Here is a 72089-nt window from a genome sequence, read left to right on the forward strand (position 1 = left end):
CAGCCGAGATGTCGAAGCTTCGATGTCAGCCGATGAGTCGAAGTAGGTCGGCATGATGGACATCGGCTTGAAGAAGCAATAGCGCGGCCCTGCCGATGCCGGTCGTGACGTGCTCGATACCGGATTGATGAAGTGACCGTGCAGCGATGCCGGTGTGCCCGCTCCGTGTAATCTGTGGGGCGGCGATGTTGGTGATGATTTATCCTTCGCGATGCCGGACTCTTGCTCGGCTTGCCGAGATGATGATCCGAAGAAGTTGAGCTCGGCTCAACAAAGTGGCGACGTGTCTAGCGCAGGTTGGCAACCTTAGAGCAATATTGCCAGACTGGTTTGACACTAGCATGATGATGAAGATGACCTCAGGGGAGGTTTAACAATTTATGGGCACATGTTTAAAAACAACGCACAATACCCTAGAAGAGAATTCCTCTAAAAAGGTTGTCCAATATCATGTTCCTAAAGAAACATGAATTCGGGTCGGATCCGTATTCGCGCAGAAAACGGATCTGAAAATTAGTCCACTCATCGGAAGGTTCCCAGAGTTTGAACCATCGGATCGAGCTGAAATTTGGAGAGGTGGTAGATATGGGAATTCCGCAGTAGGTGAATGTTTGGATCTTCCAAAGGACCTCTGAGCTGGGCTCTAGAGACCACGCCCTAAACTCGTCCAGATTTGACAGGGCTCCGGTATATCGTAGATTGTCGGAGATTCCTCCATCGGAACTCGACGAAATTTTGCATGGCTGTTGTAGACGTAATTCCGCACTATTCCATCGACGCAATCGTCAAACCGACGCTCAAGGAGGTGGTGACAGCGAATACATGTTCGCTGTCCATAAGAACAGCACGGCCGCCCGAGGGCAATGTTGACGTTGAGCCCTCGAGCTCCATGGATGACTCCTCTATGATCATGATATAGATCGGAGTTGATGTTGAAGAAGGCCCCCGTCCGAACATGACGATCGGACATGGAGCACGGTCCTCGGTCGAGCCAAGGTGACCAGTCGAGCCGGCGACGAAGATCCCGGCGTCGCAGTTGACCTGCGGGCGAGCCATTGATCCTTTTGCCGATCACATAGCGGAACTCTCAATGAAAGCACCAATGTCGGTGTCAAAACCGGTGGATCTCGGGTAGGGGGTCCCGAACTATGAATCTAGGATCGATGGTAACAGGAGGCAGGGGACACGATGTTTACCCAGGTTCGGGCCCTCTTGATGGAGGTAATACCCTACGTCCTGCTCGATTGATATTGATGATGTAAGTATTACAAGAGTTGATCTACCACGAGATCGTAGAGGCTAAACCCTAGAAGCTAGCCTATGGTATGATTGTTGTATATATTCTCTATCAACTAGCCTGGCCTTGGTTTATATAATGCACCAAAGGCCTAGGATAACAAAAGTCCTAGCCGAATACGCCGGTGGGGAGGAGTCCTTGTCTTGATCACCAAGTCTTGTGGAATCTTCCATGTATGCGGCACCTGTCCAAACTGGCCCATGAGTATACGGCCATGGGGGTCCTCGGCCCAATCTAACAGATCGGGAGATGACGTGTTGAGTACCCCCTAGTCCAGGACACCGACAGTGATCAACTTGCGGGTTCCGCCCATAAACCTATGCATAGGGGTTGGCACACGTTTTCGTCGTGATTCTCCGATAGAACTTTGGGGCACTCTTTGAGGTTCTATGTGTTGGTTGAATAGATGAATCTGAGATTGTGTGATGCATATCGTATAATCATAGCCACAGATACTTGAGGTGACATTGGAGTATCTAGGTGACATTAGGGTTTTGGTTGATTTGTGTCTTAAGGTGTTATTCTGGTATGAACTCTAGGGCTGTTTGTGACACTTATAGGAATAGCCCAACAGATTGATTGGAAAGAATAACTTTGAGGTGGTTTCGTACCCTACCATAATCTCTTTGTTTGTTCTCCGCTATTAGTGACTTTGGAGTGACTCTTTGTTGCATGTTGTGGGATAGTTATGTGATCCAATTATGTTATTATTGTTGAGAGGACTTGCACTAGTGAAAGTATGAACCCTAGACCATGTTTCAATGGATTGCAATACCGTTTACGCTCACTTTTATCATTAGTTACCTTGCTGTTTTTATATTTTCAGATTACAAAAACCTTTATCTACCATCCATATACCACTTGTATCACCATCTCTTCGGCGAACTAGTGCACCTATACAATTTACCATCACTACAAAAAAAGACACATCCGTGACATTTTGGGCCGAACGAAAAAAATTTCTGTCATACATATGACACTTCTATGACGATAATTGTGACAAAACCCGGTATCATCATAGATGTGGTGAGCTCCTACTTCTATGACAAAAAATGATGATAGAAAATGGGCTTTTCGTCCTGGGCGGGCCGGAGACGCAGCTACATGACATTCTTTGGGCCGTCCATGACGGAAAAATCGTGGTAGAAGCGAGGGGGAGGAAAATTTCGGGGAGTTCCCGGTTACGGTGGGAGGTCGGGGGCCGAGCGATGCGCGTTTCTCTCGTACACGTACGCGCGTGTGTGCGAGGCGTTGGCTCTATCTGAACCCGAGTGAGGCGTTGGGCTCTAATTGAACCCCAGCAATTGCACTACAGGCTACGCGTTACTGAACCCGAGCGATCGATCGATGGCTGCTAACTGAACCCGATCGAGCGATTCCTTGGCTACTGCTGCTAACTGAAGCCGATCGATGGGATGAACAGTGAGTGTTGCGGGGGGTTTGGATGAACAGTGAGCGGTGGCATTGCCTCTGGATGAACAGGACCCCGTGGTGTGGTGGAGGGCTGGATGAACAGTAGACGGTGGAGGGGTGCCCGTGGAGGGGTGGATGAACAGGACCCCGTGGTGTGGAGGGCAGGATGAACAGTAGATGGTGGGGGTGCCCATGGAGGGGTGGTTGAACAGGACCCCGTGGTGTGGAGGGCTGGATGAACAGTAGACGGTGGAGGGGTGGTTGAACAGTAGCCGATGGAGTAGCGCGTGGTGGAGGCTGGATGAACAAGAGCCCGTGGAGGCTAGAGGAGGTCGATGGTGGATGAACAGTAGCTCGTGGAGGCTGGAGGGGGTCGACGGTGGAGATGAAAAGTATCCCGTGGAGTCCCGTTTTGCGGTACACCACACCCCTCCCGATGAACAGGACCCCCGTTTCGACCGTAGCGCTCCAACACAAGTCCGTTTCCTCCGTTTTGCGGTACGCCACACCCCTCCCGATCAACAGGATCCCCGTTTCGACCGTAGGAGGTCCGTTTCCTCCGTTTTGCGGTATGCCACACCCCTCCCGATCAACAGGACCCCTGTTTCGACCGTAGGAGGTCCGTTTCCTGTTTTGCGGTACGCGACACCCCTCCCGATCAACAGGACCCCCGTTTCGACCGTAGGAGGTACGTTTCCTCCGTTGTGCGGTACGCCAGGCCTCGTTTCCATTGCCTCTTCCGTCCAAGCCCTCCCGATGAACATGACCACGCATTCCGTTCCGACCCATGAACACGACGACGACGTTGTTTCTCCGCTCCGACCCAGCCATGTACACAAGCCCTCGCCGTACATATGCGCGAGTAGGCGTTCGAGACCCCGCCCGTATGTACACATACGTGGCCGTATTTTCTTTCTTTCACCCTGGCCGCCTCTACTACGACACGTGCACGCCTCTACATCCACCAGTATATATGTACGTACACGTTCGCGACCAGAATGACAACGCTACGTACGCTTCGACCAGGTGGGTCCCGACTGTCAGGCACTTCCTTGCGTGCGAAGGTGTAGCTGGTGGGTCCCAGCAGTCAGGGGGGAAATGTTTTTTTCGTGAAATACAGTGGTCCATCCGGTGGGTCCCTGCTGTCAGGTGGAGGAATCATTATTTTCCGCGTAATAAGGAGGCACTTCCTTGATGCCGTCGTGGACCAAGCTGTCAGCCTCTCCACGTACAGTCCACGTCCGATGGAAGTCGTTCCTTGACCACGTTGACCACGCCGCACCGAGAGCACCAGGGCGGTGGACGACGGCGAGGCCTAGGAAGGGGACGACGCGGAGCCGGTGAAGACGCGGCAGTGGATGCCCATGCGGAGAGTATGAGGGTTCACTCGTTCGGCTGCGGTGTGAGGCTGCCATCGCCGCAGGGCCTGGACAACGGTGGGAATAGTAAGGGGCGGTGAGGCCTCCGCGGCAGCACAGCCGACCACGGGAGGCAGGAGCAGGCGGCACGACCGGCGCTGCTTTGGGCGGCTGGAGCAAGAATACCAGAGGTTGAAGAAGCACTACGGTCGTTGGATGGACATCGTACGGTCACTGGAGCTAGAATCGTGCATATTGACTAAGTTGACAAAGCCCTCCATCCCCGTCAACTTAGTAGGCCCACAAGTCAGCCTCCCACCAAGGTGGGTCCCAGCTAGCAGGGGGTATTCGTTTTTTTGTGCGTAATAAGGAGGCACTTCCGGTGGGTCCGAGCTGACAGCAGGGGGAACGTTTTTTTCGCGAAATACGGTGGCCCGTTGGGTAGGTCCCAGCAGTCAGGAGCAAACATTTTTTTCGCGATATACTGGTGGGCGTCCGGTGGGTCCCTGCTGGCAGGTGGAGGAATAATTATTTTCCGAGTAATAAGGAGGCACTTCCTTGCGGCTGCCGTGGACCCAGCTGTCAGCCTCTCCACGTACAGTATTCTTCCGATGGAATTCAGTCGTTTACCACATTGACCACGCCGCGCCGACAGCACCACGGCGGTGGACGACGGCGAGGCCTAGGAAGGGGACGATGCAGAGCCGGGGAAGACGCGGCAGTGGATGCCCACGCGGAGAGGAGTACGAGGGTTCACTGGTTCGGCTGCACTACCGTCGCCGGAGAATAACAGGGGGTGTGGGTGAGTGGAGTGGAGGGATGGCCTGGCCAGCGGTGGGAGTAGTATGGGGCCGGTGAGGCCTCCGCGGCAGCACAGCCGGCCATGGGAGGCAGGAGCAGGCGGCACGACCGGCGCTGCTTTGGGCGGCTGGAGCAAGAAGACGAGAGGTTGAAGAAGCACTACGGCCGTTGGATGGACATTGTACGGTCAATGGAGCTAGAATCGTGCATATTGACTAAGTTGACAAAGCCCTCCATCCCCGTCAACTTAGTAGGCCCACAAGTCAGCCTCCCACCAAGGTGGGTCCCAGCTAGCAGGGGGTATTCATTTTTGTGCGTAATAAGGAGGCACTCCCGGTGGGTCCGAGCTGACAGCAGGGGGAACATTTTTTTCGTGAAATACGGTGGCCCGTTGGGTAGGTCCCAGCAGTTAGGGGCAAACGTTTTTTCGCGATATACTGGTGGGCGTCCGGTGGGTCCCTGCTGTCTGGTGGAGGAATAATTATTTGCCGCGTAATAAGGAGGCACTTCCTTGCGGCTGCCGTGGACCCAGCTGTCAGCCTCTCCACGTATAGTATTCTTCTGATGGAATTCGGTCGTTGACCACATTGACCACGCCGCGGCGATAGCACCACGGCGGTGGACGACGGCAAGGCCTAGCAAGGGGACGACACGGAGCCGGGGAAGACGCGGCAGTGGATGCCCACGCGGAGAGGAGTACGAGGGTTCACTGGTTCGGCTGCGCTGCCGTCGCCGCAGAATAACAGGGGGTGTGGGTGAGTGGAGTGGAGGGATGGCCTGGCCAGCGGTGGGAGTAGTATGGGGCGGTGAGGCCTCCGCGGCAGCACAGCCGGCCACGGGTGGCAGGAGCAGGCAGCACGACCGGCGCTGCGTTGGGTGGCTGGAGCAAGAAGACCAGAGGTTGAAGAAGCACTACGGTCTTTGGATGGACATCGTACGGTCAATCGAGCTAGAATCGTGCATATTGACTAAGTTGACAAAGCCCTTCATCCCCGTCAACTTAGTAGGCCCACTATACTGGGTCCCAGCTAGCAGGGGGAGTATTCATTTTTTTGTGCGTAATAAGGAGGCACTTCCTTGCGTCCGAAGATATAGCTGGTGGGTCCAAGGTGACAGCGGCGGTAACATTTTTTTCGTGAAACACAGAGGCCGTTTCGGTGGGTCCCAGATGTCAGGTGGAGGAAATCATTATTTTGCACGTAATAAGGAGGCATTTCCTTGTGTGTGGCCGTGGACCCAGCTGTCAGCCTCTCCACGTACAGTCCACTTCAGATGCATGTCGGTCGTTGACCACGCTGACCACGCCACGCCGAGAGCACCAGGGCGGTGGACGACGGCGAGCCTAGGAAGGGAACGACACGGAGGCAGGGAAGACTCGGCCGTTGTTTTTGTTTCCCACGTGGAGGGGAGTACGACTGTACGAGGGTTTACTGGTTCGTCTGCTATCGCCGGAGAATAACAGCAGGTGTGGGTGAGTAGAGGGATGGCTAGGCCAGCGATGGGAGTACGATGGGGCAGTGAGGCCTGCGCGGCAGCACAGCCAGCCGCGGGGAGGAGGGAGCAAGCAGTCCCACCAGCGCTTGTTTGAGCGGCTGGACCAGGAAGAGCAGAGATTGAAGAAGCACGACTGCCGTTGGATGGACATCCAACAGTCACTGCTTGTGCGTCAACCTTTTTTTAGGAAAGCCTCAAATCTATGGAAAACAACATACAACCCATCTGCCATTATTTCTAATAATTTTCAGCCCATTTGCTAATTCTTAAGGTTTTTTTGGAGCCCATATTCTTTTTGTTAGCATTACAGCCCAAATTGTGGCCACGGTTAAAAAATTATATGAAATTTTGCATATTTCGGTGCGGTCCGAACTGTTTTTGATCCCGAAATTTCGACTCACATTCAAACTGATTTTAAAAATAAATGTATATCAATATAAAATCCAACAAATTCTCCACGCATAAAAATTAATTTAATTTAAAATCTTGAAATGAAAAAAAAGATATTTGAAACTAATTGCCGATTTGATGTGTTTTAAAAATGTACAACCCATTTCTCATTACTGATGGGCCATTTTCTCGGCCAGCCGAATGAAAGCTCTCCTCGTCTTGAAAGATTTGCAGCCCAACAGGCCTGACAAAGCGACTTGCTTGGCAAATCACAAAAAAAACTGGGGTGTGGCCGTGGACCCAGCTGTCAGCCTCTCCACATGCAGTACTCTTCCGATGGAAGTCGTTCCTTGACCACGTTGACCACGCCGCGCGGAGAGCACCATGGCGGTGGACGACGGCGAGGCCTAGGAAGGGGACAACGCGGCAGTGGAAGCCCGCGTGGAGAGGAGTACGAGGGTTCACTGGTTCGGCTGCGGTGTGAGGCTGCCGTCGCCGCAGGGCCTGGCCAGCGGTGGGAATAGTAGGGGCGGTGAGGCCTCCGCGGTAGCACAGCCGGCCACGGGAGGCAGGAGCATGCGGCACGACCGGCGCTGCTTTGGGCGGCTGGAGCAAGAAAACCAGAGGTTGAAGAAGCACTATGGCCGTTGGATGGACATCGTTATTTTGCGTGTAATAAGGAGGCACTTCCTTGCGTGCGAAGATATAGCTGGTGGGTCCGACCTGTCAGCGGGGGGAACGTTTTTTAGTCCATTTGGTGGGCTGGGTGAAACAATGATGTAGCATCTATGTAGCCCGTTTAAATCCCATTTGCATTTTTCTCAAAATCCGCGGACTTGCTGGGCTGGGTGAAAATATCATGTTGGGCTAGACGGAGAAATGTTATAAAAACATAAACACATGATTGCACGTCAGTAAAATCTTTGCAAGCTTATGTATGCAATCACTAGGAGTTAACTTGCCAAGTTATATATAAAAAATTATTATTATTATTTTGTAAGAACTTTCAACTTACGAAATAAAATATCATTTTAATTTGATGAGTTAATAGTACGTGGGGTATTATTATTTTTAGGCTAGACGTGGGACAGTTGAGTTGGTTCTAGGGGAAAGTACTGGGAGAAAACTCAGTTTACATCGAAAAAGAAAGTGGGAGAAAATTCAGAGACCTGCTGGGTCCACCTGAGGAGGGGAATATGTTGGGAGGAAGGAGATTCAAAGCACGGCAGCCGAGTGAACTTGTTTTTTTTACGGACAAGTGAACTAGTTTACATACATAAGCAAATAGCCACTAAAAAAGCAATCAGGTTAATGGGTTCTTAAAACAAATATTTCGGACAAAACAGATAATTACGACACATAGGCTAATGCATGAAACACTCAGATGATAAAGGTGCTTATAAACAGATAAAATACAACATCTAGACCTTCCTCGCACGCTTGATCATGACGTTGCGGCTGTCCGTGTACTCATCGGTTACGGGAAGCAGACACGCCCTCATGTCCAAGATCTGCCTATACATGTCGTAGCATGCGTATGCGTCCTTGGCCGCGTAGGTTATGTAGGCTAGATTCAGAGGTACCTCCCACGTGTTTAGGTCGTCTTCTTTCATGTTGGCGTATCAGGGGTCGATGATGGTCTCAGCAAGGTCAATCACGGAGTCCTTCTCCTGCCCGTTGCTGATGATCTTGTATTGCTTCTGGATGTCGACAAGCTTGTTGCACCAGATTGCCGAATCGTCGCGTTCTTCCTTCTCTCCACCGTAGCAAAGGTGCAGTCGGCGCTGCCGATGAAACGGGCGAATGCTCCAGAACCTGGTGCAGCCATAGGACTGAGGCGAGGCAGAGCTTCACCGAGTCCGTATTGTTGGTGTACATCACATTCAACTTGGTGCAGCCATAGGACTAAACGACGAACTCAAAGGGGAACTCCTTGCTGAAGTCCATATCCAACATGCTCACCCCTCGGATCGCCATTGGAGTCTCTTCGAGTGAACGAGTGTGTAGGCGGCGACAACAGTTCGTTTTTCAGCTCCTGGGGAACTGGATTCAACAGTAAGCTGAGTGTGTAGAGGCGACAACAGTTACTGCCCCTCCCTCGTCCGCTGCACGCCCGACAGAAGATGCACCCTCGGCCACACATCGGTTCATGAGCCGGTCTGTATTGGTACAGTAATAACAGGAGTTAGTGGTCACTTTACTTAAATTTAATTAGCTCTAAGAGAAATTTATACTTAAAACAAGCAATGCATTCGCTCGTTCTATCAGTGCCACAGGATCAACATGCACAACAATTAGAATTATTATTCACAGGACGCGCACGATCAGCACATTTGTCGCACTTTCACAAAGATAATACTACCAAGTTTGAACTGTTTGTTATGGTTGTTGTCCTCTGCATCATCATGCCATGTTTCCTAGCTTGCAAGATTCAGAACCAACAAATAAGATCCAAATAATAAGTACAACAAAGATGCCTACACATCTCATTGATTCTGAGCTTGCAAGATTCAGAACCAACAAATAAGATTCAAATAATAAGTACAACAAAGATGCCTACACGTCTCACTGATTCCCAGCTTGCAAGATTCAGAACCAACCCATTAGAGCCTTTTGATAAAGTGAATATCGGGATTAAATCCATCTTCGCTAGCCATGTCATACAATCGAAGAACTTGGCGAATGCTCTTGACTGTCACAACATCTGTAGTTGAGTATTCCTGTTTGCATAGCACAAACCAGGAGATCGTGATTTCACTTTAATAGTGGCCTCCTTTACTCAACCTGTAGCTCCACTCGGATGAAGCCTGCCTGGACTTCCATGATTCAATTCATGCGCCTTTTTCTGCAGTTCACCTGAAATGAAGCAAAGATTGCATCATTCAGCTAGCAAGAAGTACTTGCTCTCGTGAGCTGGCAGGTTCTTCTTTAGTAGTTGCACTAAAATTGAGGAACATTAAGGTTGGCTATCCGGCTCATGTAAGGTGCAACTATAATTTTTTTATCCTTTTGTGCAGTTCCACTAAAATAAAGTGCCATTGTGGTGACAGTGACGGCTCATCTTGCAAAGGCTAATAAAATGTTGCACGAGATTACCAGCAGAACTAGACGGAGATTTTGGAAACTCCAATCACCATTTTGTGCAGTTCCACCAAAATTGAGAGATGTTGCCCATGTGACATTTTAGTTGAAATGCACAAGACACTCATTCCAAAAAAAGTGTTTTGTGCAGTTCACCAAAAGGTCACAATAGCAACAAGGTGAAATGGATATCCCTATCTGCACAAAAAGATAGAAAGTAAACAGTTGCTGGTCAATAAGAATATACGAAACATATATAAAATGAAAAGAAGCATCTTAATTATGTTCATGGCAATCACGCAAGGATAGTAGAAATTTTAAAACGTCAGCAATGCTTCATGTTACCAGAAGCATTATGATCAACAATGAGATTCCTCAAATATGGGATTACTTTAATGGTGGCATTGCTTGTTTACCAGACACAATAAATCAATAGCATCTAAAGAGTTGGTTTAAGGGCATGGGACCGTGGGGACACCAGGACACTCAGCAGCGTAAAGGAGCAACTTACTTACCATACTGGGGAAAACAGCAGGAGTGCCATTTGCAACACAGTTTAATTGCATCTTATCACTGGAGGCATTAGATTAACAGTAACACTGGTTAGACATGTCCCTAAGGTAACACTATGATCGCTTCATTTTACATGAAGCCCTTACATTAACAAGAGCAAAAGGTTGGTATAAGGACATGCGACAGTGGACACATCAGCACAATGTACCTACAAGGAGGCATAAAGTGGTGATGCCGAGTTTGTTCAGGCTATGTGAGGGCAGCAAACCTAATCCTGGAGACCTTGTACTATGTGAGGGCAGCAAATCTAATCCTGCAGACCTTTTACTATGTGAGGGCAGCAAATCTAATCCTGGAGACCTTTTACTATGTGAGGGCAGCAAATCTAATCCTGAGACCTTTTACTATGTGAGGGCAGCAAATCTAATCCTGAGACCTTTTACTATGTGAGGGCAACAAATCTAATCCTGGAGACCTTTTACTATGTGATGGCAGCAAATCTAATCCTAGACATACTCTGTTGACTTGTCCACCAGCCGCCACTTCCTATCCTTTTTTCAACCAATAATAGATCTGTTCCTTATCTAGTTTGTACTGCGTTTTCCCATTATTTCCCTTTTCAGCCAAGAGACCGGTTGGGTATCCGGTCTCTACTACTTTCACCATATTATTTCCTCTTTGAATCAAGTCCTAGATTCATGCTACAACTTTCCCCCCTTTCTTCGTTGTTTGAACAAAGCCCTAGATTCGAATGCATGAACTAGCTTTACCTCTAATAATACTAAAAATTTAGGTGTCTTTGGAAGATCTGATGGGAGTAGAAAAAGATGCACATGCAGACACGTGGGGAGCTGGGGCAGTAGAGCAAGGCCGCTTTCGAAGAACTTATACCTAAGGGTCGCCGGGGTGTCGGCGGCGGCAGGTCAGATCTGCGGACAATACGACAGGGAGGAAGAAGGGTCGGAGGACCTCTCGAGCCGGCGCTGTGTCGGAGAGAATGGCACGGGCAGAGGATCGGGCCCCTCCGGCAGCTGTGGGTTTCCTCCCTCGGCGGCGATGACCGCGTGAATGATGCACCTTTTAGTCCTCTACACACACCAGCCCAAGGGATCCAGCCAGATCTGTGACCAGCAGTGAGCAGAGAGAAAATGTCGCTACCGCTGTCTTGTATATATCTAGAGAGGATGAGAGAATGAAGAGAGCAACCCTAGTAAAGCAAGCGCTCAGGCCCCTGCGTCCATATATAGTGGAGTGATTATCTTTTTTCTCTCCACAACAAGCGTTTCAATTTGTGTACGTGGCATTAAAGAAAAGAAACTCTCTATTTAAGGTGTATACTGTACGACTCCTACTTACTACTAGTAGTAGTACTACAGTATTGTTCACTTGTGCTCCCCGCCCCTCCATTCATTGAACAACCCCACGGGTGAATAAACATACAATACTTACTGTATTTATATAGAACTAACAAGCTCGAACTATTTTCGCGTAGTTAAAAGTTGAGGGTGGGGCTTTTCCCGGGCAGTACACGCGGCAGTTTTCGGGTAGGCGGTTTGACAGAGAGGCAAGGAGGTTGAGCGAGTGGGGCTATGCGATTTGACGGTGTGTTACTGCCAGAAAGACTTGTGATATGACCACTCACTATAGTCATGAATTACTGGCGTTCCGACCGGGGTGATGCCCCCCTTCCGTTCCGCGCTGTAATTTGGTGCATGACACGTCGACCCGGATGCTGGCTCTCCCACATGTCGGAGTAGTAAGAAGGAGCAAAGAATGATGCGGTATATACACGAGCGTCCGGGCTGCGCTTGGCTATTCGCCTCTTCGGGAAGTTGAACAATGATGGAGTACTACTGCACTTGAGGAGTACTATAGTACGCTTCTGGCCATCTGACACCGATTGAACTGCTGCATGTCCACCGCGTGCGGGAGGGAGAGCATGTAGCGAAAGCTTCTCCTAGTATTGCCAGCCACCATGCTCATGGGCGAGGGAGGGACGCTCCTGCCTTTGTGTCTATGACAGGTGGGCCCGACAGGTGTGTGGCCAACCTGTCATACAGCCAAAGACAGGTGCAGTAAAGTCGGGGAGGGAGAGGATAATCAAACTTCTCATTGATGTACGAGTTGACGCGACACATCAAAGCACTGCACTTGATATATTTCAATAATTTGTGTTTACCGATGCATTAATTGCAACGCATGCATGCATACCGTGACTCTCCTTTTGATACTTGCATGTGTTGATTTAATGCAGCTTGAAGTAGTATAAAATATGTGATGGTAAAGCTTTGTAATACCACAGCCCAAGTCGAGAGATGGTTGTGCACGAGGAGGGCAAGATCACCGATACGTCACTTACCACAAGCTCACCGATCACCAGAGCGTGTGTCCGCTCGCGCCCTGCAAATGCCCCGTGCCCGTCTGCGGCTACGAAGGCCCGCCGCCGGCGCTCTACCACCACATCAGCACCGCGCATCTCATGCCCGTGCACAGGATGCAGTACGACAAGGTGCTCCAGCTGCAAGTGCCACTGTCGGAGCCACGGCTCTTGCTGTTCACGGAGGAGGAACGCCGCGCGTTTTTCTTGGTCGGCGGCGTGCTCGACATCGGCGCGCCTATCGTCGTGTCGGTCGTCTGCATCAGAGCGGGGGCGTCCCCACTGCCGCACTACGTGGCCAAGTTGTGGGCGAACGGCCCGCCGGGGGAGCCCAAAGGCACGACCGACGCCGTCAAGGTGGAAATGGAGGTGACAAGCAGCAAGGATCCCGGCGACGTCGACGTGCAGGAGTTGACCTTCTTGACAGTTCTGCACATGCTGCTGGCCGGGGCTAAGCTTGTGTCCCTCCACATTCAGATTGACAAGCTCACGTCCTAAATGTTTCTACAGTGCCTTCTGTTTATCTTAGTAATATGCTAATATAGGGATTACCTTGGTCTACTTTAGCTTAAGAAATGGTGGGTTTTGGTGGCGATAAAAAATTAAGTTTATCAATGCATTAATTGCAATGCATGCATGCATAAAGTACATGCATTGGTCAATTTTACCTTAATACTTGCATGCAATGATTTAATGCACCTTGGAATCTGAACATGTGTTGGGGAACAACCAAATTGAGCCTTATAAAATGGAAAAACTAAAATTTTGAGATAAGCCCTATAAAACCGGAAAGGAAAGAGTAGAAAAATAAGTACTCCATCCGGGAATAGTGCCGCACTTCGAAACTTGAACCGTCAATAAATTTTGAGCTTGAGTCTCATCACATTCCAAATTACTCCATGCTATATTGAATTGCAACCTGTTCACACCGATCACAACCTAAACGGTTTCCCACTTAGGAGCGTATTAGTACTCGGTTATAAATACTAGTATGCCAAGATGACTGCGCATTCCTCCTCAAGTCCTCATCCACAAAAACAAACAAGCCATTCAGCATCCTTCCCTTGCGTCTGCCATGGCCAGCGTGAGTTCTGGGTCGAGAGATTGCCACCAGGGAGAGGCGAGCATGGAAGCGGAAGCACGAGAGATGTCCCGCCTCGCTGCGAGAGCAGCCGACATGTCCCGCCACGCGGAAGTAGCAGCACAGAGGTCCTGCCGCGCCGCTGAAGCAGCACGGAGGTCCCGCCGCACCGTCGATGCAGCATACTGGTCCTGCCGCATCGCGGAAGCAGCAGAGATATCCCGCCGCGCCACGAATGCGGTAGAGATGTCCCGCCGCGCCGCGGCGGCCTGGGAAAATTTCTCGCGTGCAGGCGACGACTGTTATAGGCGCATGCGTGCGATCGTCCATGGACAGATGGATCAGATCTCCCGTTTTGCGAGGTTGCAGGACGACATGAAAGCCTCGTTTGAATAGGCTATCGGCGCACTAAGGGAGGGCAGTGAGAGGCTCCGGGCCGAGCACGACCTGCTGAGAGAGAAGATCATCCAAAGTGCAGACCAGCAGGAGGAGACCAGTGCCTTGTTGAAGAGGACCGGCGTCATCGTCAAGAAACTTATGGATGAGAATGACATGCTCCGCAACGAGCGCCAAAGGCTGGTGGAGGAATCCGTGGATGTTCTCAAGCAGCGTATTGAGGACACAAAAGAGCTCATCGCCGCTCGCCGCGGAGACTAGTTCCCGCGGCCTGCAGCAACGCATCAAGAAAGTAGAGATCAGCGAGCCAGATCCTTGTCTTCCTTCTTCTTTTGCCCTTGTGTATTTCGGGCGTAGCTGCATGTGGCTTTTTAATTATATTTCTAATTATGTAAGACAATTATTCGTCCTTCTCTTTCTGTGGAAGATCAATGTTGCGAGGCTGGGATGAAGAAAACTCTTGCTGTAGCGACCCTGGCGTTGTTGTTCTTCTAGTTGCTGCTAGGCTTCCTTCAGTTTCCTGGTTTCTTTTGATGTAATAATTGGTTTAGGATGTGGATTGTGTCGTCGGTTATAATGTTGGGTTCTAGCACGGATGTTTGGCCTTTGTTGGCCTCTTGGGATGTTGCGATTTCAATCTGGTAGCTTTTAGTCCTTCGTGTTAGGCTGGAGTTGTGCTGAACTTCTTGTGAATTGTGGTGGTTTTCAGTAATGAAAATCTGAAGGGACAAGCCCTTCTTTGATCAAAAAAATTAATCGTCCTTATATATTCATCAGTCTTTTCTAAGTCACAGCAGATGCTATATAGGTCCGTCGGATCTTACATCAAGATTCGTGCTTTCAGATTTTCTTTTTTCTCTCTTAAATCTCAGTCGAGTGAGACATAGCCACGCCATTAAACAGAGGCTCGGGCACCATTAATGGAGACCTTGGGAGAGAGGTGGATGGCAGATGGAGGTGAAAGGGCTCTCCTCCCGATAAGCACGCGCAGGGGTCTGATCGCACGCCTCTCGCACTACTCAAATAGCTACCCTGCACGGCACCTCCTAGCTAATAAAAAATGGGGACGCGTGGCGGCACGTAAATGGTACTAGTAAGTAGAACGCCCACGGTTTCAACAATACTTGTGTTTCCGATTGTAACATGGTAGCACTTGTTCCAAAATGACTTTGTTGATTGTTAATGTGTGCGCCTTCGCAAATCGTACTGCAAATTTACCACAGCATGTTGGTGCCGTGTCATGGCACCAAGCCAAGTTTCATTATTTTCATGCGTGTTTTGGATTTACAGGAATTAAAAAGCTAAGTTTCTCAATGTTTCCAACCTAGCCACGACGCCCAGAATTTTGAATTTCATTCCCAGTTCTTGCATGTAACCTAGAAATTTACCCAAGGACACACATGTGATTTTTCAACCAACTCTGGTGCACTGGAACATGTTCTTGTATTTCAAATTTGAATTATGCACACAAAGGTGACATGTTCCCTCCCAGAACCACGAGCCTTCTTGAGAGAAGCTCTGATTTGCAAGAAGCTTATACCAAAATTTGTTCCTATTCGGCCAATTTTTTTTACCATGGCATGGTACTACCATCACATGACACCATGCCAAGTTTCATGATTTTAAAACCAAGTTTCTCAATGTTCTCGATCGAGCCACGATGCCCAGATGTTTGAATTTGATTCTCATTTTTTGCATGGGACCTAGAAATTCACCCGAGGACACAAATGTGGTTTTCAACCAACTTTGGTGCACGGGAGCATGTGCTTGTAGTTCAATTTGAATTATGCACATTAAATGACCAAAAACTCAATTAATGTGTAAATAAGGCCAAACGAAGCCGGAATAATTCCAAAATTTAACAGGGCACTCATGTAGTACTATGTTGCCTTTGTAAATAAACTCAAGGGGGACAACGTATATCATTTCGCACTCAAAGGTGGCACGTTCCCTCTCAGAACCACGAGCCTTCTTGAGAGAAGCTTGGGTTTGCAAGAAGCTTATACCAAAATCTGTTCCTATTCGGCCAATTTTTTTACCACAACATGGTAGTACCATGACATGAGATCCACGCCAAGTTTCATGATTTTCAGACGTGTTTTGGATTTACAAGAATTTTAAAACCGAGTTTCTCAATGTTCTCGGCCGAGCCACGATGCCCAAATGTTTGAATTTGATTCTCATTTCTTGCATGGGACCTAGAAATTCACCCGAGGACACAAATGTGATTTTTCAACCAACTTTGGTGCACGAGAGCATGTGCTTGTAGTTCAAATTTGACTTATGCACATTAAATGACCAGAAACTCAATTAATGTATAAAAACGACAAACGAACCCATAATAATTCCAAAATTTAATAGGGCACTAATGTAGTTCTACATTGCCTTTGTTAAACTCAAAGGGGGGGCAGCGTATATCGTTTCACACTCAAAGGTGGCACGTTCCCTCTTAGAACCACGAGCTTCCAAATCGGCCCAATTTTTTTACCACAACATGTTAGTGCCATGAAATGACACCATGCCAAGTTTCATGATTTCCAGGCGAGTTTTGTATTTACATGAATTTAAAATCAAAGTTTCTTGATGTTCTTGGCTGAGTCATGACGCCCAGATGTTTGAATTTCATTCTCATTTCTTCCATGGGACCTAGAAATTCAACCAAGGACACACATGTGATTTTTCAACCCACTTTGGTCCACCGGAGCATGTGCATGCAATTCATATTTAGATTATGGACATTAAAAGTCCAGAAACTCAATTAATGTATAAAAAGGCCAAATGAACCCGAAATAATTCCAAAATTTAATAGGGCACTCATATAGTTCTATGTTGCCTCTGTAAATAAAATCAGGGGGGGCAGCGTATATCATTTCGCACACAAAGGTGACACGTTCTCTCTCGGAACCACGAGGCTTGTTGAGAGAATCTCCGGTTTTCCAAGAGGCTTATACGAATACTTGTCCCAATTCAGCCAAAAATTATACGTATGAAAACAGGGTTTAGATTATCCCAAACATCTCGCTACCTAGACCAATAATGTACTATGATTTGAATTCAACATAAAATGGATACAAATATTTGAATTGGAGAGCGTATGGTACATGTAGTTCATAGTGAAATATGATTACTGCTATATGTATGTTTTTTGTTATCAAGATAATATTTAAATTATTTTGTAACTTGACAACAATCGTATTCAAATAAGGAAAATTGATTCAAATTTAGTCCATGTGGTAGACGACAATATATATGTTCACATGGTGGAGTGAAATGTTCATATATGATGGAAGATCAAAATGTACGACTACATCAATTATAAACCGAAGGTCACCTAACGATATATTCGAATTCAACATAACGTGGATTCAAAAATAAAAATTCGAGATCATGGCATCTGTAATCATATAAAAAGGGACATTACTCTTTCTTTGGTGGGAATTGATTTGTTTTTTGTTCATGTTGAGGGAAGTGCGAATCGATTTGGTACTGTGCAGGGTAATCTTGTTCTCCCGATTTTTTTTACATTTTTCTTGTAGTTTTTTCAATGGCATCTATAGCAATATAGTAAAAGGGGACATGACTCTCTTGTGTCTTGTATGAATTGTTTTTTTACACGTTAAGTTTGTTCTGCCGAACAAGGAATCCGCACCTTGTTATCCCGAAATTTTCAAGCTCGAGTATCTTTTGTCTCACCTGCTTTGAAACTCCTGCTTCTTCAGCCCGCGCCGCGCCTTGTTATCCTGAAATTTGGACGCGCGCGAGAACTCCCTCCTCATCCGAAATCGCTCCTGCAGCCCAGACACGCGAAATCCCCCTTCTACCCCTTAGCCGAAAATGAAGCTCCACGTCGCGGTGTCAAAACCGGTCGGGGTACGCTGGTAACTTACCCTACATTTCGGACAAGCGCGTCCCTAAGCTTGGCTCCCCCCTCCCCCTTCGCCCCCCATTCGTACACCGAGGCCGCCAAAACCCGCGAAACCCCACGCTCCTCCGTCGGCCTCTCGACCGCCGCCCAGCCAGAGACTCTTCCCCGACTACGTCGTCCACCGCAACAGCTCGCCGTCCCTCATCCACTGCACCAGACGAGGATCCGTTGTCGATCTCGTCGTCCCACCGGATCAGCCGCCCCGTCCTCCACCTCCAAGGAGCTGCCCCGACGTTCGCCTCGTCTATCACGCCACCTCAATCCCCACAGCGCCATCTTGACCTGCCCCACCGAAACTGCAGCACCCTCACCAATTCCTCCGATGAAGCCGAGGCCAACTCGGCACAACCAAGGAGGTTCTGCACTCACCGCTGCATTTTATCTTTTATTTGATCTCACGGGGCTGCCGGTGCTCGATACTGAGCAGACATGGCATGTCTCCATCGACGGCGCCATCGCCGGCCACATCATCCACGACGTCTCTCCCCCATGTCGTTGCTTCCTCGGCGGCGACTTCCACAACGGCACTAGCTGCAGCTGCTCTGGCTCTCGCTCACGCTGCGGCTCTGTTCTTGTTGTCGGTCGCGCTACTGCACTGCTCCTGCTTTCGTTCATGCCGCTGTTGCTGCTGCACGACCTCCGGCGGCTATAGGAGTTGCTGCTTTAGCACTCGCTCACAGTGCTACTGCACGACTTGCTCTCTGCTAGTGCGTTCCCTGCTCGAGCGTCTGCTGATTTAGATCACTGCTTCTCTGCTACTAGTGCTCGAACGCCCTAAACATCTATTGCAATGCTCTGTTACTAGTTCAATCAGTTTCGACAGTAAAATTCAGTTTCGACTGTGAAGTTCATTTTCTTCAGTTAAGTTCAGAGTGAACAGTACTTACAGCATCTGTCGGAGTGGCCGTGGCGCGGCTGATGCGTTTTACATCTAGCACTTTTTGGTGATGTATTTTACATCATCTATTGCAGATGATATTAGGGTCCCACTTCAGATTAACATTGTCTGTCTTGTCATGCTTCAGCCTCGTCTCCGTACACCTTAGCAGAGCTGCTCCAACGACGGAACCGTCCATCACAGCGGAGCAGTACCCTTGGCGCCGTTTCCAGAGGCCTTGGATCTTCTTCCCCGCCTCCGATAGTCACACCAGCATCATCACCATCCTCCATGTCCAACCCAATGATGTTGAGGTCCACAAGGCTATGCCAAAGAGGTTGTACACTCGTCGCATCACTTTATTTCTCCATTCCTCTGTTCTTCCAATTCATGTGAGCCAAACACACAGGTTGACTGAAATCCTATGTTTCCAAATGCTATGTTTTGCACGTGCATTCCTATCCTATTCCTGTGTTTTTCCTGTCCCTGCGTTTATAAAATCCTCCAATTCTAAGGAGCCCTTACAGATTTACTTCATTTTCAGATAGGCGTCAAAGAAAACTCTGTGTGTTATGTCCTGCTCCCCCCTGCAGACTTCCTTTCGCCGCCTCAGATCATCTTCCCCGTTGCCGGCAGCCACGCCAACCGCATTACCATCACCGACTGAGCAGATGAACCTGAGGACTACACAGTTCCGGAAGAGAGGTCGCAGTCTTTCGTGTTTGCTTACGTTATACATCGGTTATTATTACCTGCTACTTTATCGTTCAATCTTGAGTTTTGAATTGCCCATGGGTCTCATATCGAGCCATCAACGAATATTATCTGTCTACTATCTGGTTCATCTGGGGTCTTCTATGTGGTTCATGTTGGGTGGGCAAGAAACAATAGATGATCCATTGTCTATCTTTTTAAACTGAAGCTATAATCTACCTGGTATCATTAGTTTTGGATCCATCCACTCGTTTTCTACCATCAGTCTTGATTTTTGCATGCACCCCTTAGGCCTTACAAAATCTAACTATTTTTATTATTATGCATGTCAGATATTATACACAATCATACTGAACATGTAGACAAAAAGAGAAGACCATTGCGTGTGAATATAATGTCATGCAGACGCCTCTCCCCCCTCCCGCATTTCCAGATTGTATTCTAGAGGAAGATAACTGTTCAGATGGAGATTCAGAAGGAGCTGACCACGCCTGTTTACCACCTGAGGTGTTTGCTCTAACCTGGCATGCTGATGTTGGTCATATCATGCATATGGCGGCTTGCATTGCTTACATTATACATCTTATATGTCGTCAGCTTAGTTTAGATTTGCTTTGTGTGAATGCCACCTGTTTGGTTTCTATATCATACTCCCACCATTCCTAAATATTTGTCTTTTTAGAGATTTCAATAAGTGACTAGATACGGAACAAAATGAGTGAATCTACACTCTAAAATATGTCTTTATACATCCGTATATGGTAGTCCATTTGAAATCTCTTAAAAGAAAATTATTTAGGAACGGAGGGAGTATATGGGAATTATGCAATGCCATATGCTTTAGCCAGGCATCATATACGTGAATCATGCAATGCCATCCTGTTTAGCCAGTCGTCGTATATGTGAATTGTATCGTGCCATATTTTTTCCATAATGTATTCCATTTGTCAACAATGTTTATACATTCATCTACTCTTCCTGTGCATCAGCCATTTGAGTCGGTCATTGGAAAATCTGGAGTGAAAACAAGGTCTTCTGAGCAGTCAGTGCTACCTGTCGATGCAGATTTCTTGTTGGTTACAGATAGCTACTCAGAGGAGGATTCAGAGAGAGATGACCAGTCGTATTCCCCTCCCCCCAGGTGGATGCTCTAACTTGGCTGGGTTATATTGCTCATATCTTGCATATCTTGCATTGCCATGCCATCTGCTTAGATTAGACATGCTTTGTGTGAATGCCTCCTGTTTGCTTTCTATATCAGATATGTGAATTATGCAATGCCATTTTTCGGCCAGTTATCATATATTATGCACCGCCATGGAGCCAGGCATCATATATGTGAATTATCTCATGCCATCTTTTTTTCATTACGTATCCCATTTGTCGACAATCTGTGTATATTGAACTACTCTTCATGTGTATCAGCCATTTGAGCCGGTTATGGAAAAATCTAGAGTGAAAACAAGGTCTTCAGAGCAGGCAATGGTACCTGTTGAAGCATATATCTCGATGGTTACAGGGAGCTCCTCAAAGGAGGATTCAGAGACAGATGACCAGTCCTATATCCCACCTAAGGTGTATGCTCTAAGTTGCAATATTTATATTTCTCATATGATGCATATGGTGTCTTGCATTTCTTAGTTTAGACATCATATGCACACTATTGAATTCTATCTGCTTAGTTTAGAGATCATACATGCGAGTGCAAGTTGCTTAGTATATGAATCAATTATGTCAATTATATGATGCCATCCTGTATACTTAGACAACATGTATGTGAATTATTTCATCCCAACCTACTTTAGAAAGACATCATATAGTTTAGTTATGCCATCCTATTTAGGTACTCATCATATGTTGAATTATGCCATTATATCCTGTTAAGTTATCCATCATATATCTGAAACTGTGTCATGCTATCATGTTTAGTTAGGCATCATATATGTGAAATTGTGTCATGCTGTCCTGTTTGGTTAGACAACATACATGTGAATTACCACATCTGTCTATCATACAATATCTGTACGTTCAATTTCTTTTCTTGTTTATCAACCATTTGAATTGGAGGGGGTGATGGCAGTATCTAAGGGAGCAAAAACCCGTTCTTCACAAAAGACAGTGCTACCCGTTGATGCAGATAGAACCATGGTTGTACTGGCCCACAAACTAGCCCCACCACACATAATCGAGACTCTTCCAGATTGCACACTTACACCGTTGGACAGAGAACCAGCTACAACCCATCTATCCGCAACCCCACCGGATAGTAACCCACTTATAGTTGACAAAGCACCATGTCCACCACAGAGTACCCCCACACGAGCAGTTTGTAAAGCTACTGCAGTGCCCAAAGCACGAAGACCACCACAGCTAACCCAAACTCCACGTTTAAAGCAGAAGAGTAACTGTTCTCGGGTCAGATTCCGTAGCTATGGTCCATACTCCTTTGCTGTTGCATCACTGTATTTACTCATACCAACTACTTTCGAATTTGAAGGATCCAATTGAAACTCCAATGGCGCAACAGGTATGTTTTAAACCTATTTCTTTAACTGGATTGTTGTTCTAACTTCTTGCTCTATGTTGATTTCAGTTTAAGTTGCATAAACAGTTATGTTCTCATGTGATGCACATTACAAGTGTTGCCAATGCTGTGTAGTTTCTCACACTTATATTCTGTCTATGCTGCTATGTCTTAAAAATATATGAGTTGAATTGTGTCTCTATCTTGATTAGGGAACATAAACTAGAATGATATGGACAATACAGTGACCATAGTACATAGATATATGTTTGTTTCATGTTGTTATCCTGTCCACCGTACTACTGAACCGGTTTACCAAAATGAGTTTCGTATACTACAAGCTAAACCTGTGATGTGTCTACTTGTTTCTCTTGTAGTATACAAACAGAATATTGGAGAAGAGCACCCCACTATGCAATGGTAGAGAAAGTAATGCAGATAAGGTTCAAGATAGTGAGACAACCCTGTTAGTCTCCAAGAAAGGTGATAAAAACGATCTTGTAGACAGTGAGAAAACCCCACAGTCCTGCGTTGATGTAATGTTCGAGTTACTGGCCAGTACCGCTCGCACAAGCTCTTCCAACACGCTGCCTGAATCACTTTGGCTTCTTCAGTCTCAGCTACAAGCTGAAAGGCATCAGTCAGCTGTGCTGCGGCAAGAAGCCGAAGGACTGAGGAAGTCCCTGCAGAATTCAAATGCGTACTTTCTTGTGCAACAGCAAGCGCTGGAGGATTTAAGCGCCAAACAAGAGAAAGTTAATAAGCTTGCTAAGCATCTTGCCAGCATTATGGGTACCCAGGATATTGTTTCTTGAGCTCTTCTGAAGTGGTTTCAGTTCTGGACTTGTTTTGCTGCGGCGTTTATATGCTAGTGTGTTCCCTATATTTGCACTGGTGGCAAACTTTGATGCCCAGTGGATGTAATATGTGTAATAGCCGTGATAGCCTAGCATAAGTTGCTCGCTTATTTATTTCCTTGTTTTGTTTATTTGTTTGCTTGTAGTCAATGCAGTTCTTTTTCCACGGTTTGCTAGTGGCTGCAATAACCTATTTTTTAAAACTAGGCCACAATAACCATGGGCTAATATTTACTGTAGTGACACTGGGCCTCCTACGGGCCGTAGAAATAGTGGGCCTTCTATGGGCTGTGGAAACAGTAGGCCTTCTACGGGCCGTAGAAACAATGGGCCTTCTACGGGCCGTAGAAACATTGGGCCTTCTACGGGCCGTATCATCAATGGGCCTTATACGGGCCGTATGATCGATTGGCCAAACATGGGCCAATAACAGGCCTCATTATGGCCGTAAACGGGCTAGAGTTGGAATCGTCCGTTCATGGGCCAACCATAATGAGCCATCGTTAATAGGCCGTATTTGATGATGCTATGAAAACGGCCCAACGAATTAACGGACCACAAACGGGCCGACTGTAACCACAAGCTAAATTTGGCCCACAAGCAGAAAATGACAGTAACGGGCCGTAAGTAAACGAATGCTGGAAATGAACCCAAGAATAAATGGGCTCTGAGAAGGCCGAAAGATAACATGGGTTGGAAATGGCCCAATGGACTAACGGGCCGTTAATGGGTATAAAGTGATACACTGTTCATTACGCGCCAGTTTCACCACGGGCCGTTAATGGGTGTAAAGTGATACACTGTTCATTACGGGCCAGTTTCACCACGGGCCGTTAGTAGGCCAAGAGTTACATAGGGACTCATATGGGCCCAAAGACGTCATGGGCCATACATGGGCCAGAAGTGAAAACGGGCTGGAATCATATTGGATGGCCCGGATGATGCTACTGGGCCTAATTCGGATAGGGCGTAACGGGCCTTGGGTTAGTGGGCTGTAAATGGGCTATATTCGAATAGGTCGTTAACATGCTTTCCATGGGCCGCCCTGCCAGCTTTTGACCAAGTCAAATGGACCGGCCTTTCACAGGAATGGGCCTCTATTGGGCCGTGCCATGTGTCGACGTATCATAGGCGCCTTCCGTCCAATGAGTGGTTGACATCTGTCCCAACGATGAGTTGACACGTGTTTCCTCTAGCCAATGATGATTTTACACGTGGAAAATCCCCATTGGTCGGGGCTGTTAACGGTTTATCGGATCCAAAACCTGACCCGATAGCTTAACGATGTTCCGTTATGGTGGATGCCACGTGTCGGTCACCCTTGACGAAAGCACTTCTATGACGCGCGATTTATCGTCATGGAAGTGGACACTTCCGTGATGATGATTTTGGTAATGTCATGGAACACTTCTACGACAGCACAGGTATGACTATCTTGGTTCTGTCATAAATTTGTCATGGATGTACATGCATGACAAAAAAAGCGACCTACTGTGACAAACACGTATCATCATGGAAGTGTATTTTTTGTAGTGCATTGTATTGGGTGTGTTGGGGACACAAGTGACTCTTTGTTATTTGGTTGCAGGGTTTCTTGAGAGAGACCATCTTCATCCTACGCCTCCTATGGATTGATAAACCTTAGGTCATCCACTTGAGGGAAATTTGCTACTGTCCTACAAACCTCTGCACTTGGAGGCCCAACAACGTCTACAAGAAGAAGGTTGTGCAGTAGACATCAACCTCTTTTCTGGCGCCGTTGCCGGGGAGGTGAGTGCTTGAAGGTATATCTTTAGATCTTGCAATCGAGTCTTTTAGTTTCTTGTTTTATCACTAGTTTAGTTTATAAAAGAAAACTATTAAAAAAATGGAATTGAGTTTGTCTCATACGCTTCACCTTTTTAATATCTTTCGTGAGTATGATGGAAAGGAAAATTGTGCTCAAGTGCTAGAAGAAGAAATCTATAAAATGTTTGGCACTAAATGTTTGAATGATGAGCATGATTGCAATGTTGTTAGTATGAATTCCTTGAATATCCATGATGCTAATGATATGCAAAGCCACAAGCTTGGGGAAGCTATGTTTGATGAAGATGATATTTTTTGTCCCCCAAGTTTTGATGAGCAAATTTATAATGATAATAACATGCCTCCTACTTATGATAATTATTGTGATGATACATATGCTATAAAAAGTAGTGAGGATTATATTTATAAAACTTGTCATGATTATGGTTACCCCTTTTCTGAACATTACTCTTTTAATGTGGAAACAATTAATAGTATTCGAGTCTCTTATGATGCTCCCACTATTCCGAATGAGAAGAATTTTGCTTATGTGGAGAGTAATAAAATTTCTATGCTTGTAGATCATGAAAAGAATGATTTAGGTGCTGGTTATATTGTTGAATTCATTCATGATGCTACTGAAAATTATTATGAGGGAGGAATATATGCTTGTAGGAATTGCAATAATATCAATTTTCCTCCCTATGTGCTTAAAGTTTTGAAGTTATGCTTGTTTTACCTTCCTATGCAAGTTGATTCTTGTTACCACAAGTTGTTTGCTCACAAAATCCCCATGCATAGGAAGTATATTAGACTTAAATGTGCTAGTCATATTCTTCATGATGCTCTCTTTATGTTTCAATTCTTTTCTTTTATGTGAGCATCATTGAAATCATCATGCCTAGCTAGGGGCGTTAAACGATAGCGCTTGATGGGAGGCAACCCAATTTTATTTTTTCCTTTTTTTTGCTCCTATTTAGTAATAAATAATTCATCTAGCCTCTGATTATATGTGGTTTTATGTTTTAATTAGTGTTTGTTCCAAGTAGAACCTTTGGGAAGACTTGGGGAAAGTCTTGTTGATCTTGCTGTAAAAAACAGAAACTTTAGCGCTCACGAGAATTGCTGCCATTTTTTTATTGGAGAGTTATATTTAGTTAATTATTCTTTAATATGATTAATAGATAAATTCCTCACGTCCAGAAATTTATTTTAGAATTTTATGAGTTCCAGAAGTATACGTTTGATCCAGATTACTACAGACTGTTCTGTTTTTGACAGATTCTGTTTTTCATGTGTTGTTTACTTATTTTGATGAATCTATGGCTAGTAAAAGAGTTTATAAACCATAGAGAAGCTGGAATACAGTAGGTTTAACACAAATATAAATAAATAATGAGTTCATTACAGTACCTTGAAGTGGTGATTTATTTTTTTATACTAACGGAGCTTACGAGTTTTCTGTTAAGTTTTGTGTTGTGAAGTTTTCAAGTTTTGGGTAAGGATTCGATGGACTATGGAATAAGGAGTGGCAAGAGCCTAAGCTTGGGGATGCCCAAGACACCCCAAGTTAACATTCAAGGATATCCAAGAGCCTAAGCTTGGGGATGCCTCGGAAGGCATCCCCTCTTTCGTCTTCCCCTCTTTCATCTTCCCCTCTTTCATCTTCGTTCATCGGTAACTTTACTTGGAGCTATATTTTTATTCACCACATGATATGTGTTTTTCTTGGAGCGTCAATTTATTTTGTTAGGATTTTCTTGCTGTTATTTGGAAAAATGTTTTGCATCTTTTATTTCAATAAAAGTGGCATTGATAGCCTTTAATATGGCTATTTTAGAAGTCCAGATGTTGCTGTTTGAAAACAGAAAGTTTACCGCTGTTGCAATAATTCCCTGGAAAAGTAAGAATGTGATAAAATGTTGAAACCTTTTGCATATTAATATATGATAAATTTACTACAGTGGGAATTTTCTTTCATAATTGTTGGAGCTAGGGAAGTATGGATCTTGTTGCACTCTTTACAGACTTATCTCACGATAGGACTATTTCAGAACTGTTTAGGCAGATTGCTGTTATGCTTGCATTGTTTGCATATGTTTGCTTCTTTAATGATTCTACTTGAGGATAGGACTATTAAATATGCAGAGGCATTTAGTATGCAATGTTGAATAATAATTTAGTGATTTTCTACAGTAGAGTATGATAAGGTTTTTGCAATGGTTTATACTAACTTATCTCACGAGTCCTTGTTGAGTTTTGTGTGGATGAAGCTTGTGAGATTTAGGCAGACTGTGATATGAGAGGAATTAAGGAGACACAAAAGCTCAAGCTTGGGGATGCCCAAGGCACCCCAGGATAATATTTCAAGAAGTCTCAAGCGTCTAAGCTTGGGGATGCCCAAGGCACCCCAGGATAATATTTCAAGAAGTCTCAAGCGTCTAAGCTTGGGGATGCCCCGGTTGGCATCCCACCTTTCTTCTTCAACAACTATCTGTTAGTTTCGGTCGATCCTAAGTTTTTGCTTCTTCACATGATGTTTGCCATTCTTAGAATGTCATTTTATTTTGATTTTCTTGCTGTTTGAATAAAATACCAAGATCTGAAATTATTAAATGTTAGAGAGTCTTCACATAGTTGCATAATTATTCGACTACTCATTGATCTTCACTAATATCTTTCGGAGAAGTTTGTCATTTTCTCTAGTGCTTCACTTATATCTTTTAGAGCATGGTGGTAGTTTTGTTTTGAAGAAATAGATGAACTCTCATGCTTAACTTAGATTATTTTGAGAGTCTTAAATAGCATGGTAATTTGCTAATATGCTAGGTATCCAAGATTAGTAAAACTTTCATATAGAGTGCATTGAATACTATGAGAAGTTTGATACTTGATGATTGTTTTGAGATATGAGGATGGTAATATTAGAGTCATGCTAGTTGAGTAGGTGTGAATTTGAGAAATACTTGTGTTGAAGTTTGCGACTCCCATAGCATGAACGTATGGTGAACCGTTATGTGATGAAGTCGGAGCATGATTTATTTATTCATTGTCCTCCTTATGAGTGGCGGTCGGGGACGAGCGATGGTCTTTTCCTACCAATCTATCCCCCTAGCAGCATGCGCGTAGTACTTTGTTTCGATAACTAATAGATTTTTGCAATAAGTATGTGAGTTCTTTATGACTAATGTTGAGTCCATGGATTATACGCACTCTCACCCTTCCACCATTCCTAGCCTCTCTAGTACCGCGCAACTTTCGCCGGTACCATAAACCCACCATATATCTTCCTCAAAACAGCCACCATACCTACCTATTATGGCATTTCCATAGCCATTCTGAGATATATTGCCATGCAACTTTCCACCGTTCCGTTTATTATGACACGCTCCATCATTGTCATATTGCTATGCATGATCATGTAGTTGACATCGTATTTGTGGCAAAGCCACCATTCATAATCCTTTCATACATGTCACTCATGAGTCATTGCACATCCCGGTACACCGTCGGAAGCATTCATATAAAGTCATATCTTGTTCTAAGTATCGAGTTGTAATTGTTGAGTAGTAAGTAAATAAAAGTGTGATGATGATCATTATTAGAGCATTGTCCCAGTGAGGAAAGGATGATGGAGACTATGATTCCCCCACAAGTCGGGATGAGACTTCGGACGAAAATAAATAAAAGAGGCCAAAGAATCCCAAATAAAAAAAAGAAAGAGAAAAGAGGCCATAAAAAAAGAGAGAAGGCCCAAATAAAAAAAATAAAAAAATAAAAAAAATGAGAGAAACAGAGAGAAGGGGCAATGCTACTATCCTTTTACCACACTTGTGCTTCAAAGTAGCACCATGATCTTCATGATAGAGAGTCTCCTATGTTGTCACTTTCGTATACTAGTGGGAATTTTACGTTATAGAACTTAGCTTGTATATTCCAATGATGGGCTTCCTCAAAATTGCCCTAGGTCTTCGTGAGCAAGCGAGTTTGATGCACACCCACTTAGTTCTTTTGTTGAGCTTTCATATACTTATAGCTCTAGTGCATCCGTTGCATGGCAATCCCTACTCACTCACATTGATATCTATTGATGGGCATCTCCATAGCCCGTTGATACGCCTAGTTGATGTGAGACTATCTTCTCCCTTTTTGTCTTCTCCACAACCACCACTCTATTCCACCTATAGTGCTATATCCATGGCTCACGCTCATGTATTGCGTGAAGATTGAAAAAGTTTGAGAACATCAAAAGTATGAAACAATTGCTTGGCTTGTCATCAGGGTTGTGCATGATTTAAATATTTTGTGTGGTGAAGATAGAGCATAACCAGACTATATGATTTTGTAGGGATAGCTTTCTTTGGCCATGTTATTTTGAGAAGACATGATTGCTTAGTTAGTATGCTTGAAGTATTATTGTTTTTATGTCAATATTAAACTTTTGTCTTAGATCTTTCGGATCTGAATATTCATGCCACAATTAAGAAGAATTACATTGAAATTATGCCAAGTAGCACTCCGCATCAAAAATTCTGTTTTTATCATTTACCTACTCGAGGACGAGCAGGAATTAAGCTTGGGGATGCTGATACGTCTCCAACGTATCTATAATTTTTATTTGCTCCATGCTATATTATCTACTGTTTTGGATGTTTATGGGCTTTATTATACACTTTTATATCATTTTTGGGACTAACCTATTAACCCAGAGCCCAGTGCCAGTTTCAGTTTTTACCTTGTTTTAGGGTTTCAAAGAAAAGGAAAACCAAACGGAGTCCAATTGACCTAAAACTTCACGGAACCCATTTTTGGAAGGAAAGAAGCCCAGAAGACTTGAAGTGCACGTAAGGGAAGCTTTGAGCAGGCCACGAGGTAGGGGGCGCGCCCTCCACCCTCGTGGGCCCCTCGTGGCCCCCCTGACGTACTTCTTCCGCCTATATATCTCCATATACCCTAAAAACATCCGGGAGCACAATAGATCGGGAGTTCCGCCGCCAGAAGCCTTCGTAGCCACCGAAAGCCAATCTAGACCCGTTCCGGCACCATGTTGGAGGGGGAATCCCTCTCCGGTGGCCATCTTCATCATCCCGGTGCTCTCCATGACGAGGAGGGAGTAGTTCTCCCTCGGGGCTGAGGGTATGTACCAGTAGCTATGTGTTTGATCTCTCTCTCTCGTGTTCTTTATTTGGCACGATCTTGATGTATCGCGAGCTTTGCTATTATAGTTGGATCTTATGTTTCTCCTCCCCCTCTACTCTCTTGTAATGGATTGAGTTTCCCCTTTGAAGTTATCTTATCGGAGTGAGTCTTTAAAGATTTGAGAACACTTGATGTATGTCTTGCCGTGCGTATCTGTGGTGACAATGGGATACCACGTGACTCACTTGTTGTATGTTTTGGTGATCAACTTGCGGGTTTTGCCCATGAACCTATGCATAGGGGTTGGCACACGTTTTCGTCGTGATTCTCCTGTAGAACTTTGGGGCACTCTTTGAGGTTCTATGTGTTGGTTGAATAGATGAATCTTAGATTGTGTGATGCATATCGTATAATCATACCAATGGATACTTGAGGTGACATTGGAGTATCTAGGTGACATTAGGGTTTTGGTTGATTTGTGTCTTAAGGTGTTATTCTAGTACAAACTCTAGGGTTGTTTGTGACACTTATAGGAATATCCCAACGGATTGATTGGAAAGAATAACTTTGAGGTGGTTTCGTGCCCTACCATAATCTCTTCGTTTGTTCTCTGCTATTAGTGACTTTGGAGTGACTCTTTGTTGCATGTTGAGGGATAGTAATGTGATCCAATTATGTTATTATTGTTGAGAGGACTTGCACTAGTGAAAGTATGAACTCTAGGCCTTGTTTCAACGCATTGCAATACCGTTTACGCTCACTTTTATCATTAGATACCTTACTGTTTTTTATATTTTCAGATTACAAAAACCTTTATCTACCATCCATATACCACTTGTATCACCATCTCTTGGCCGAACTAGTGCACATATACAATTTACCATTGTATTGGGTGTGTTGGTGACACAAGAGACTCTTTGTTAGTTGGTTGCAGGGTTGCTTGAGAGAGACCATCTTCATCCTACGCCTCCTACGGATTGATAAACCTTAGGTCATCCACTTTAGGGAAATTTGCTATTGTCCTACAAACCTTTGCACTTGGAGGCCCAACAACGTCTACAAGAAGAAGGTTGTGTAGTAGACATCACTCCCCTACAGGGTTTAATGTTCTCGAGAGCCATGCCCGCAGTTATGTGGCAGATGGGAATTTTTAATATTCGGTTGTAGAGAACTTGACACCAGATCCGAAATAAAATACACCAACCGCGTGCGTAACCGTGACCATCTCTTTTCGAGTGAGTCGAGAAAGAACACGGTGGGGTTATGTTTGAACATAAGTAATTCAGGATCACTTCTTGATCATTTGTTAGTTTGCTACCGTTTGCGTAGTTGCTCTTCTTATTCTTGTACTCATAAGTTAGCCACCATACAATGCTTAGTTCTTGCTACAACCTCGCCACTTAACCATTCCATACCCATTAAGCTTTGCTAGTCTTGATACCCATGGTAATGGGATTTCTGAGTCCTCGTGACTCATAGATTACTACAACAACAGTTGCAGGTACATGTAAAGTGATGCTTTGACGTGAGAGCGATGCTTTCTTGTTTCGGAGATCTTCCCCATCTTCTTCGATCAAGGGATAGGTTCCGGGTCCGGAGCCTAGGATTAGCAGGGTGGATGTCGTTCTTTTTTGTTGTTTGATTTCATCCGTAGTCGGATCCTGCTCTTATGTATGATGATTGCTATGTATTGATGTATTCATGTTGTAGCTTGTGGCGAGTATAAGCTTTTATCTTGTATCCTCATCTATTCAGTACATGGTATGTTGTAATGGTATCCTCCTTGCTATGCGCTCGAAATGCGGTTGTGCCCCAATCATGAGTTCACCACGTGATTGGGGTAGAATCGTGCTACCTCTTGAGCACTGCGTTGGTTTTCCCCGAAGAGGAAGGGATGATGTAGCAAAGTAGCGTAAGTATTTCCCTTAGTTTTTGAGAACCAAGGTACCAATCCAGTAGGAGGCTATGCGCGAGTCCCTCGTACCTGCACAAAACAAATAAATCCTCGCAACCAACGCGAATAGGGGCTGTCAATCCCTACACGGCCACTTACGAGAGTGAGATCTGATAAGATAATATTTTTGGTATTTTTGTGATAAAGATGCAGAGTAAAATAAAGGCAAAGTAAAAAAGCAATGGAAATAACTAAGTAGTAGGAGATTAATATGATAAAGATAGACCCGGGGGCCATAGGTTTCACTAGTGGCTTCTCTTGGGAGCATAAGTATTCTACGGTGGGTGAACAAATTACTATTGAGCAATTGACAGAATTGAGCATAGTTATGAGAATATCTAGGTATGATCATGTATATAGACATCACGTCCGAGACAAGTAGACCGACTCCTGCCTGCATCTACTACTATTACTCCACTCATCGACCGCTATCCAGCATGCATCTAGAGTATTAAGTTAAAAACAGAGTAACGCCTTAAGCAAGATGACATGATGTAGAGGGATAAACTCATGCAATATGATGAAAACCCCATCTTGTTATCCTTGATGGCAACAATACAATACGTGCCTTGCTGCCCCTACTGTCACTGGAAAGGACACTGCAAGATTGAACCCAAAGCTAAGCACTTCTCCCATTGCAAGAAAGATCAATCTAGTAGGCCAAACCAAACTGATAATTCGAAGAGACTTGCCAAGATAACCAATGATACATAAAAGTATTCAAAGAAGATTCAAATATTGTTCATAGATTGACTTGATCATAAACCAACAATTCATCGGTCTCAACAAACACACCGCAAAAAGAAGATTACATCGAATAGTTCTCCACAAGAGAGGGGGAGAACATTGTATTGAGATCCAAAAAGAAAGAAGAAGCCATCTAGCTAATAACTATGGACCCGTAGGTCTGAGGTAAACTACTCACACTTCATCGAAGGGGCTATGGTGTTGATGTAGAAGCCCTCCGTGATCGATGCATGCCCCCTCCGACAGAGCTTCGGAACAGGCCCCAAGATGGGATCTCGTGGATACAGAAAGTTGCGGTGGTGGAATTAGGTTTTTGGCTTCGTATCTGATCGTTTGGGGGTACGTAGGTATATATAGGAGTTAGGAGTACGTCGGTGGAGCAACATTGGGCCCACGAGGGTGGAGGGCTCGCTTGGTGGGGGTGGGCGCGCCCCCTACCTCATGGCCTCCTCTTTTGTGTCTTGACGTAGGGTCCAAGTCTCCTGGGTCTTGTTCGTTGAGAAATCACGTTCCCAAAGGTTTCGTTCCGTTTGGACTCTGTTTGATATTCCTTTTCTTCGAAACCCTAAAACAGGCAAAAAACAACAATTCTGGGCTGGTGTAACGCCCACGATGCGGCTATATCTCCCACGTGTCGAAGCACGACTTAGAGGCATAACCGCATTGTAAGCAATGTCGCAAGTGGGGTAATCTTCATACAAACCATGTAATAAAAAAGAAAAGAGGTACATAGTTGGCTTACACTCGCCACGTCACACAATAGCATAAATATCATTACATTCATCCAGATACAATCAAGGTCCGACTACGGAACCAAAATAAAGAACAACCCCAAAAGCAATGTATGTCCCCGATCGCCCCAACTGGGCTCCACTACTGATCGTCTGGAAAGGAAATGTAGTATCGTCCTGAGTCCTCATCGAACTCCCACTTGAGCTCAATCGAATCTCCTGGAGCGGTATCATCGGTCCCTGCATCTGGTTTTGGAAGTAATTTGTGAGTCACGGGGACTCAGCAATCTCACAGCCTCGTGATCAAGACTATTTAATCTTATAGGTAGGTAAAAGGTATGAGGTGGAGCTGCAGCAAGAACTAGCTAATATGGTGGCTAACATATGCAAATGAGATCGAGAAGAGAAGGAAAAGGCACGGGCGAGAAACTATGATCAAGAAGTGATCCTAGAACAACCTACGTTCAAGCATAACACGAGACCGTGTTCTCTTCCCGGACTCCGCCGAAAAGAGACCATCACGGCCACACACTCTGTTGATTCATTTTAGTTAAGTTAAGTTTAAGGTTTTCTACAACCGGACATTAACACATTCCCATCTACCCATAACCGCGGGCACGACTTTCGAAAGTTCAAATCCCTGCAGGGGTGTCCCAACTTAGCCCATCACAAGCTCTCACGGTCATCGAAGGATATTCCTTCTCCCAAGACAATCCGATCAGACTCGGAATCCTGGTTACAAGACATCTCGACAATGGTAAAACTAAACCAGCAAAGTCGCCCGAATGTGCCGACAAATCCCGGTAGGAGCTGCACATATCTCATTCTCAGGGCACACCGGATGAGCGCTCCGTACAACTAAAAGCAAACCTCGAGTTTCCCCGAGGGGGCGCTGCAAAGGGCTGTAGTTTGGACCAACACTCAAAGGAGCACTGGCCCGGGGGTTTAAAATAAAGATGACCCTTGAGTCCGCAGAACCCAAGGGAAAAGAGGCTAGGTGGCAAATGGTAAAACCAAGGTTGGGCATTGCTGGAGGAGTTTTATTCAAGGTAAACTGTCAAGGGGTTACCATTATAACCCAACCGTGTAAGGAACGCAAAATCAAGGAACATAACACTGGTATGACGGAAACTAGGGCGGCAAGAGTGGAACAAAACACCAGGCATAAGGCCGAGCCTTCCACCCTTTACCAAGTATATAGGTGCATTAAAAAAATAGATAAGATATAATAATGATATCCCATCAATAAACATGTTCCAACAAGGAACAAACTCCAATCTTCACCAGCAACTAACAACGCTATAAGAGGGGCTGAGCAAAACGGTAACATAGCCAAACAACGGTTTGCTAGTACAAGGTGGGTTAGAGGTTGACATGGCAATATGGGAGGCATGATAAGCAAGTGGTAGGTATCGTAGCATAGGCATAGCAATAGAGCGAGCATCTAGCAAGCAAAGATAGAAGTGATTTCGAGGGTATGGTCATCTTGCCTGCAAAGTTCTCCGGCTTGACGTTAGCTTGATCCTCGTAAACGTACTCAACGGGCTCCTCGATCACGTACTCGTCTCCCGGCTCTACCCAAAGCAAGAACACTAATAAAGGGAGACACAATCAACCACAGTGCAATGTGCAAACAACATGATGCAAAACATGGCATGATATGCGGGATGTGAAATGCAATGCATATGCATCTTTCGGAAAGGAAAGATTGAACCTGGCCTCAACTTGGAAAACTAAGAGTGCCACTAGAAAGATGAGTTGATTTCGGTCGAAATCGATATAAAGATCACCGGAATCGGATGCACGGTTTGCAAATGGCAAGCAAAACAAATATGGCACCGATCTGCAATTAACAGCACGAGGCCATCTAAATGCATCAAGAACAACAAGCTACGACACTCTAACATAGCGACAAATCACGTGGCAGGGATCCCCTCAAGAATCTTAACAAAAGATGAACACTGAGCTACGGCTAATTCACTCAATAGCAAGTTCAAACAAGCATGGCAAATGTGTAAAAGATATCAGGTTACAGACTTAGTAAAAATAACAACGTGTCAGGAATTTAACATCAGGAAGAAATGTTTAGAGCAAGATAACAACATGCTACAGGAACATAACATGGCAAAGCAAGGCATGGCAGGAAGCTACTAAGAGCATAAAACAAAAGTCCCTTACTTACCATAAGCCAAAAGGGATCAGAAAATACAATGGCAACCATGTGAACATAGCAACTTTGGTTACCAGATTCAGACTTAGAAGAAAACTGGAACATGGCAAAACAGATATTAAGTAGGCATGATTACAAGCTCGATGCACTCACCACAAGGCATTGCATGACAAACTAAGCAAACACCCAACAAGTAGACATGGCATTGAAGCTAAACATGGCAAGACCAACCTCATAGCATGCATGGATCAACTACAACAACCTCGACAAAAATGCTTAACACGTAAACATTCTGCTAGGAACATCTTATAGCAAAAGTAGAGCTCGATTGAGTCAAGCTAGGGTGCTCCATAATTGCAAACAAAGACATGGATGGATAGAGCACAACAATATCTCAAAATCATCCTTACTTATCATGCTCAAAAGAGGCATGGATCACTCTGTAGCAACAAGAATACATGGCATAAAAATATTAACAGGGCAATGACTTAGAAGATTTCTGTCCCTAAAATCAGCAACATTACGAGAGCTACTTGGCATGCTTGTGCTAGTCACCACAAAGATCACAAAAATACATCGCATACACCCCTGTAAAGATGACATGGCATACTTCAAAACACATGTAGGGCTCAAGTTCATAGGAGGCACACATTAATCATGGCAAAAATGACAAAAGTCCAAATCCTGATAAGGATCTGAAGCTAAACATTGCATAGCACTCTTGTAACAGCATTTAGGCCATCAAGATGAACTCAAATGAACATGGTGCAATGGGATGAAATTAAGTACTCGTCGAGACGAACAATTTGATATGCTACACGCCCAAAACGGAGCCACGAATGCAGAGTTATGGCATGACGAAAAATGCTAAAAATCTGGGAGTTAGGAGAGAAAGTCAACCATCTCAGATCAGATCTAGGGTTTGCACGCAATCTGAGGTAGTGGCGAATCTCGCCGGATCTCCGCCGAAGTTGATGCGGGGGCGGCCAGAGCAGGCGCGGGGGCTCGCCGGAGAGGGCCGGATGGCGGTGGACGGCGATGGCGGTGGCGGCGCCGCGCGGTGAGGGGCATGGCGCCTCGGGCGGTGCGGAAGCCGAGGCAACGAGCGGCGATGTCAGCGGCGGGCGACGACGGGGTGGCGCCTCGGCTGGATTCCGGCGACACGGGGGCCGGCAGGGAGTTGGCGGCGGATGGCAGAGTGGCGAGGAGCGCGCGGCGCGCGGCTACGGGCCGTGGGGGCCCTCCGTGGGCCGGGTGGGCCGGCGCAAACGGCGTCGAAGTGGGGCTCCGCGGTGCCACTCGTCAAGCGGGGGTTGGACGGGGGAGCGGGGCGGACACGTACGGCGGCGCGAGGAGAGGGAGAGGTTAGGGTTCATCCGAGATTTTCGGGGGGAGATCTATATTTATAGGTAGAGGGAGCTAGGAGGCTCCAAATTGAGCACGGTTTGCGGCCACGCGATCATGATCGAATGACCTAGATGATGGAGGGGGTTTAGATGGGTTTTGGGCCACTTTGGAGAGGTGTTGGGCTGCAACACACACGAGGCCTTTTCGGTCCCTCGGTTAACCGTTGGAGTATCAAACGAAGTCCAAATGGCACGAAACTTGACAAGCGGTCTACCGGTAGTAAACCAAGGCCGCTTGACAAGTCTTGGTCCAATCCAAAAACGTTTAACACCCGCACAGGAAAAGAGGTAGAAAGGGACACCGGAGGACATAGGAGCGCCGGAATGCAAAACGGACAACGGGGAAAATGCTCGGATGCATGAGACGAACACGTAAGCAAATGTAATGCACATGATGACATGATATGAGATGCATGACAAAGACACAACAACACGAAGACAAAAACCAGACAACGAGGAAATATCATAACTTAGTGCCGGAAATGGCAAGAGTTGGAATACAAATATGGCAGGTTACATACGGGGTGTTACAACACTCCACCACTACGAAAGGATCTCGTCCCAAGATCTAGGACTAGAAAAACTTCGGGTATTTAGAACAGAGGTGGTCCTCGCGTTCCCAGGTGGCTTCACGGTCGGAATGATGTGACCACTTGACTTTTAGGAATTTGGTAGACTTGTTGCGAGTCTTGCGCTCAGTTTCTTCAAGAATAGCAATAGGGTGCTCATGATAAGAGAGGTCTTCTTGGAGATCAATCTCTTCGAAGTTGACGGTGCGGTCAGGAGTCTTGAAACACTTGCGGAGTTGAGACACGTGAAACACATCGTGCACATTTGCAAAGTTGGATGGAAGCTCAAGTTGATAGGCGAGATCGCCTCTTTTGCCAATGATCTTGAAAGGACCCACGTATCTAGGGGCAAGCTTCCTGTTGATACCGAAGTGACGAGTACCTTTCATTGGAGAGACGCGGAGGTAGACATGGTCTCCGATCTCGAAAGACAAGTCACGATGCTTGCTATCATAGTAACTCTTCTGGCGCGATTGCGCGGCTTTGAGATTTTCACGAATGACTTTGCACATTTCTTCTACCTCTGTGATCAAGTCATTGCCAAGATGTTGGCGTTCACGAGTCTTTGACCAGTTAAGAGCAGTATGACACTTTCTGCCATAGAGAATCTCGAATGGGGCCTTGCCCGAACTCACTTGGAAGCTGTTGTTGTAGGAGAACTCGGCATATGGAAGACAATCTTCCCACTTCATACCTAAAGAAATGACACAGGCCCTGAGCATATCTTCAAGAATTTGATTTACTCGCTCGACTTGGCCACTAGTTTGAGGATGAAAGGCTGTGGTGAAGCGAATGTTGGTGCCCATGGCCTTCTGAAAAGAATCCCAGAACTTGGAGGTAAAGATGCTACCACGATTTGAAGATATCAACTGCGGAATGCCGTGCAGAGAGACAATCCTGGAGGTATATAGCTCTGCCAACTGAGTTGCTGTGATAGATTCTTTGATAGGAAGAAAATGAGCCACTTTAGTGAGCTTGTCGATGACAACAAAGATAGCATCATTGCCACGCTTGGACTTCGGAAATCCAGTCATGAAGTCCATCTCAATATGGTCAAACTTCCATTCTAGAATGGCAATAGGTTAGAGGAGACCAGCTGGTCGTTGGTGTTCTGCTTTCACTCTTCTGTAGACATCACATTCATTCATGAACTGAGCAATCTCGCGCTTCATTCGAGTCCACCAATACGACTGCTTGAGGTCATGGTACATCTTTGTACTTCCAGGGTGAATAGAGAGGAGTGAATTGTGAGCCTCATTCATAATGACTTTACGAAGGTCACCCTTAGGAACAACAATGCGATCCTCGAAGAATAGAGTATCCTTGTCATCAATACGATAGCACTTGTACTTGGGTTGACTCTTGGCAATCCCAATCTTCACCTTCTTCACCATAGCATCGAGAAGTTGAGCCTCGCGAATCTGATCTTCCAAAGTAGGAGAGACTTGGAGGTTGGCAAGGAATCCTTGAGGAACAACTTGGAGATTAAGTTTGCGTAAAGCTTCACAAAGCTCTGGTTGGTAGGGCTTGAGAATCAAACTGTTGCAGTAAGCCTTCCTGCTCAATGCGTCAGCAATTACATTGGCCTTGCCTGGAGTATATTCAATACTCGGATTATACTCTTGAATCATTTCGACCCAACGAGTGTGTCTGAGGTTGAGGTTTGGCTGAGTGAAGATGTGCTTGAGACTCTTGTGATTAGTGAAGATGTCCACTTTTCTTCCCAATAAGAGATGTCTCCAAGTTAAAAGAGCATGGACAACTGCCGCCAACTCGAGGTCATGAGTGGGGTAGTTCTTTTCGTTGGGCTTCAACTAGCGAGAGGTATAGGCCACAACTTTATTCTCTTGCATCAACACTGCACCGAGACCTTGAAGGGAAGCATCACAGAAAACTTCAAAAGGTTTGTATTCATCAGGAGGAGTCAGAACTGGAGCAGTGACTAGCTTCTCTTTCAGGGTGTTGAAAGTGATGTCACATTCAGGCGACCAAACGTACTTTGCATGCTTCTGGAGAAGGTTGGAAAGAGGCGTCGCGATCTTTGAGAAGTTCTCAATGAACCTTCGACACTAGCTTGCGAGCCCAAGGAAGCTGCGGAGTTGCTACACATTCTGAGGTGGTTCCCAATTCACAATTGCAGACACCTTCTCAGGATTAACAGCTATGCCCTTGGCGGAGATGATATGTCCAAGGTAGAGAACCTCATCGAGCCAAAACTCGCACTTTGAAAACTTCGCATAGAACTGATTTTCTCTGAGTTTATCCAGCACCAATCTCAAATGCTTGGCATGATCCTCTTTATTCTTGGAAAAGACCAAAACGTCATGGAGGTAGACCAAGACGAAGTCATTTGTGTAGGCGTTGAAGATGAAGTTCATCATGCGAGAGAATGTTGGAGGAGCATTGACAAGGCCGAAAGACATGACAGTGTATTCATATGAACCAAAGCTTGTTCTGAATGCTGTCTTGGGGATATCTTCTTCACGAATGTGAATCTGATGATAGCCCATACGGAGATCAAGCTTGGAGAATACTTGAGCGCCTTTGAGTTGTTCGAAAAGCTCATTGATGTTGGGAAGTGGGTACTTGTTCTTTATGGTCTTCTTGTTCAATGGACGGTAGTCGGCACAAAGTCGATCCGTTCCATCCTTCTTCTTGACAAAAAGAACACCATAACCCCATGGAGAAGAACTTGGTCGGATGAGATGTAACGCCCTCGATGCGGCTATATCTCCTACGTGTCGAAGCATGACTTAGAGGCATAACCGCATTGAAAGCAATGTCGCAAGTAAGGCAATCTTCACAACATCCCATGTAAATATATAATAAAAGGGGAAGGTACATAGTTGGCTTACACTCGCCACGTCAAACAAAGTACATAAATAGCATTACATCATCCAATCACTCATGGCCCGACTACGGTGCCAAAATAAAAGATCAACCCAACATGCGACACGGTCTCGATCGCCCCGACTGGGCACCACTACTGATCATCAGGGAAAGACACATAGTAACGCCATGAGTCCTCGTCGAACTCCCACTTGAGCTCAAGCGCGTCAACTGGAATGGAGTCATCAGGCCCTGCATCTAGTTTGGAAGTAATCTGTGAGCCATAGGGACTCAGCAATCTCGCACCCTCGCGATCAAGACTATTTAAGCTTATAGGTAAGGCAAGGTAAATATGTGGAGCTGCAGCAAGCGACTAGCATATATGGTGGCTAACCTGTTCGCAAAAGAGAGCGAGAAGAGAAGGCAAAGCGCGAACGAATAACTAGAGAACAACCTGCGGTAAGCATTACTCCAACACCGTGTTCACTTCCCGGACTCCGCCGAGAAGAGACCATCACGGTAACTCACACAGTTGATTCATTTTAATTAAGTTAAGGTTCAAGTTATCTACAACCGGACATTAACAAATTCCCATCTGCCCATAACCACGGGCACGGCTTTCGAAAGTTCAAATCCCTGCAGGGGGTCCCAACTTAGCCCATGACAAGCTCTCACGGTCAACGAAGGATATTCCTTCTAGCGGGAAGACCCGATCAGACTCGGAATCCCGGTTACAAGACATTTCGACAAGGTGAAACTAAACCAGCAACACCGCCCGAATGTGCTGACAAATCCCGATAGGAACTGCACATATCTCGTTCTCAGGGCACACTCAGATTGTCTTAGGTACGGATAGGCCAGCCCAGAGTTGCCCTTGGTGGCCACCGGCAGCTGACAGGTTGGACCAACACTCAGAGGAGCACTGGCCCGGGGGGGGGGGGTTAAAATAAGATGACCCTCGGGCTCCGGAAACCCAAGGGAAAATGAGGCTAGGTGGCAAATGGTAAAACCAAGGTTGGGCATTGCTGGAAGAGCTTTATTCAAGGCGAACTGTCAAGGGGTTCCCATTATCACCCAACCGCGTAAGGAATGCAAAATCCGGAAACATAACACCGATATGACGGAAACTAGGGCGACAAGAGTGGAACAAAACACTAGGCGAGAGGCCGAGCCTTCCACCCTTTACCAAGTATATAGATGCATTAAGATAACAAGATAATATAGTGATATCCCAACAATAAATAATGTTCCAACAAGGAACGGTCTCCAATCTTCACCTGCAACTAGCAACGCTATAAGAAGGGCTGAGCAAAGCGGTAACATAGCCAATCAACGGTTTGCTAGGACATGGTGGGTTAGAGGTTGGACATGGCAATTTGGGAGGCATGATAAGCAAGTGGTAGGCATTGTAGCATAGGCATAGCAAAAGAGCGAGCATCTAGCAAAGCAAAGATAGAAGTGATTTCGAGGGTATGATCATCTTGCCTGCAAAGTTGTCAGAGTTGACTGGATCCTCGAAAGCAAACTCAACGGGCTCCTCGTTAGCGAACTCGTCTCCCGGCTCTACCCAAGCAAGACAAACAAGCAACAAGAACACAATCAACCACGTGCAAAGCTCAAACAAACATGATGCAACATGGTATGCTATGCGGGATGCGATATGTGATGCATATGCAAGATTTGACAAGAGATAAATGAACCTGGCCTCAACATGGAAATCCAAGTGTGCCACTGGAAAGGTGAGGTGATTCCGGTTGAAATCGATATAAAGAACGCCGGAATCGGATGTACGGTTTGGAAATGGCAAGCAATTCAAATATGGCACCGGTCTGCGATATATAGCAAGTAGCCATCTAAATGCAACAAGACAAACATGCTACAGCACCCAAACATGGCAACAAAATACATGGCAGGGATCCACTCATGATGCTTAACAAAAGTTGAACACTGAGCTACGGCCAAATCATTCATTACCAGGTTCAAACAAGCATGGCAAAAGTGCAATTGGTAAACAGATTTCAGACTTAGTGAAATTAACACAAGCCTGGAATTTCAGGTCAGGTAGCACACTTTCGAGCATGAAAACTATATGCTACAGGAACTTAACATGGCAAATCAAGGCATGGCATGAAGCTACTCAAAGAGCTTAACAAAAGTCCCTTAGTGACCTTGAGCCAAAAGGGATCAGAAAATACATTTGCAAGCATGTGAACATGGCAAAAACATAAACAGATTACAGACTTAGAGAAATTCCAGGACATGACAAAAACAGATTCAACATGGCATCTTTACAAGCTTGATTAACTCACCACAAGGCATGTCATGGCATGGAACAAACTCTAGCATGAAGTAGACATGAAAAATGAAGCTAACCATGTGCCAAACCACCTCATAGCGCGTTTCAAATAAATCACACAAAAATGCCAAAACAACAATATGATGTAAAATGACATGAATGCAAACTTGCTTAAATGCAGAAAATAATGCCACCACTGGATTGTTGGGATTTTTCTACCCCAAAAACATATATAATGTGTTGGGGTTGCTGTTGAGAAATCATCACAAGTGCAATAAGTTAGAAACTGCCCTAAATGGAATATGACAGAAATGGCATTTTCCTTATTTGGAAACGTCCAGATATGGACTTGCCCGAAATGGAAAGCGGGGACTTGCCTTAAATGGAAAAAATCGCTGGGAATAAAAAGAAAAGGAAAACGTGGGGCTATGGGAGGATGACAGGTGGGGTCATCCTGCCAGTGAGTCATGTGGGAGATAAGAAAAAAAAAGGGAGTTTAACATGTGCCCGCGGGGGATCGAACCCGGGTCTCCGCGGTGCGGGCTTGCATGGTCAACCACTGGGGTAGCTTGGTGCTACTGGAAAGATATGGGGTTCTGCCTCCTATGAGCTGATCCTAGGTCGAAGATGACCTCCAGGTCGAGGTCAGAGACGACGACGGCGGCGGCGACGGCGGCAACTGACGGAGCAGAGGAGCTCCGGCGGGCATGCGGGGTCGACAGGGGAGCACGTGCAGCAGAGCGCTTGGGCGCTCGAGCACGAGCATAGCTCTGCTTGGGGCCATGGCGTGCGCAGCGAGCAAGGAAGCATCACGCCGCGACGGTGAAGCAGGCATGACGCGCGTGGGGGAGGATGCGCGCGGGTGCGACTTGCGCGTAGCGGGGCAGACAATAGATTCCGGAGCAGGGAATGCACGGGCATGCGGCAGCGGTACAGAAGCTACACAACAGCAGCAACACAAAAACGCAGACTGTCGGAGCACCGAGAGCGCGCCAAAGACACGGAATAGGAGAGTCCTACGGGGTGTCTACACGCCATGCAAAAGACTGAAGAGGGAGGTGTGTTACCCAGCTCACCCTAGGACATGACGAGCTTGCCGGAGACGCGTTGAAGGCGACGAGAGGGAGCTCTGAAACTGGCGGGGCTGCTGTCCAGGAAGAAGAGGGAGAAGACAGGTCGGAGAAGTCGATCTGGAAGCCTTTTGGCCGCGTGCGTCGTGGAAGGAGACGTAGTGGAACTTGACGGACTCCCCCACGGCGGCAGAAGAGATCGGACACGGTCGGAGAGGCTACCCCGAGATCGAGCTCGAGCTCGGCCGGAGCATGGTGGGCAGGGAGACGGCGTGGGCTTGGAGACTCACCTGGAGGCGGAGAGGGAAGAAGAGGAGGGGGAATCGGTCAAGAGGAGACCCTAGGGCACCAAGGACAACTTTATAGGGGTCTAGGGACGAACCCCGGCCGTCAAATCATCGAGAGTGCCGACGTGGACACGCTGGATGCACTGCCATACAGGAGGACGAAGCTCCTGTACGCGTGGGCTGACTGGGCCGCGGGAGATGTGCTCTGATGGGCTGCGGGAGAGGGAAAAAGCCCAATTAAGGCCTTTGCCCTTTTACTTTAGTTTTGTGAATTAAATCCACAGCTATAAAAAAAGAAAAGTCCAGGGAGGTAGCAGAGATATATGGCAGAAATAGAAATAGCCACAAGCTCCTGGAATTATAGGCCATTTGAATAAATTACTTTGGGGATTTTTACAGGAAGAAAATTAAATCAAGTTTGAATTAAATTCAAACTTGAGTAATTTTTAACCTAACCAAAACATATTCAAAAGAGTTGAAAATTGGCAGAGAGGACTTACACATGGTTCAAGATTTACAGGGAGAAGATGAACATTAAAAGAGAAGGGAAAGTGACACTTGTAAAAAGAAAGGAATAGAAGGAGAGGTGGTGATGCATGGAGGTGGTGATGCATGGAACACACATAGAACATGCAACAACATATCATGCATGAATGTCATGGAAAAGCAAGTTCGCATAAGCCCAATACAAACATAGATATGCACATGATGCAAACATATGATGAGGGCATAGTGCAACCATGGATGACAAAAGAGATATGACAAAGCAAAAACAAGAAAAGCAAAGACAAACAAAACAAACCCAAAAAGAACCCACAAAGAGGAAAACTACTTAGAATAGATGAAGAACAAGATGGATATATTGCCAAAATGGGAAGTTTTACATCTGGGGTGTTACAACACTCCACCACTACGAAAGGATCTCGTCCCGAGATCTAGGACTGGAAAAACTCTGGGTACTCAGAACGGAGGTGATCCTCGCGTTCCCAGGTGGCTTCACGGTCAGAATGGTGTGACCACTTGACTTTGAGGAATTTGATTGACTTATTGCGAGTCTTGCGTTCAGTCTCTTCGAGAATAGCAAGGGGGTGCTCACGATAAGAGAGATCTTCTTGGAGATCAATGTCTTTGAACTTGACAGTGTGGTCAGGAGTCTTGAAGCACTTGCGGAGCTGAGAGACATGGAACACGTCATGCACATTTGCAAAGTTTGAAGGAAGCTCGAGTTGATAGGCGGGATCGCCTCTCTTACTGAGGATTTTGAAAGGACCCACGTATCTAGGGGCAAGCTTCCCTTTGATACCGAAGCGACGAGTACCTTTCATTGGAGAGACGCGGAGGTAAACATGATCTCCGATCTCGAAAGCCAAATCACGATGCTTACTATCATAGTAGCTCTTCTGGCGCGATTGCGCTCCTTTGAGGTTATCGCGAATGACTTTGCACATTTCCTCTGCCTCTGTGATTAAGTTATTTCCTAGAAGTTGACGTTCACCGGTTTCAGACCAGTTGAGAGGGGTACGACACTTCCTGCCATACAGAATTTCGAATGGGGCCTTGCCCGAACATGCTTGAAAACTGTTGTTGTAGGAGAATTCAGCATATGGAAGACAATCCTCCCACTTCATACCGAAGGAGATAACGCAAGTCCTGAGCATATCTTCAAGAATCTGGTTGACACGCTCGACTTGACCGCTAGTCTGAGGGTGGAAAGATGTGCTGAAGCGGATGTTGGTGCCCATGGCCTTCTGAAAAGAATCCCAAAACTTGGAGGTAAAGATGTTGCCACGGTCTGAAGAGATCACCCGTGGAATACCGTGCAGAGAGACAATCTGAGAGGTATACAGCTCCGCCAATTGAGCTGCAGTGATAGACTCTTTGATAGGCAGAAAGTGAGCCACTTTCGTGAGTTTGTCGATGACAACGAATATAGCATCATTGCCACGCTTGGACTTTGGAAACCCAGTCACGAAGTCCATCTCAATGTGGTCAAACATCCATTCCGGAATGGCAAGAGGTTGGAGGAGACCAGCTGGCCTTTGGTGTTCTGCCTTCTCTCTTATGCAGACATCACACTCATTCACGAACTGCGCAATCTCATGCTTCATTCGAGTCCACCAATAAGCCTGCTTGAGATCCTGATACATCTTCATGCTCCCAGGGTGGATGGAGAGGAGTGAATTGTGAGCCTCGTTCATGATCACTTTACGAAGGTCACCTTTGGGCACAAAAATACAATCCTCGAAGAAGAGAGTATCCTTTTCATCAAGGCAGTAGCACTTGTACTTGGGTTGACTCTTGGCAATCCCAATCTTCACCTTTTTCACCATAGCATCAAGAAGCTGGGCTTGGCGAATCTGGTCTTCCAAGGTAGGAGAGACTTGAAGGTTGGCGAGGAAACCTTGAGGAACAACTTGTAGATTAAGTTTGCGGAAAGCTTCACAAAGCTCGGGTTGATAAGGCTTGAGAATAAGACTGTTGCAGTAAGCCTTCCTGCTCAATGCGTCAGCAACCACATTGGCCTTGCCTGGAGTATACTCGATACTCGGATTATACTCTTGAATCATTTCGACCCATCGAGTCTGCCTGAGGTTGAGATTAGGCTGAGTGAAGATGTACTTGAGACTCTTGTGGTCAGTGAAGATGTCCACTTTTCTTCCGAATAAGAGATGTCTCCAAGTCAAAAGAGCATGCACAACCGCCGCCAACTCGAGGTCATGAGTGGGGTAGTTCTTCTCGTTGGGCTTCAACTGGTGAGAGGTATAAGCCACAACTTTCTTCTCTTGCATCAACACTGCACCAAGACCTTGGAGAGAGGCATTGCAAAAGACCTTGAACGGTATGGATTCATCAGGAGGAGTCAGAACTGGAGCAGTGACCAATTTCTCTTTCGAAGTGTTGAAAGCAATGTCACATTCCGGAGACCAAACGTACTAGACATGCTTCTGGAGAAGATTTGAGAGAGGCTTCACGATCTTTGAAAAGTTCTCAACGAACCTTCGACAGTAGCTTGCGAGACCGAGGAAGCTACGGAGTTGCTTCACGTTCTGAGGTGGTTCCCAATTCACAATTGCAGACACCTTCTCAGGATTCACCGCAATGCCCTTGGCAGAGATGATATGCCCAAGATAAAGAACCTCATCAAGACAAAATTCGCACTTTGAGAACTTGGCGTAGAACTGGTGTTCCCTGGGCTTATCGAGAACCAAACGCAAGTGCTTGGCATGATCTTCCTTGTTCTTTGAAAAAACCAGAATGTCATCGAGATAGACCAAAACAAAGTCATTTGTGTAGGCGTGGAAGATGAAGTTCATCATGCGAGAGAAAGTCGGAGGAGCGTTGACGAGGCCAAAAGACATGACAGTGTATTCATATGAACCATAGCTTGTCCTGAAAGCCGTCTTGGAAATATCTTGCTCACAGATTCGAATCTGATGATAACCCATACGGAGATCAAGCTTGGAGAATACTTGGGCACCTTTTGAGTTGTTCGAACAGCTCGTTGATGTTGGGAAGTGGGTACTTGTTCTTGATAGTCTTCTTGTTCAACGGACGGTAGTCAACACAAAGTCGGTCTGTTCCATCCTTCTTCACAAAGAGTACTCCACAACCCCACGGAGAGGAACTAGGTCGGATGAGACCCATTCGCTCTTGAATATCGAGTTGCTTCTTCAGCTCCTTCAACTCTTCAGGTCCGAGCTTGTAAGGACGCTTGCAAACCGGTTCCGTGCCAGGCTCAAGATCAATGACGAATTCAACTGGCTGGTGCGGAGGCATTCCTGGAAGCTCTTCTGGAAAGACGTCTTGATATTCCCAAACGACTGGAATTTGCGAGATAGCATCCAGTTCACCCTTCTCGTTGAGAGAAAACAGACGGATGGTATCATCACGAGTAGCAAAGACAATTACATCCTCAGACGAATGAGTTAATTGAATCTGCCTGGCAGCACAATCAAGCTGAGCCTTGTGCTTAGAAAGCCAATCCATTCCAAGAATAAGATCAATATTCGAGTCACCAAGAACCGAAGAAGATAGAAATTTGTAGTCACCCAAAGTGATAGTAACATCCGGAGCAATGGAGTTAGCATGCATGCGCCTACCGGGAGAGACAACTGGTAATGGTCTAGGCAAAATTTGCAAGGCCAACCCATGCCTAGATGCAAACGGTCTCGAGATGAAACAATGCGATGCACTAGTGTCAAAAAGAAGTTTAGCTGGAATATCGTTAACAGGGAGGTTACCCATGATGACATCTGACGAGTCCTCTGCCTGAGCTGCATTCATCAAATTGACCTTGGCGTGCTTGGGGTTATGCTTGACCATAGCTGTACTTGCCGATCTCACAGGAGGAGGGAGACACCTCTGATTCAAGCATTTGTTGGCGTAGTGACCCTTCTGTTGGCACTTGTTGCACGTGACCTCTGAAAGCGGACGGTGATACGGAGCACTCGATCTTGGAGCTTGAGACAAAGTCTTGTTCTGAAAGCCAGGGTTGGGTGGGTGGGAAGATCCACTGCCACCTTTTCTCTTCTGATACGGCTGATGGAACGGAGGAGGAGGAAGCCAATACTTCTGCTGCTTGGCCACTTGAGTAGAGGAAGAAGGAGTAGCATCTCTGACTCTCTTCTTGGAAGCATCACACTTCAGTTGAGCAGCATCTTGCTTCAATGCCATGTTGTAGAACTCATCGTACCTCAAGGGCTCAAAGAGAACAAGAGCTAGCTGAATTTCTTCTCTGAGACCACCCCTGAACTGATATATCATGCTCTTCTCATTCGGGACGTCCTGCTTAGCGAAGCGGGTGAGCTTCTGAAACAACTTGTTGTAGTCATAGACAGACATAGAGCCTTGCTTCAGGTTGCGGAATTCCTCACGCTTGTTTTCAACCACGCTCTGGGGAATATGATGAGCTTTGAAGTCTTGACGGAATTCATCCCAGGTAATCACACGGCCTCCTCTAGAATCCTTGTACTGCTGGAACCATTCTGCAGCTTGGTCTTTGAGTTGGAAGGAAGCGAACTTGAAAAAGTCCTCAGGCCTGACATTACTGCACTCGAAATGCTTGCACAAGTCCACGAGCCAATCGTCAGCATCAGTTGCCTCAACACAATTGCTGAAAGTCTTTGGCTGGTTAGCAAGGAACTGGTTGAGTGTAGTAAAGTGATTCTGATTGTTGCCTTGGTTGCCTTGGTTCGCTTGGTTGCGCTCTTGAAGAATTTGCATGATCAACTGCGTGTTTGCATTGGTTGCGGCCATCACAACTTGCCATGCCTCCGGAGGAGAGGGAGGTGGTGGCGGATCCTGATTCTGATTCTGATTGCTGCTCTTAGCAGGAGCCATCCTGAAGAGGGTGACATCCGTTAGCACATTGACAGATAAAATGAAGCTGAATCAAGCGGTTTGAAATTGCAACATATAGTCTTCACATCCGAACATAAGAACGAATTCATTCCACTTGAAATGGTCACATATCCATAAATTGAGAAGCCACTTAGAATTTAGGTAGAGGAATAAATCAACAAGATACGGATCAAGAACGAATACTCGTTAAGAAATCCCAATCTCAAACCAAATATCCGTGGAAGAAGAACTAGAGCTACAAGAATTCCCACCTATGAAACTCCCGAACCTTTCCGGTTATGCAATCAGGTGTTGGGGATACAAGGGAAGCATAATATCTCACCCAAACCTAGCAAATCCTACATCCAGCGGTATCCATCCTTCAACACATAACCGAGAAAAACTTCGGAAACCATCTACCTCAACCTTCGAAAAGCATCCGTTATACAAGTTATGGCAATACTCCCGAACTCCCCCCCCCAGTACTGGGTGGCGTCGAGGTTATCTCACCAACAACTGCATAAAAGAGATTTTCGATGTCGGTGAACTAAACTCAGGTATTCCAGAACTGCAACGATAAAATTGTGACGACAACACCTCGGAGCTCAACTCCCTGGGACACTGCCACAACCCCTAAATGACAGGAGGCACCAAGAACAATGTTCTTGTCACAAATCCATCGGAACGATTCCAAGATACCCGCGTGATCCTAAATTTTTTTAGTGAAATTTGAGAGGAGAAGAGTCAAAACTCTACGTCAGGATGCCTTACCAGAGCGATGAGGAGACTGGGGAGTAAAAAGAATTCCTAAACTCTCCGATATATAATTCCTAAATGACTCAAAACATTTTTCTAGACTGAACAACGACTGCTAAAAACGATCAAGCAGTGGGGGCTCCTAAGGTCGGGGAAGGCTCTGATTACCAACTTGTAACGCCCTCGATGCGGCTATATCTCCTACGTGTCGAAGCACGACTTAGAGGCATAACCGCATTGAAAGCAATGTCGCAAGTAAGGCAATCTTCACAACATCCCATGTAAATATATAATAAAAGGGGAAGGTACATAGTTGGCTTACACTCGCCACGTCAAACAAAGTACATAAATAGCATTACATCATCCAATCACTCATGGCCCGACTATGGTGCCAAAATAAAAGATCAACCCAACATGCAACACGGTCCCGATCGCCCCGACTGGGCACCACTACTGATCATCAGGGAAATACACATAGTAACGGCATGAGTCCTCGTCGAACTCCCACTTGAGCTCAAGCACGTCATCTGGAACGAAGGATATTCCTTCTAGCGGGAAGACCCGATCAGACTCGGAATCCCGGTTACAAGACATTTCGACAAGGTGAAACTAAACCAGCCACACCGCCCGAATGTGCCGACAAATCCCGATAGGAGCTGCACATATCTCGTTCTCAGGGCACACTCAGATTGTCTTAGGTACGGGTAGGCCAGCCCAGAGTTGCCCCTGGTGGCCACCGACAGCTGACAAGTTGGACCAACACTCAGAGGAGCACTGGCCCGGGAGGGGGGGGGGTTAAAATAAGATGACCCTCGGGCTCCGGAAACCCAAGGGAAAATGAGGCTAGGTGGCAAATGGTAAAACCAAGGTTGGGCATTGCTGGAAGAGCTTTATTCAAGGCGAACTGTCAAGGGGTTCCCATTATCACCCAACCGCGTAAGGAACGCAAAATCCGGAAACATAACACCGATATGACGGAAACTAGGGCGGCAAGAGTGGAACAAAACACTAGGCGAGAGGCCGAGCCTTCCACCCTTTACCAAGTATATAGATGCATTAAGATAAAAAGATAATATAATGATATCCCAACAAGTAAATAATGTTCCAACAAGGAACGGTCTCCAATCTTCACCTGCAACTAGCAATGCTATAAGAAGGGCTGAGCAAAGCGGTAACATAGCCAATCAACGGTTTGCTAGGACATGGTGGGTTAGAGGTTGGACATGGCAATTTGGGAGGCATGATAATCAAGTGGTAGGCATCGTAGCATAGGCATAACAAAAGAGCGAGCATCTAGCAAAGCAAAGATAGAAGTGATTTCGAGGGTATGATCATCTTGCCTGCAAAGTTGTTAGAGTTGACTGGATCCTCGAAAGAAAACTCAACGGGCTCCTCGTTAGCGAACTCGTCTCCCGGCTCTACCCAAGCAAGACAAACAAGCAACAAGAACACAATCAACCACGTGCAAAGCTCAAACAAACATGATGCAACATGGTATGCTATGCGGGATGCGATATGTGATGCATATGCAAGTTTTCACAAGAGATGAATGAACCTGGCCTCAATGTGGAAATCCAAGTGTGCCACTAGAAAGGTGAGGTGATTCCGGTTGAAATCGATATAAAGAACACCGGAATCGAATGTACGGTTTGGAAATGGCAAGCAATTCAAACATGGCGCCGGTCTGCGATATACAGCAAGTAGCCATCTAAATGCAACAAGACAAACATGCTACACCACCCAAACATGGCAACAAAATACATGGAAGGGATCCACTCATGATTCTTAACAAAAGTTGAACACTGAGCTACGGCCAAATCATTCATTACCAGGTTCAAACAAGCATGGCAAAAGTGCAATTGGTAAACAGATTTCAGACTTGGTGAAATTAACACAAGCCAGGAATTTTAGGTCAGGTGGCACACTTTCGAGCATGAAAACTATATGCTACAGGAACTTAACATGGCAAAGCAAGGCATGGCATGAAGCTACTCAAAGAGCTTAACAAAAGTCCCTTAGTGACCTTGAGCCAAAAGGGATCAGAAAATACATTTGCAAGCATGTGAACATGGCAAAAACATAAACAGATTACAGACTTAGAGAAATTCCAGGACATGACAAAAACAGATTCAACATGGCATCTTTACAAGCTTGATTAACTCACCACAAGGCATGTCATGGCATGGAACAAACTCTAGCATGAAGTAGACATGAAAATGAAGCTAACCATGTGCCAAACCACCTCATAGCATGTTTCATAAAAATCACACAAAAATAACAAAACAACAATATGATGTAAAATGACATGAATGCAAACTTGCTTAAATGCAGAAAATAATGCCACCACTGGATTGTTGGGATTTTTCTACCCCAAAAACATATATAATGTGTTGGGGTTGCTGTAGAGAAATCATCACAAGTGCAATAAGTTAGAAACTGCCCTAAATGGAATATGACAGAAATGGCATTTTCCTTATTTGGAAACGTCCAGATATGGACTTGCCCGAAATGGAAAACGGGGACTTGCCTTAAATGGAAAAAATCGCTGGGAATAAAAAGAAAAGGAAAACGTGGGGCAATGGGAGGATGACAGGTGGGGTCATCCTGCCAGTGAGTCGTGCGGGAGATAAGAAAAAAAGGGGAGTTCAAGATGCGCCCGCGGGGGATCAAACCCGGGTCTCCGCGGTGCGGGCTTGCATGGTCAACCACTGGGCTAGCTTGGTGCTACTGGAAAGATATGGGGTTCTGCCTCCTATGAGCTGATCCCAGGTCGAAGATGACCTCCAGGTCGAGGTCAGAGACGATGACGGCTGCGGCGACGGCGGCAACTGACGAAGAAGAGGAGCTCCGGCGGGCGTGCGGGGTCGACAGGGGTGCACGTGCAGCAGAGCGCTTGGGCGCTCGAGCACGAGCATAGCTCTACTCGGGGCCATGGCGTGTGCAGCGAGCAAGGAAGCAGCACGCCGCGACGGCGAAGCAGGCATGACACGTGTGGGTGAGGATGCGCGCGGGTGCGACTTGCGCGCAGCAGGGCACACAATAGATTCCGGAGCAGGGAATGGACGGGCATGCGGCAACGGTACAGCAGCTACACAACAGCAGCAACACAAAAACGCAGACTGCCGGAGCACCGAGAGCGCGTCAAAGACACGGAACAGGCGAGTCCTACAGGGTGTCTACACGCCATGCAAAAGACTGAAGAGGGAGTGCGTTACCCAGCTCACCCTAGGACATGATGAGCTTGCCGAAGACGCGCTGAAGGCGACGAGAGGGAGCTCTGAAACTGGCGGGGCTGCTGTCCGGGAAGAAGAGGAAGAAGACAGGTCGGAGAAGTCGATCTGGAAGCCTTGTGGCCGCGTGCATCGTGGAAGGAGACGTAGTGGAACTTGACGGACTCCCCCACGGCGGCAGAAGAGATCGGACGCGGTCGGAGAGGCTACCCCGAGCTCGAGCTCGAGCTCGGCCGGAGCATGGTGGGCAGGGCGACGGCGTGGGCTGGGAGACTCACCTGGAGCGGAGAGGGAAGAAGAGGAGGGGGAATCGGTTGAGAGGAGACCCTAGGGCACCGAGGACAACTTTATAAGGGTCTAGGGACGAATTCCGGCCGTCAAATCATCGAGAGTGCCGACGTGGACTCGCTGGATGCACTGCCGTACACGAGGACGAAGCTCCTGTACGCGTGGGCTGACTGGGCTGCGGGAGATGTGCTCTGATGGGCTGCGGGAGAGGGAAAAATCCCAAGTAAGGCCTTTGCCCTTCTACTTTAGTTTTGTGAATTAAATCCACAGCTGTAAAAAAAGAAAAGTCCAGGGAGGTAGGAGAGATATATGGCAGAAATAGAAATAGCCACAAGCTGCTGGAATTATAGGCCATTTGAATAAATTGCTTTGGGGATTTTTACAGGAAGAAAATTAAATCAAGTTTGAATTAAATTCAAACTTGAGTCATTTTTAACCTAACCAAAACATATTCAAAAGAGTTGAAAATTGGCAGAGAGGACTTACACATGGTTTAAGATTTACAGGGAGAAGATGAACATTAAAAGAGAAGGGAAAGTGACACTTGTAAAAAGAAAGGAATAGAAGGAGAGGTGGTGATGCATGGAGGTGGTGATGCATGGAACACACATAGAACATGCAACAACATATAATGCATGAATGTCATGGAAAAGCAAGTTGGCATAAGCCCAACACAAACATAGATATGCACATGATGCAAACATATGATGAGGGCATAGTGCAACCATGGATGACAAAAGAGATATGACAAAGCGAAAATAAGAAAAGCAAAGACAAACAAAACAAACCCAAAAAGAAACCCACAAAGAGGAAAACTACTTAGAATAGATGAAGAACAAGATGGATATATTGCCAAAATGGGAAGTTTTACATCTGGGGTGTTACATGAGACCCATACGCTCTTGTTCATTGAGTTGTTTCTTCAGCTCCTTCAACTCTTCAGGTCCAAGCTTGTAAGGACGTTTGCAAACAGGTTCTGTGCCAGGTTCAAGATCAATGACGAATTCAACTGGCCGGTGCGGAGGCATTCCTGGAAGCTCTTCCGGAAAGACGTCTTGATACTCACAAATGACTGGAATCTGAGAGATGGCATCCAACTCTCTCTTCTCATTGAGAGAAAACAGTCGAATGGTATCATCACGAGCGGCAAAGACGATTACATCCTCATATGAATGTGTCAATTGAATCTGCCTGGCAGCACAATCAAGTTGAGCCTTGTGCTTAGAAAGCCAGTCCATTCCGAGAATAAGATCATTATCCGAGTCACCAAGAACAATAGGAGAAGCTAGAAATTTGTAGTCGCCCAATGTGATGGTAACCTCCGGGACGCATATATTAGCTGTCATTTGCTTGCCCGGGGACACAATTGATAAAGATCTTGGCAACTGTTGATAATCGCACTCATACTTTGATGCAAAGGTTTAGAAATGAAACAATGCGATGCACCAGTGTCAAAAAGAACTTTTGCAGGAACATCGTTAACAGGAAGGTTACCCATGATAACTTCTGACAAGTCCTCTGCCTGAGCTGCATTCATTATGTTGACCTTGGCATGCTTGGGATTATGCTTGACCACTGCAGTGCTGGCAGATCTCATAGGAGGAGGAGGAGGAAGACGCCTCCGACTGAAGCATTTGTTGGCATAGTGACCCTTCTGCTGACACTTGTTGCACGTGACCTCCGAGAGCAGAAGGTGATACGGAGCACTTGATCTTAGAGCTTGAGACGAAGTCTTGTTCTGAAAGCCTGGGTTGGGTGGGTGAGAAGATCCATTTCCACCTTTGCTCTTCTGCTGATAAGGCTGACGGAACGGAGGAGGAGGAGGCAACCAATACTTTTGCTGCTTAGTTGCCACTTGAGTTGAGGAAGGAATAGCATCCCTGACTCGCTTCTTGGAAGCATCGCACTTGAGCTGAGCAGTCTCTTGTTTCAGTGCCATGTTGTAAAACTCATCGTACTTCTTTGGCTCAAAAAGCACGAGAGCTAGTTGAAGATCTTTTCTGAGGCCACCTCTGAACTAATAAATCATGCTCTTCTCGTTAGGGACGTCTTTCTTAGCGAAACGAGTGAGCTTCTGGAACATGATGTTGTACTGGTAAACAGACAAGCTGCCTTGCTTCAGATTGCGGAACTCCTCACGCTTGCTCTCAGCAACACTCTAAGGAATGTGGTGAGCTTTGAAGTCTTGACAGAATTCATCCCAGGTAATCACACGACCTCCTCTGGAATCTTTGTATTGCTGATACCACTCTGCAGCTTGGTCTTTGAGTTGGAACGAAGCAAACTTGACAAAGTCCTCAGGCCTGACGTTGCTACACTCAAAATGCTTGCAGATATCCACGAGCCAATCATCAGCGTCTGCTGCCTCGACACAGTTACTGAAGGTATTTGGCTGGTTTGCGAGGAACTGGTTGAGTGTAGCAAACTGATTCTGATTGTTGCCATGGCCTTGATTTCCTTGGTTGCGCTCTTGCAAGAGTTGCATAAGCATCTGCGTGTTTGCATTGGTAGCGGCCCTCATAGCTTGCCATGCCTCCGGAGGTGGAGGTGGTGGTGGCGGATCCGAATTCAAATGCGTTGGAGGAGCCATCCTGAAGAGGGTGACATCCGTTAGCATATTGACAGACATATATTCAAGCTGAATCAAATGGATCGAAATTGCAACATATATTCTTAACATCCGAACAAGAATGGACGAATGAATTCCAATAGAAATGGTCACACTTCCATAAATTGAGAAGCCACTTAGATAGAGGTAGAAGATTAAAACAACAAGGTACGGACATGAACAAATACTTGGTGAGGATTACCCAGTCACAAACCAAATATCCGCGGAAGAAATACTAGAGCTACATGAATTCCCACCTATGAAACTCCCGAAATTCTCCCGGTTATGCAATCAGGTGTTGGGGATACAGGGGAAGCATAATATCTCACCCAAAGCTAGCAAATCCTACATTCAGCTGTATCCATCCTTCAACATATAACCAAGAAACCTTTGGAAATCATTTACCTCAACCTTCAAAAAGCATCCGTTATACGAGTTATGGCAATACTCCCAAACTCCCGCCCCGGTATTGGGTGGCGTCGAGGTTATCTCACCAACAACTGCATAAAAGAGATTTTCGATGTCGACGAAACTCAGGTATTCCAGAATTGCAACGATAAAATTGTGACGACAACACCTCGGAGCTCAACTCCCCGGGACACTGCCACAACCCCTAAATGTTAGGAGGCACCAAGAACAATGTTCTCGTCACAAAACCATCAGAACGATTCAAAGATACCCGCGTGATCCTAAATTTTTTTTAGTGAAATTTGAGAAGAGAAGAGTCAAAACTCTACGTCAGGATGCCTCACCAGAGCGACGAAGGGACTGAGGAGTAAAAAGAGTCCTACTCTCCGATATATAAAATCCTAAATGACTCAAAATATTTTTCTAGACTCAACAACGCCAACGATTTGATCAAGCAGGGGGGCTCCTAAGTCGGGGAAGGCTCTGATTACCAACTTGTAACGCTCACGATGCGGCTATATCTCCCACGTGTCGAAGCATGACTTAGAGGCATGACCGCATTGTAAGCAATGTCGCAAGTGGGGTAATCTTCACACAACCCATGTAATGAAAAAGAAAAGAGGTACATACTTGGCTTACACTCGCCACGTCACACAATAGCATAAATATCATTACATTCATCCAGATACAATCAATGTCCGACTACGGAACCAAAATAAAGAACAACCCCAAAAGCAATGTATGTCCCTGATCGCCCCAACTGGGCTCCACTACTGATCGTCTGGAAAGGAAACGTAGTATCGTCCTGATTCCTCATCGAACTCCCACTTGAGCTCAGTCGAATCTCCTAGAGCGGTATCATCGGTCCCTGCATCTGGTTTGGGAAGTAATCTGTGAGTCACGGGGACTCAGCAATCTCACACCCTCGCGATCAAGACTATTTAAGCTTATAGGTAGGTAAAAGGTATGAGGTGGAGCTGCAGCAAGCACTAGCTAATATGGTGGCTAACATACACAAATGAGAGCGAGAAGACAAGCCAAAGGCACGGTCGAGAAACTATGATCAACAACTGATCCTAGAACAACCTACATTCAAGCATAACACGAGACCGTGTTCTCTTCCCGGACTCCGCCGAAAAGAGACCATCACGGCCACACACTATGTTGATTCATTTTAGTTAATTTAAGTTTAAGGTTTTCTACAACCGGACATTAACAAATTCCCATCTGCCCATAATCGCGGGCACGACTTTTGAAAGTTCAAATTCCTGCAGGGGTGTCCCAACTTAGCCCATCACAAGCTCTCACGGTCAACGAAGGATATTCCTTCTCCCAAGACAATCCGATCAGACTCGGAATCCCGGTTACAAGACATCTCGACAATGGTAAAACTAAACCAGCAAAGTCGCCTGAATGTGCTGACAAATCCCGATAGGAGCTGCACATATCTCGTTCTCAAGGCACACCGGATGAGCGCTCTGTACAACTAAAACCAAACCTCGAGTTTCCCCGAGGGGGCGCTGCAAAGGGCTCTAGTTTGGACCAACACTCAAAGGAGCACTGGCCCGGGGGTTTAAAATAAAGATGACCCTTGAGTCCACGGAACCCAAGGGAAAAGCGGCTAGGTGGCAAATGTTAAAACCAAGGTTGGGCATTGCTGGAGGAGTTTTATTCAAGGCGAACTGTCAATGGGTTCCCATTATAACCCAACCGTGTATGGAACGCAAAATCAAGGAACATAACACCAGTATGACGAAAACTAGGGCAGCAAGAGTGGAACAAAACACCAGGCATAAGGCCGAGCCTTCCACCCTTTACCAAGTATATAGGTGCATTAAAAAATAGACAAGATATAATAATGATACCACATCAATAAACATGTTCCAACAAGGAACGAACTCCAATCTTCACCTGCAACTAAGAACGCTATAAGCGGGGCTGAGCAAAACGGTAACATAGCCAAACAACGGTTTGCTAGGACAAGGTGGGTTAGAGGGTTGAAATGGAAATATGGGAAGCATGATAAGCAAGTGGTAGGTATCTTAGCATAGGCATAGCAATAGAGCGAGCATCTAGCAAGCAAAGATAGAAGTGATTTTGAGGGTATGGTCATCTTGCCTGCAACGTTCTCCGAGTTGACTTTAGCTTGATCCTCGTAAATGTACTCAACGGGCTCCTCGATCACGTACTCGTCTCCTGGCTCTACCCAAAGCAAGAACACAAACAAAGGGAGACACAATCAACCATGGTGCAATGCGCAAACAACATGATGCAAAACATGGCATGATATGCGAGATGTGAAATGCAATGCATATGCATGTTTTGGAATGGAAAGATTGAACCTGGCCTCAACTCGGAAAACCAAGAGTTCCACTAGAAAGATGAGTTGATTTCGGTCAAAATCGATATAAAGATCAGCAGAATCGGATGCACTGTTTGCAAATGGCAAGCATAACAAATATGACACCAATCTGCGATTAACAGCACGAGGCCATCTAAATGCATCAAGAACAACAAGCTACTGCACTCTAACATAGCACCAAATCACATGGCAGGGATCCACTAAAGAAGCTTAACAAAAGATGAACACTGAGCTACGGCTAATTCACTCAATAGCAGGCTCAAACAAGCATGGCAAAAGTGCAAAAGATATCAGGTTACAGACTTAGTGAAAATAACAACATGTCAGGAATTTGACATCAGGAAGCAATGTTTAGAGCAAGATGACAATATGCTACAGGAACATAACATGGCAAAGCAAGGCATGGCATGAAGCTACTCAGAGCATACAACAAAAGTCCCTTACTGAACATAAGCCAAAAGGGATCAGAAAATATAATGGCAACCATGTGAACATAGCAACATTCGTTACCAGATTCAGACTTAGAAGAAAACTGGAACATGGCAAAACAGATATTAAGTAGGCATGTTTACGAGCTCGATGCACTCACCACAAGGTATTGCATGACAAACTAAGCATACATCCAGCAAGTAGACATGGCATAGAAGCTAAACATGGCAAGACTAACCTCATAGCATGCATGGATCAACTACAACAACCTCGGCAAAAATACTTAACACGTAAACATTCTGCCAGGAACATTTTATAGCAAAAGTAGAGCTAGATTGAGTCAAGCTAGGGTGCTCCATAATTGCAAACAAAGACATGGATGGATAGAGCACAACAATATCTCAAAATCATCCTTACTGATCATGCTCAAAGAGGCATGGATCACTCTGTAGCAATAAGAATACATGGCATAAAAATATTAACAGGGCAATGACTTAGAAGATTTCTAAGTCCCTGAAATCAGCAACATTACGAGAGCTACTTTGCATGCTTGTGCTAGTCACCACAAAGATCACAAAAATACATCGCATACACCCCTGTAAAGATGACATGGCATACTTCAAAACACATGTAGGGCTCAAGTTCATATGAGGCACACATTAATCATGGCAAAAATGACAAAAGTCCAAATCCTGATAAGGATCTGAAGCTAAACATTGCATAGCACTCTTGCAACAGCATTAGGACATCAAGTTGAACTCAAATGAACATGGTGCAATGGGATGAAATTAAGTACTCGTCGAGACGAACAATTTGATATGCTACACACCCAAAACGGAGCCACAGATGCAGAGTTATGGCATGATGAAAATCGCTAAAAATCTGGGAGTTAGGAGAGAAAGTCAACCGTCTCAGATCAGATCTAGGGTTTGCACACAATTCGAGGTGGCGGCGGATCTCGCTGGATCTCCGCCGGAGTTGATTCGGGGGCGGCCGAAGCGGGCGCGGGGGCTCGCCGGAGAGGGCCGGACGGCGGTGGAAGGCGATGGCGGCGGCGGCGCCGGGCGGTGAGGGGCGTGGTGCCTCAGGCGGCGTGGAAGCCGAGGCGATGAGCGGCAATGTCAGCGGCGGGCGGCGATGGGGTGGCGCCCCGGCTGGATTCCGGCGACGCGCCGGCCGGCAGGGAGTTGGCGGCGGACGGCGGAGTGTCGAGGAGCGGGCGGCGCGCGGCTATGGGCCGCGGGGGCCATCCGCGGGCCGGGCGGGCCGGCGCAAACAGCGGCGAAGTGGGCTCCGCTGTGCCATGTGTCGAGCGGGGGTTGGACGGGGGAGCGGGGTGGACACGTCCGGCTGGCCGGTTTTCGTCCGGCGGCGCGAGGAGAGGGAGAGGTTAGGGTTCATCCGAGATTTTCGGGGGGGGGGGGGAGATCTATATTTATAGGTAGAGGGATCTAGGAGGCTCCAAATTGAGCATGGTTTGTGGCCACGCGATCGTGATCGAACGTCCTAGATGATGGAGGGGGTTTAGATGGGTTTTGGGGCACTTTGGAGAGGTGTTGGGCTGCAACACACACGAGGCCTTTTCGGTCCCTCGGTTAATCGTTGGTGTATCAAACGAAGTCCAAATGGCACGAAACTTGACAGGCGGTCTACCGGTAGTAAACCAAGGCCGCTTGACAAGTCTTGGTCCAATCCGAAAACGTTTAACACCCGCACACGAAAAGAGGTAGAAAGGGACACCGAAGGACATAGGAGCGCCGGAATGCAAAACGGACAATGGGGAAAATGCTCGGATGTATGAGACGAACACGTAAGCAAATGTAATGCAAATGATGACATGATATGAGATGCATGACAAAGACACAACAACACGAAGACAAAAACCCGACAACAAGGAAATATCATAACTTAGTGCCGTAAATGGCAAGAGTTGGAATACAAATATGGCAGGTTACATACGGGGTGTTACATCTGGGCCTACAGTTAATAGGTTAGTCCCAAAAATAATATAAAGGTGGAAATAAAGCCCAATAATGTCCAAATAGTAGATAATATAATATGGAGCAATAAAAAATCATAGATACGTTGGAGACGTGTCAAATCGCATCTTGGGCACTACAACTTGGTATCAGAGCCTTACCGACCGCATGAGCCCCCTTGATTGATCGAACCGCTGACGTTGTTGAACCTAGAAAAAAACTATTTTGAGTCTAGCTATATATCGAGAGTAGGAATTCTTTTTACTCCTTATCCCCATCGTCGCTCTGGTGAGGAATCGTGACGTAGGTGTTTTGGCTCCATTACTCTCCTTTGTTCACTCAATTTTTTTAGGGTCACGCGGGTATTGTGGAATCAGTCCGATAACATTGTGATGGGAATTATGTCTTGGTGCCTCCTGACATTTTGGGGTTGTGGCAGTGTCCCGGGGAGTTGAGCTCCAAGGTGTTTTCATCATAGTGTGTATCGTTTCAGTTCCGGAATACCAGAGGACGCAGGCAAAAAAACACTTGTATACTCTTTGTGGTGAGAGTAGTATGATGACACCCGGTACTGGGGAGAGCGATTTGATGTATTGCCACAACTAGTATATCAGATGTTTTTCGAAGGTCTGAGGTACATTATTTCCGAGGTTTTCTTGGTTATGTGTTGACGGATGGATATAGTTGGAGTGTAGGATTTGTTAGTTATGTGAGATATTTGTGCCTCCTTGTATCCCAACACCAGATTGCATAACCAGAGAATTCAAGTAGTTACCTAGGATATCTTTCTGACAGATGCATGATATGAGATTGGGGTTCGACGTCTGGTGGTCCGCCTGTCCACGGTCATTTTACAGTGGTCTCGTTGTGTCTTAAAGAGTCCGAGGCTATGCTGACTAGGGGACACTTCGTATGCCATGTGCACTGCCTTGTAAAAGATGGCGATGTATGATCGAGCCCGTGTGGGCCCCACCATGTAAACTTTGGACGAAATCTCTATCATATGTGTGTTTGCGGCTTATTCTGCGAGCCAAATCCTTTGTTCTATTTTGTTTTGGTTGTGGTATTCGAGTTGCTTCAATGTCAAGTGTTGATTCCATAACTTTTCCTAAGCGGTGTTCTCATATTTCTATGGGAGTGCTAATCCTTCTTGATCATTGAAATTGTCATGTCAATCATTTTTAACCGGTGCACTTCTCTTCAAGTTATTCCATACGGGCGCCGTTGACAAGCCTGAGGATTCGTTCATTTCACCCATCCTAAGTTGTCGATAGAAACTCCTTTTCTAGAAAGGTTCCATTCTTGGCAACAAAGATCTTGCCTTCAGATTTATGGTAAAAGGTGTACCCAATTGTTTCCTTAGGGTATCCTATGAAGACGCACTTCTTCGATTTGGGTTCGAGCTTATCAGGCTGAAGCCTTTTGACATAAGTGTCGCAACCCCAAACTTTAAGAAATGATTGTTGGGGAACGTAGTAATTTCAAAAAAATCCTACGCGCATGCAAGATCCATCTAGGTGATGCATAGCAACAATAGGGGATAGAGCAGTCTACGTACCCTCGTAGACCGTAAGTGGAAGCATTATGACAACGCGGTTGATGTAGTCGTACGTCTTCACGATCCGACCGATCCTAGTACCGAAGATACGGCACCTTCGCGATCTGCACATGTTCAGCTCGATGACTTCCCACGAACTCTAGATCCAGCTGAGGTCGAGGGAGAGTTGCATCAACACGACGGCGTGCTGATGGTGATGATGAAGCTACTGGCACAGGGCTTCGCCTAAGCACTGCCACGATATGACCGAGGTGGAAATCTGTGGAGGGGGGCACCGAACATGGCTAAGATCAACTTTGATGCGTTCTAGGGTGCCCCCCTCCCCACGGATATAAAGGAGGGAGGGGGAGGCCGGCCGGCCCTCTAGGCGCGCCAAGGGAGGAGGAGTCCTCCTCCTAGTAGTAGGACTCCCCCCTTTCCTAGTCCCACTAGGAGAAGAAGGAAGAGGGAGAAGGAGAAAGGAAAGGGGGGCCCACCCAATTCGGATTGGGCTTGGGGGCCCTCCACATGGCTGCCTTCTCTTCTCTCCTACTAAGGCCCAATAAGGCCCATTGACTCCCCGGGGGGTTGCGGTAACCCCCCGGTACTCCGGTAAATGCCCGAACTCATACGAAACTATTCCGATGTCCAAACATAGCCTTCCAAAATATAAATCTTTACGTCTCGACCATTTCTAGACTCCTCGTCATGTCCGTGATCATATCCGGGACTCTGAACTACCTTCAGTACATCAAAACACATAAACTCATAATACCGATCGTCACCGAACGTTAAGCATGCGGACCCTACGGGTTCGAGAACTATGTAGACATGACTGAGACTCATCTCCAGTCAATAACCAATAGCGGAACCTGGATGCTCATATTGGTTCGTACATATAATACGAAGATCTTTATCGGTCAAACCGCATAACAACATACGTTGTTCCCTTTGTCATCGGTATGTTACTTGCCCGAGATTCGATTGTCGGTATCTCATTACCTAGTTCAATCTCATTTCCGGCATGTCTCTTTACTCATTCCGTTATGCAACATCCCATAACTAACTCATTACTCACATTGCTTGCAAGGCTTATGGTGATGTGCATTACCGAGAGGGCCCAGAGATACCTCTCCGATACACGGAGTGACAAATCCTAATCTTGATCCATGCCAACTCAACAAACACCATCGGAGACACCTGTAGAGCATCTTTATAATCACCTAGTTACGTTTGACGTTTTATAGCATAGTAAGTGTTCCTCCGGTATTCGGGAGTTGCATAATCTCATAGTCATAGGAACATGTATAAGTTATGGAGAAATCAATAGCAATACACTAAATGATCATAGTGCTAAGCTAACGGATGGGTCAAGTCAATCACATCATTCTCAAATGATGTGATCCCATTAATCAAATGACAACTCATGTCCATGGCTAGGAAACTTAACCATATTTGATTAACGAGCTAGTCAAGTAGAGGCATACTAGTGACACTCTGTTTGTCTTATGTATTCACACATGTACTAAGTTTCAGGTTAATACAATTCTAGCATGAATAAAAACATTTATCATGATGTAAGGAAATATAAATAACAACTTTATTATTGCCTCTAGGGCATATTTCCTTCAATGACAGCTTAGGTTTCCTGCCAAGCCATAGTTCATATAGTGTCGTCTCAACGGGTTTAGATGGTGCCCTATTTAACGTGAATGCACCTGTCTCTAATGCATAACCCCAAAATGATGGTTGTAAGTCGGTAAAAGACATCATAGATCACTCCATTATCTAATAAAGTATGGTTATGCCATTTGGACACTCCATTACGCCGTGGTGTTCCAGGTGGCGTGAGTTGTGAAACAATTCCACATTGTTTTAAATGAAGGCCAAACTCGTAACTCAAATATTCGCCTCCGCGATCAGATTGCAGAAACTTTATTTTCTTGTTACGATGATTCTCTATCTTACTCTGAAATTCTTTGGACTTTTCAAATGTTTCAGACTTGTGTTTCATTAAGTAAATATACCCATATCTACTTAAATCATCTGGGAAGGTCAGAAAATAACGATACCCGCCGCGTGCCTCAACACTCATCAGACTGCATACATCGATATGTATTATTTCCAATAAGTCATTAGCTCACTCCATCGTTCCGGAGAACAGAGTTTTAGTCATCTTGCCCATGAGGCATGGTTCGTAGGTATCAAATGATTCATAATCAAGTGATTCCAAAAGTCCATCAGCATGGAGTTTCTTCATGCGCTTTACACCAATATGACCTAAACAGTAGTGCCACAAATATGTTGCACTATCATTATCAACTTTGCATCTTTTGGCATCAATATTATGAATATGTGTATCACTACTATCAAGATTCAACAAGAATAGACCACTCTTCAAGGGTGCATGACCATAAAAGATATTATTCATATAAATAGAACAACCATTATTCTCTGATTTAAATGAATAACCGTCTCGCACTAAACAAGATCCAGACATAATGTTCATGCTCAACGCTAGCACCAAATAACAATTATTCAGGTCTAAAACTAATCCCGAAGGTAGATGTAGAGGCAGTGTGCCAACGGCGATCACATCGACCTTGGAACCATTCCCAGTGCGCATCGTCACCTCTTCCTTAGCCAATCTTCATTTAATCCGTAGCTCTTGTTTCGAGTTACAAATATGAGCAAACCGAACCAGTATCAAATACCCAGGCACTACTACGAGCATTAGTAAGGTACACATCAATAACATGTATATCAAATATACCTTTGTTCACTTTGCTGTCCTTCTTATCCGCCATGTATTTCGGGCAGTTCCGCTCCAGTGACCAGTCCCTTTGCAGTAGAAGCACTCAGTTTTAGGCTTGGGTCCTGCTTTGGGCTTCTTCCCGGAAGTGGCAACTTGCTTGCCATTCTTCTTGAAGTTCCCTTTATTTCCCTTTCCCTTTTTCTTGAAACTAGTGGTCTTGTTAACCATCAACACTTGATGCTCCTTCTTGATTTCTACCTCCGCGGCCTTAAGCATTGTGAAGAGCTCAGGAATTGTTTTGTTCATCCTTTGTGTATTATAGTTGATCACGAAGCCTTTGTAGCTTGGTGGCAGTGATTGAAGAACTCTGTCAATGACACAATCAACTAGAAGATCAACTCCCACCTGCATCAAGTGATTATAATAGCTAGACATTTTGAGTATGTGTTCACTGACAGAACTGTTTTCCATCTTGCAGCTATAAAACTTGTAGGAGACTTCATATCTCTGAACCTGGGCATTTGCTTGAAATATTAACTTCAACTCTTTGAACATCTCATATGCTCCATGATGTTGAAAACGTCTTTGAAGTCCCGGTTCTAAGCCGTAAAGCATGGCACATTGAACTATAAAGTAGTCATTAGATCGAGCTTGCCAGACGTTCATAACATCAGCTTCAGCTGCTGCAACAGGCCTTTCACCTAGCGATGCATCAAGGACATAATTCTTATGTGCAGGAATGAGGATAATCCTCAAGTTACGGACCCAATCAGTGTAGTTGCTACCATCATCTTTCAACTTAGCTTTCTCTAGGAACGCATTAAAATTCAGGGGAATGGTAGCTCGGGCCATTGATCTACAATATAGATATGCAAAACTGTAAGACTAAGTTCATGGTAAATTAAGTTCAATTAATCATATTACTAAAGAACTCCCACTTAAATAGACATCCCTCAAGTCATCTAAGTGATACGTGATCCAAATAAACTAACCCATGTCCGATCATCATGTGAGATGGGATAGTCATCAATGGTGAACATCTCTATGTTGATCATATCTACTATATGATTCATTTTCGACCTTTCGGTCTCCAATGTTCCGAGGCCATGTCTGTACATGCTAGGCTCGTCAAGTTTAACCCAAGTATTCTACATGTGCAATACTGTCTTGCACCCGTTGTTTGTGAACGTAGAGTCTATCACACCCGATCATCATGTGGTGTCTCAACACGACGAACTATAGAAACGATGCATACTCAGGGAGAACACTTTAAACATGAAATTTAGTGAAGGGATCATCTTATAATGCTATGGCCGTACTAAGAAAAATAAGATGCATAAAAGATAAGGACATTTACATCTATGCCCCTAATTTGCGCCCACTCTTAGATTTACCCCTAATTTCAAAGCCTGCTCAAATTTGCCACTCTGAAGTTAGGTGCACTTACAGAAATACCCTTCTATGCCGTTACCGTCCGGTCAAAGAAGGTCAAAGCCGGTCAAAGGGCTTTGACCGTCCTGAAAAAAATAGCAAAAAAAATCTTAAAAATCTGAAAAATTGTGGGATCAAAGATACTCAGGTTCGCAAGGTGCGTGAAATTTTTTGTGCTGTTTGTACATTCCAGGATCTCATGTCAGAGGAAAAACAATAAATAGGTAAGCCTGTGAACAGTAATTAAAAAAATACCAAGAAAAATAGAAAAAATATGAATTTTTTGGCATCAAAGAGTCCCGGGTCAGCGAGCTGCGTGCAAATTTTTGTTGTGTTTGGACATTGGAGGGGCTTGTGGAGAAAACAACAAAATTTTGCTCGGGAAAAAACTTGGGAAAAAAATGACTAATTTTTATTTTTCTTGCTAGATCTCCTCGCATGTCATTTGATCACAAAAACTTGCAAGCACCTTGTGCACCCAAGCCACTTTGATGCCAAAAAATTTCATATTTTTTTAAATTTTCTTGCTATTTTATTTCAAATTTATTGTTCACAATCGTGTAGATTAACTGTTTTTCCTCTCCACGAGCTCCTGGAATGTCCATATAGCACGAAAATTTGCACACACCTTGGGCACATGAGTATCTTCGATCTCACATTTTTTTTGATTTTTTAGATTTTTTTGCTATTTTTTCAGGGCGGTCAAAGCTGTTTGACCGGACGGTAACGGCGCAGAACTGCATTTCTATAAGGGCACCTAACAGCGGAGGGGCAAATTTGAGCAGGCTTTCGAATTAGGGGTATATCTGATTAGGTGGTTCGAGTTAGGGACAGAAATGCAAATGGCCCTAAAAGATAAACATCACATGCAATCAAAATATGTGACATGATATGGCCATCATCATCTTGTGTTTTTGATGTCCATCTCCAAAGCATCGTCATGGTGACCATCTTAACCGGCTCGACACCTTGATCTCCATCATTGCGTCGTGGTCGTCTCGCCAACTATTGCTTCTACAACTATCGCTAAGACATAGTGATAAAGTAAAGCAACTACATGTCATTTGCATTTCATACAATAAAGAGACAACGATAAGGCTCCTGTCGGTTGCCGATAACTTACAAAACATGAACAACTCATACAATAGCGTTTATCACATCATGTCTTGACCATATCACATCATAACATACCCTGCAAAAAACAAGTTAGACGTCCTCTACTTTGTTGTTGCAAGTTTTAAGTGGCTGCTATGGGCTTCTAGCAAGAACCGTTCTTACCAACACATAAAACCACAACGGTGTTTTGTCAAGTTTGATGTTTTGACCTTCTTCAAGGACCAGCCGTAGTCAAATTCGATTCAACTTAAGTAGGAGAAACAGACACCTGCCAGCTACCTTTATGCAAAACTAGTTGCATGTCTGTCGGTGGAACCGGTCTCACGTGCGTGGACATGTAAGGTTGGTCCGGGCCACTTCATCCCACAATAGCGCCGAATGAAAATAAGATGTTGGTGGTAAGCGGTATGACTATCACCGCCCACAACTCTTTTTGTTCTACTCGTGCATATCAGATACGCATAGACCTGGCTCATGATGCCACTGATGGGAATCGTTGCTTGGAAAACAAACAAAAAATATGCACACGCAATGATCTATCCATGGATATGCATAGCAACGAGAGGGAGACTGTGTCCATGAACTCTGTAGACCGTAAGCGGAAGCGTTTCACAACGTGGTTGATGTAGTCGAACTTCTTCGTGCTTCAATCGATCAAGTGCTAAACGCACAACACCTCCTTATTGTGCACACATTCAGCTCGGTGACGTCCCTCGCCTTCTTTATCCAGCAAGACGTCGAGGTAGTAGATGAGTTCTGTCAGCACGACAACGTGGTGACGGTGATGGTGAAGTTATCCCCCAAGGCTTCACCTAAGCACTACGAAAATATGATTGGGGGTGTAAACGATGGAGGGGGGCGCCACACACAGCTAACAACCGATCTGGTGTATGCTAGGCGCCCCCCTCTCACATATATATAGGTGCGAGGAAGGAAGGAGCAGCCATAGGAGGTGCCGAAGTAGGAGGAATCCTACTTGGAGTCCCTCCCAAGGCGCGCCCCCTGCAAAATATAACCGAGGGGGAAGGAAAGAGGGGGGAGGGAAGGAAGTGGAATTCTAATCCACACTTTCCTTTCCCTTCCCCCCTTTCCTTATCCTCCTAGGCCGGCCATACGGGGGGCGCACCAGCCCCTTGTGGCTGGTGTGTTTCCCTTCTTGGCCCATAAGGTCCATATCTTTTGCTGGGGTACACGGAACCCCTTCCGGTGACCCGATAAGTACCCGGTAACCCCTGAAACACTTCCGGTCTCCGAATACCATCGTCCTATATATCAATATTTACCTCTCGACCATTTCAAGACTCCTCATCATGTCTGTGATCTCATCCGTGACTCCGAAGAACATTCAGTCACCAAATCACATAACTTATATAATACTAGCCATATCGTGATCAAACGTTAAGCGTGCGGACCCTACGAGTTCGAGAACTATGTAGACATGACCGAGACACCTCTCCGGTCAATAAACAATAGTGGAACCTGGGTGCCCATATTGGCTCCTACATATTCTACAAAGATCTTTATCGGTCGAACCGTTATGACAACATACGTAATTCCCTTTTCCCATCGGTATGTTACTTGCCCGAGATTCGATAGTCGGTATCTTCATACCTAGTTCAATCTCGTTGCCGATAAGTCTCTTTACTCGTTCTGTAATACATCACCTTGTGACTAACTCCTTATTCATTTTATTGCAAGCTTATGATGTGTATTACCGAGAGGGCCCAGAGATACCTCTCCGATACTCGGAGTGACAAATCCTAATCTCGATCTATGCCAACTCAACAAACACGTTTGGAGATACCTGTAGAGCATCTTTATAATCACCCAGTTACATTGTAATGTTTGAAACTACACAAGGCATTCCTCCGGTAACCGGGAGTTGCATAATCTCATAGTCAAAGGAATATGTATTTGACATGAAGAAAGCAATAGCAATAAAACTAAATGATCATTATGCTAATCTAACGAATGGGTCTTATCCATTACATCATTCTCCTAATGATGTGATCCTGTTATCGAATGACAACTCATGTCCATGGTTACGAAACCTTAACCATCTTTGATCAACGAGCTAGTCAAGTAGAGGCTCACTAGGGACACGGTGTTTTTATATGTATTCACACATGTATTTAGGTTTCTGATCAATACAATTCTCGCATGAATAATAAACCTTTATCATGGATAAGGAAGTATAAAATAACAACTTTATTATTGCCTCGAGGGCATATTTCCTTCAAGATTCTTGTCAGATTTTCATGGGGATTCATACTATTACTTTTAACTTTACTTGCGCACTCCCCAAACGCTACCAAGAAAAGAGTTGGATGGACCAAGCCTTGGGTTTTGTTAAGCTGAATGTTGACACTTCATTTGACCAAGACTTGTTCGGGGAACAACTGGGCTGGTCTTGAGGGATGACAGAGGCACCTTCATTGCTAGCAGGAATTGGAGAATCGACTAGTGCGTGGACGTCGTGACGGCTAAAGCTTTAACACTCGGATTTGGCCTAACACTTGTGCAAAAGGTGGGTTGCAATCCTCTTGTGGTAAGCTCTAAAAATTTGGAGGTTATCGATACTATGGGGAATGAAGGACACTTAGCGTCAGCGGTAGTATTCAATGATTTTTATCATATTGCATGTGATTTTTACTATCTCTAGGTTTGAACATTGTTATAGAGAAGAAAATAAGGTTGCTCAGACCTTGCTAGATTAGCTAGAGTTTTCCCAACTTCTGATTGGCTTGAGAAGCATGTGAGTGAAATTATACCCCTCCTCATAAATGATGTAATTGTCATTTCTAATGAATAAAGCATTCGTGTTTTCAAAAAAGGTGAGTTTTAGGGTATAGATTTTTTCCTTCACCAACAGCTGCCCTCAAATAGGGCACCACTGTTCCAACAACAACCCACAACCATAGGTGTGATGCCCCCGATTCAATCGTAAACTAGTCATTTAATCCAAACAGAAGAGAGATCAGAGTCCTAGAGTATGAAGAGGAGTAAACGATCCTAATACCACCCAATGGCGACGTGGGCCTGATATGTCTCTGTGGTATATACTTTTCCTAACACGTTTCCTCTTGTTTTGGACTCTAAATTGCATTATTTGAATGAAACTAACCCAGACTAACACTGTTTTCAGCACAACTACCATGGTGTTGTGTTGTGTAGAAATAAAAGTTCTCGGATTGGAACAAAACTTTTTGGAGAGTTATTTCAGAATAAAAGAAAAATACTGGAGCCAAGAACCACCGGAGGGGGCCTCCAGGGTGAGTACAACCCACCAGGGTGCCCCCTCCAGGCGCACATAGGTGGGTTGTGCCCACCTGATGGCCCCACATACCCTAACACCGGCGCTATAAAATCCTACTTTCAGAAAAAACATCAGATAGGAAGAATTATCTCGTTTCGTGATACGGAGCCGCTGCCACCTCCTGTTCTTCATTGGGAGGCCAGATCTGGAGTCCGTTTAGGGCTCCGGAGAGGGGGATCTTCGATCTTCGTCATCACCAACCCTCCTTCATCACCAATTCCATGATGCTCCCCACTGGGAGTGAGTAATCCCTATGTAGGCTTGCTGGTCGGTGAGGAGTTGGATGAAATTCATCATGTAATCGAGTTAGTTTTGTTAGGGCTTGATCCCTAGTATCCACTATGTTATGAGATTGATGTTGTTATGACTTTGCCATGCTTAATGCTTGTCACCTTGGGCCCGAGTGCCATGATTACAGATCTGAACCGTTTATTCTATCACCATTATATC

At 45.6% G+C, this 72089-nt stretch overlaps 1 protein-coding gene and 1 pseudogene across 1 annotated transcript; one reads left to right on the forward strand and one right to left on the reverse strand.

Moving 5' to 3' along the window:
- The first annotated feature begins 12841 nt into the window (after positions 1–12841).
- Positions 12842–53012, forward strand: LOC147979944 (uncharacterized). Its single transcript, XM_087515409.1, has 2 exons — positions 12842–13183; positions 52950–53012. Exons 1-2 carry the CDS (start codon positions 12842–12844, stop codon positions 53010–53012), a joined length of 405 nt encoding a protein of 134 aa, XP_087371535.1.
- A 12659-nt stretch (positions 53013–65671) lies between these two features.
- On the reverse strand, positions 65672–66628 carry LOC147979945 (uncharacterized; annotated as a pseudogene).
- Positions 66629–72089: the final 5461 nt, after the last annotated feature.

Source organism: Triticum urartu, chromosome 3A, assembly GCF_056163025.1.
Source record: "Triticum urartu cultivar PI428250 chromosome 3A, HENAU_Tu73, whole genome shotgun sequence".
NCBI classification, from domain to species: Eukaryota; Viridiplantae; Streptophyta; class Magnoliopsida; order Poales; family Poaceae; genus Triticum; species Triticum urartu.

What these genes read in the sequence shown, in the direction of transcription:
- LOC147979944 (XM_087515409.1), top strand. Translation starts at nt 12,842, where the DNA reads ATGCAGTACGACAAGGTGCTCCAGCTGCAAGTGCCACTGTCGGAGCCA. An exon ending in TGCTGGCCGGGGCTAAGCTT is followed by an intron (nt 13,184 to 52,949) that starts GTGTCCCTCCAC and finishes AGCTGATCCCAG; the next exon opens with GTCGAAGATGACCTCCAGGT.